This window comes from Corylus avellana, chromosome ca3 (genome assembly GCF_901000735.1).
Source record: "Corylus avellana chromosome ca3, CavTom2PMs-1.0".
In the NCBI taxonomy this organism is placed as follows: domain Eukaryota; kingdom Viridiplantae; phylum Streptophyta; class Magnoliopsida; order Fagales; family Betulaceae; genus Corylus; species Corylus avellana.
The window spans coordinates 27,582,852-27,633,815 of record NC_081543.1 but is presented as its reverse complement, the minus strand read 5'-3'; the positions used below and the strand labels follow the sequence as shown (position 1 = coordinate 27,633,815).

General features: G+C 37.9%; 2 protein-coding genes across 2 annotated transcripts; both read left to right on the top strand.

The window, feature by feature from the left end:
* Nucleotides 1-6,333: 6,333 nt before the first annotated feature.
* Nucleotides 6,334-9,901, top strand: LOC132175394 (uncharacterized). Its single transcript, XM_059587336.1, has 6 exons — nucleotides 6,334-6,594; nucleotides 6,689-7,230; nucleotides 8,307-8,499; nucleotides 8,943-9,007; nucleotides 9,095-9,305; nucleotides 9,402-9,901. The coding sequence occupies exons 1-6, from the start codon at nucleotides 6,442-6,444 to the stop codon at nucleotides 9,765-9,767; spliced, it is 1,530 nt and encodes a 509-aa protein (XP_059443319.1). The 5' UTR covers nucleotides 6,334-6,441; the 3' UTR covers nucleotides 9,768-9,901.
* Nucleotides 9,902-25,660: 15,759 nt separating this feature from the next.
* On the top strand, nucleotides 25,661-28,952 carry LOC132174346 (uncharacterized). The gene is made up of 6 exons (XM_059586016.1): nucleotides 25,661-25,813; nucleotides 26,214-26,731; nucleotides 27,702-27,894; nucleotides 28,088-28,152; nucleotides 28,257-28,467; nucleotides 28,587-28,952. Exons 1-6 carry the CDS (start codon nucleotides 25,682-25,684, stop codon nucleotides 28,950-28,952), a joined length of 1,485 nt encoding a protein of 494 aa, XP_059441999.1. The 5' UTR covers nucleotides 25,661-25,681.
* The last annotated feature ends 22,012 nt before the right edge of the window (nucleotides 28,953-50,964 follow it).

Sequence of the window (50,964 nt, the reverse complement as noted above, 5' to 3'; positions counted from 1 at the left end):
TTCATACCTCGTGGAGATGTTGGGACCCCCCCCTAATAAACCAGTGCTCTCGGCATGCTGGAAATGTGTGCTTAGGACCTCCGCACATAAGATGAACAGGTAAGGAGAGAGTGGGTCACCCTGGCGAATTCCTCTGGATGGTGAGAACTTGCCCACTGGTACTCCGTTAAGCAAAATGGAGTAAGATACGGTCGTAACACATTGCATCACCATATGGATCCATTTTCCAGAGAAACCCATCTTTCTCATTACCTTCTCCAAAAAAATCCATTCCACCCTGTCGTACGCTTTGCTCATATCCAATTTTAGCGCCATGTATCCCACACGACCATACATCCTAGAATGCATAGTGTGTAGTGTTTCATAGGCAACTAAAATATTATCCGAAATCAGCCTGCCTGGAATAAAGGCGGACTGATTACTCGAAATAATATGAGGGAGCAGTAACTTCAACCTGTTTGCCAAAATCTTAGAAAGAATTTTATACAGGACATTGCACAATGAGATAGGTCTATAATCGGAAACCACAACAGAGTTTGATTTTTTTGGAACAAGAGCAATGTACGTAGAATTTACAGCAGGGGTAAGAACACCTGAGGAGAAAAAATTTTGTATAGCTTCAAATACCTCCTCTCCCACCACAGCAAAATTATCTTGGAAGAAACCTGCTGGAAATCCGTCTGGACCCGGAGATTTTAGAGGCGCCATTTGGCATAGAGCCAAGCTGACTTCTTCCCTGGAGACTGCTTTCTCCAGGTCTGCATTCATTTTAGCTGTTATTCTTGTTGATAATAGATCCAGAGCTTCATCTATCCCTGTCGGGTTCGACGTTGTGAGGATTCCCCTGAAATAGGATATAAACGCAGCTTCAATGGTTGCGGGTGTATCGCAGATTTTTCCCTCCATATCAACAATACTAGTTATAGTATTGGCCCTTCTCCTCTCCGTGGCACATGCATGAAAAAACTTTGAATTCTTGTCCCCATGCTTCAGCCAGTTTACTTTTGCTCTTTGTTGCCATTTCGTCTCTTCTTCTTCCATAACGTCATTTGCCTTAGATTGAAGAGCCCGAATCTCATCAAGATCCCATGGGATCTCTTCTTCTTGAAGTTCAAGGATTTTTGAAGTCGTTTCCTTTAGAAATTCTTCTGAGGGATTTTTATTCTCTTTCTGCCATTTAATAAGGGATTTTCTACTCCCCTCCAGTTTTTCCAGAACTGACTTCCATCCCCCCCTATTATTTTGCTTAACCCTCCAGACCTTCCTTATGACTTCTTTATGATCCTTAAGTTTGTGCCAAGCTCTTTCATACCTGAAAACACTCCCCTGTCCACACCTCTTCTGCGGCCTATTTTTATGAAAGATTGCCAGCACAGGGGCATGATCAGATGCATACTGAGCTAAGATCTCCACTCGGTGAATGGGAAATAAGTCCCTCCATTCCTCATTTGCCATGGCCCGATCAAGACGCTCCATCATGAATTGGTCATCTACTTTGCCATTACTCCAAGTAAATTTTGGCCCCACAAAGCCCAGATCGTACAGTCGACTTCCGTTTATAGCTTCACGGAACTCCTCCATTTGCCACCTTGGTTTTCTGCGGGAACCACATTTTTCCCCATCATGAGTTATTTCATTAAAATCCCCCATGGTCATCCATGCTTGTGGCTGAAACGTACGTAGGTGACGTAAGAAAGTCCATGATTCCTTTCTCTTTGCCACTTCCGGGTGTCCGTAAAAGCCCGTAAATTTCCACTGTTGGCCTGACCCTTCTCCCGTCACCACGGCATTGATGTGGCGACGACTATAATTTTGTATATCAACTGCAACTTCCGGGCTCCAGAAAAGAGCCAAACCTCCGCTTTTCCCAACACTATCTACGACAAAGACACTTCCAAATCCAGAACGGATTCTTATTTTTTCAATTCGATGTGCTTGAAGCTTGGTTTCCATAAGGAAAACCAAGTGGGGTTTCTTTTCCTTCACCAAACGGCAAAGGTCTCGAACTGTCCGGGGGTTCCCAAGCCCCCGGCAGTTCCAACTTAATATGATCATGGCTCCCGGCGGGGCTGAGATTCAGCCGCCGCCGTTTCCTCATTAATTCCACTCCCAGTCCATCTCCCCTTCTTATGCAGGTTAAGTGCTGTATCTGATAAACCCACTTCATCCGCTGTGCGAGTGCCATAGAGACTCCCACACGCTTGCGTCTGGGTCAATTTTTGTCCACCACGTGCACGCTTTTTCCAGGTTCTTTTTCCTTTAATTTCCCCGTCACCTTCACTTCTACTACCCCCATGCAGATTTTTTGCTTCTGCCGTGACACGTACACCAGCCCCATTTACTTCCACGCATGACACGTCATCGTTGCTAAAGACTTTAGGCGATTGAGAATCACCTAGCTGGTCCACTTTTCCTGCATTGAAACCATTTATTCCATTTTCCTTCTCTAGCACCACTCCTCTAGCTGGAGCCTTATAATTATCCCCTTCTCTATATGAAACCTTCCTTAAAAGCTCATCAGGTCCCACTTTCATTAAATCTGGCTCTTTAAAACCATCCGCAGCTCCTCCATTCGCTTCATCTTCTATTTTCCTTTCTTGCTCCCTCCCATTAAAGCTAGGAGGGTCCTTGCTCGTGGCATTGACTTGAGAAGCGCTCATTTCCTTGATAAGGAAATTTAACGTTTCCACATTAAAATTCTCAGCGGAGATTCCGGTTCTGCCATCATTACCTCGACCCCTGACTTTCCATTCCTGAGTTATGTGGTCCTCCCGCAATGGAACTGCCTCCTTAGTAGATGCAATCCCCGAAACTGCTCCCTTTCCTTCCGTTACAGATTTTCCTTTCCAGGTCTCATTTACTTCCGCTGGAGGAACCCACTCCCCCGAATTATTACCATAACGATTGGAAACGTAACTATTGGGATTTCCTTCTGTTTCGCCTTGAGAATCTCCGTTTACTCTACAATTGTTACTGCGACTGGCCTCCCCGACAGGGCCATTCCCCTGCTGTAACGGTTCCTCATTTACGCCAGAATATCCTCCATCGTATGCCCGCATTGAATTCCCGTGATTTTCGCATGGCTTGTCTTCCTCCATTCTGTGCCCTTGTCCCGCCGGAGTGCGCTCCTCCGATCGCCGGAAACCAGAAAAGTCCCAACTTTTGCTATTTCCGGACATCTGAGGAGAATCAGCTGGCCGAACTCTTTCATTCTCCCACGTGCGGTTCGTGGGGGGCACTCTCAACCAAGGACCATATTCCTTCTTCTGCTTCTCCCCCATATCCTTTCGAATGCTTCTTTGTTGGCATCCCGCCACTCCATGACAGACAATACCGCAGGAAAAACAAAACCATGGTATCTTCTCGTATTGAAAAGCTACCCAACGAATTTTGTCTTTAACCTTTAGCATCCTCCCCCGAAGGAGTGGTTTATGGAGGTTCAGTTTGATCCGAACCCGGAGATATTTGCCCCATCCTATTCCCTCCTCATCAGTATCCACCTCCTCCACTTCACCTAAATGAGAACCCAGCCTTACGCCAGTTGCTTTCCCCATGCAACCCAAAGGAAGGTTAAACATCCTCACCCAAAAGGAGACCATATGAAAGGGAAGCTCGGAGGGAGGAGAAATCCCGTCAAACTCCAATAAGGAAAACAGGTTCCCTTCGAAATTCCAAGGCCGCCCTTCCAGAATTCGCGATTTATCCCACGAGTTTTCAAACTCAATGAGAAATATATTATTACCCAGTGCCTTAAAGGTCGTCAAACCAGTCGGCATCCAACTTCTGATCATCTTGCTCCGCAGAATCTCCTTTCCGATGCTTCGGTCTGACATCAGCTTCCCCACCACACATGCTTGACCTTTAATCCCAATATCCGTTAACTCCTCCTCCGGGATCTCATCAATGGCACCCTCCTCTTCAGTCAGAGTAAAACTGCCCCACATTGCTGCTAGATCTTCTGCCATGCTCCTCCACTCTTATGAGATTTCACCAACCACACAAATCACCCCTCACAATCTCGTGAAAAGATTTGAGGAAAACTATACTCCTCCTCTAGGTTGTAGCCAGGGCCTAGAGAGGAAAACAAAGCATGCAAACAATTTTAAGTTGCTTAGAAAGAGGATACTTAATTAGCAGCTTTTTTTGTACTGACGTTCCATATTTAATTTCAAGTTTTAAATTAAATTTGAACCGTTCAAAAGACTACAACACATATGTTGTGGTTATTTTACAGCACCTAAGTCAAATCCTGTGCATTTTTATTTTGTGAAAGAATGCATGGTTAAATGCATGTTTTCTTTCTCATGGTTAAACGCTTGATATCCCTGATCAGTACAGTCTTCGTGAGAAAGTCTAGTGGTAAAATGTTCAAATTTTACCCTTTACCTTCCACCATTTATATTCTACATCTTCAATTATTTTAAGGAAGAAGGGCAAACATTCTTGAAAATATATATATATATATATATATAATCAATGACCAAAAACAAAAAGTAGAAAACTAAAAAAGGCCAACAAACAAGACAACCATTTTACATTCTTATCAAAGGCGACAAAACTCACCTTGTCTTTTCCATGAAACTGTCTGGGGATTTACTTCTGTAGGAATTTAAAATTTAAAATCAGCAGATCACTATTGCCAACTTTTTCGGAAAAAGCAAAATCTGGCCAATTATTAATGGTTTCATTTGACAAAAGAGTAACGTAGCTATCAAGTTTTAAATTTTATTTTCAAAAAGATGACTATAAATTCCACTTATCTGAGGAATCTCTATTAGTGCTTGACAATATTTAATCACTAATGAAAGCTTATTACAAATGCTATATATTTTGTTTTTGTATGATCTGGCCCTAAGGATCGCGTCCCTTGGCAGTGCTCGAGTACTTGTATATATATATATATATGATTTTTTTTTAAAAAAAAAAAAAAAAAATTTAACCCTTTGCCACATGAAACAGCAGGTTTAATGTGAATTTTAATGTTAAACGTGAATGGTTTTTAAAAATTTGCTCCACTTTCGTTGTATATACATCGAGAAATAGGAAGAGTGTCCCATCATGTATAGTTACTTAAGGGGCAAAGGGAAATACAGGATAAAACACAAAACAGTGGGTAATCCAAACAACAACTCGAAAAGAAATGCAGATACAAAGAAACAAAGTAACCGGCGAAAATTAGTCAAATAAATGATCCGGTCCATTAAGAGAACCAAAACAACTAGCCAAATGAAGATGATGGTGAAGTGCGTTGATGGGCGGAGCTAACAAAAGATGCCATATTGAGTTTTGAAAAAGCCAGATCCGAAACCCTATGCAAATCCCGAAGGGGGGACATCTTGACAAGGTGACGGTGGCGGGGCTGAGGCTGTGATTTTGGAATCCTAACCCAAATTCTATAAGAGTTTCCAAATCCTCAAAATCAGGAATTGAAGAGGCCAAAGCATAAATAAAAGAGTTAATTTTAATTTTAATAAGGGTTAAGCCTAATTTTTAAGTCAAAAAACCTAGATCCAATGAAATTATAAGTTTACTAAATACTAATAGTTTAAATCATCCAAATCAATTAGAATTAGCCCATCGGTTTCCTAAATACTAATATGAAATGATTTAAACAACTAGAATTAGCCTTTTGGGTCAACACATGACACCCTCAAAACTCCCAACCAATGAGTAATGGTCATGTGGAGATCTTGGATCCTTTAGACTGATTAACATTAGAGGTAAAAAAGCGGTTACAGTTAACTATTATTAGCTAAAATTGCTAACCGTAACCGCCTAAGCAATGAACTGACGATTAGTAGTTAGTAACTCTAATTACTGCAAAATCGTTTTTTTTTAAAAAAAATTAAAAAAAAAATTGAAAAAAAAAAACAAAAACAAAAACGATTTCGTTTTTATAATAATATGATAATATCATTTTATATTGGACATCATTTCTAAATTTTTATACATTTTTATATATATTTGAAATTTTAAACAAAAGCGACATCATTTCATATATATATATATATATATATATATAAAAGCCATTTTGAAAAACCTAAAACTCATAACTGTAACCGCATAAACTGTTAACGGTTTTTACTAACCGTCTTTAAAAATGTTAGTGATTAGTGCAGTTAGCGGTTAGCGAGCGGAATAACTGCCCGCCTTTTCACCCCTAATTAACCTTAGCAAACTCTAGTAGGACTGCAGTACTTACATGCATCCTGATTTACCTGATGATCACCTAAGTATTTTACTCTCGCCCAATACGAAACCCAAAGCTGCTTTACTTTGACTTCCTATATATTTCACAAACTTCTTCTAAACGATAAATCTCGGCATTTATTGATGCGAGAAGCAGTAGTTGAAAAACAATCGCCATTTTCTCTGACTAATTTGCACGAAGGCTGCGCCATTTTCTCTGCTATACAAGCGAATTAAAGAAAATATTATAGAATGTGCAGCTGGGTCCCGATGTTGCAGTGTTCTGGATTGGCTAGACATTTCTCCGGGACGACAAGGTTGAATATCAAGCGCCTTGCAGCCGCCATCCCCTTCTTTGTTATTCTCATCACCCTCACCTTTATTTCTTCTCTTCGGTTTGACCCTGTAAGTCTGATTACTACTTCTTTGCTTCATTGTTCGTGCTTAATTAATTCGGTCTGAAATTTTTTTTTTATTGATCTTTTTTTCAATCTTGCAGTCTAAGCTTTCTGCTGATAATTCAAGAAGAAACCTAACTATAATAGTCTCTGAAAAGCCTCAAACACCCACCAAGAAAGCTGAAATCCCTGCACTGAACTGTTCCATTGAAACGAATTGCCTGACAACCTTCAACCTCGATGGTGAAGTCGACCAATCATCAACACATGTATGTCCAGACTATTTCCGGTGGATCCATGAGGATCTACGGCCGTGGAAAGCCACAGGAATCAGTCGGGAGATGGTGGAGAAAGCCAAAAGAACGGCGCATTTCCGGCTACTGATTGTTAAGGGCAAGGCTTATGTTGAGAAGTACAAGAAGTCTATACAAACGAGGGACATGTTTACGATATGGGGGATTTTGCAGCTTCTCAAAAGGTACCCTGGTAGGGTTCCCGACTTGGAGCTGATGTTTGACTGCGACGACAAGCCGGTGATCCGATCAACTGAATGGAACACGACGAGTCCTCCGCCGTTGTTTCGATACTGTGGTGATAGGTGGACAAGGGATGTTGTTTTCCCTGATTGGTCCTTCTGGGGTTGGTAAGTTGATATATATATACTGGCTTAATTATAGATCTTTTGTGCTATTTTTCATGGTTTTTGATGTAAAATTAAGAATGGTAGTTATGGTATATAGTAATTAAGGTCCATGCATGGTAGAATACACTAGCATGTACCTGAATCTAGCCTACTCGAGAAGTTGACGTGTGGGCCAGGTTGGTCCCATGTTACAGCTAGGCTAGGTTTAAACGTGGGGGTATGCACCATTGCTACAGGTGCATGTCATAATTGAATGATTAGCTGGTCTATATATTGTTTCAACTTACACGTGACCTATATACAGCCGCCTACAAGAGATAAGGTTGGTTTGAATTGAAATATTTATCAATTTGTTAGTAATTTTGACATTATATTGTAAAATTGTTTGGTCATCTAATTGGATAAATAGGCTAAACTATTTCACGTATACTATCTGAATTTTTCTAAATTATTACAATTTGAATAGAAAATTGTAGGCATGCATATTTGCTTAGGACAATATGATAAAGTGTGAGACTCATTTTTTGGCCACTTGTTTAGGAAATTCTCATCGACTTTGGACAAGTGGGCTCTATACCACATGTTGTCAAAGACCTGTCTATAAAATTCAAGTAGCCATTGAATTTGTAGGACCCCGTATGGGTGATTTTTTTAAAAAATGTGTGAGAGAAGGACAAATAGCATCATAATGGGACAAATTAGAGGGACCTAAATAACACAAATTGTTGTAATAGTAAAATTTTTGCACCAAAGTATTGGAATTGGCTCACTATATATCCACTTTCTTGTAAAAACACCCATGTGACCATGTCGGTTCACAATTTTGATTAATGTTAATTTATTATTATTATTATTATTATTATTATTATTATTTTGAATTGTTGATTAAATGTTATTAACTTCAAGGCATTCATTCATTCATATAGAGGGATAAATTACATTTGCTTATTCAATAAAGGAAATAAAAACAAGCAGACATATTTCTTCTTTACACTCCTTTATGAGGCTTTAATTTCATGATAAGAGTACTGTTTATAACAAGACTTTGACAAGGTTCTATGTGCTGTTTTATGTAGGGCTGAGATAAATATAAGGCCATGGGAAGGTTTGCTGAAGGAACTTCAACAAGGTAACAACAGGAGCAAATGGCTGAAAAGGGAACCATATGCTTACTGGAAGGGAAACCCTTCTGTAGCTGAAACCAGGAGAGACCTCCTTAAATGCAATCTCTCTGACACACACGACTGGAATGCTCGCTTATATATCCAGGTAATTTAGGAATTTTGCAATAGTTTGGCAATATCCTCTACAATTAAAGAGAGGCTGCTCATGGGGCTTTTTTGTGTCTAGCTCGCAGGCCTCCTATTTAGGAAAATGCTAAAATAGAGAGGAGTCGGTTAGTTTTTTTTTTTTCTCTGGGGGATCAAAATTGTCCAAATGAAAAATTAAAATGACAATTTTACCCACCTTAGCTCAATCGGTTGGAGACGATGCTTCATGAAGTAAAAGTTATTAGTTTGAATTCTCTCCCTTTATGCGAACATGTCAAAAAATAAAAAGTACTAATTAGATACTCTCAATTTCATTTCTCCTATTTATGAGATGTTGAAATTGCATGCAACCCCAATTATAGAGGATCCCAATAATCCTTTAGACGGGCAATTTTTTAGAAAAATATATGCATTAATTAACAAATGAGTACAATTTTTCAGGATTGGATCCTTGAGTCTCAGAAAGGATATAAGAAATCAGGTCTGGCAAGCCAATGCAAACACAGGTATATATATAAGCTGTAAGATTTAGTAAATCTAATCTTAATTATAAACTAATTAATTTTCTCTATATTCTTTGATAACCCACATAGATACAAGATCTATATTGAAGGATATGCATGGTCTGTGAGCGAGAAATACATTCTAGCCTGTGATTCTGTCACACTGCTTGTGAAACCAAAGTACTATGATTTCTTCACGAGAAGTCTACAGCCTCTGCATCACTACTGGCCAGTAAGGGACAACGGCAAGTGCAAATCCATCAAATTTGCTGTAGATTGGGGAAACAGTCACAAACAAAAAGTAAGCATCTCTAATTAACACAAATTTTTATTTGGAATAACAATATTTGTGTACCCAATATATCTATAAAGCTGGATGCATGGACTATATATGTAGGCGCAATCTATAGGAAAAGCAGCGAGTGACTTCATTCAACAAGAGCTAAAGATGGAGTATGTGTATGACTATATGTTCCACATGTTAACTGAATATGCTAGCCTCTTGAAATTCGAACCAAAAGTTCCAGAAGCAGCAGTGGAGCTATGCTATGAGACCATGGCCTGCGCTGCAAATGGGACTGCGAAGAAGTTCATGATGGAGTCCTTAGTGAAGGAACCTTATCTGACAGGCCCATGCATCATGCCTCCTCCTTTTGAACCCAAAGTTGGAAATTTTTATAGGAGGAATGCCAATATAATAAGGCAAGTGGAGAAGTGGGAAAATAAGTATTGGGAAAGTGCAAATACTAAGAGTAAATCTTAGTCTTTTTTTCAGTGATTCATCTGAGATTTTTTTTTTTTTTTTCCCTTTTCAGTGGGAATTACTGATATATTAGACATGTTCTATTCTTCACAAAACTACGACAATAATAGATATTGTAACTGCAGAATTCTCTAAGAAATTTTAACATGAATGCTATTTGGTAGTCAGGGCAAGGACCAATCACAAACTCTTGTGATTGAGTTTTTTTTTTTTCTTTTTCTCCTCCTTTTGTGAGGCTCTCCACCTCCTCTGTGAGGTTGTCCAAGGGAGGAGGAATGGATTTTTCTCCCGCACATTTTCCTCCCTTCCCCCCTTCCCTCCCTCCTCTAATATCCACCATGGCCGTCCCACTTTGTTGTCTCTTACCTTTTCTTAGTATTCCACTTGAAGATCATATCTCGGATTTTTCAAACCATATCGATCTTAGGCCTGTCTCCCCCGTAATTTGCCACTCCTCCACCTTCTCCAACCACTCCGCCTCTCCGCGCCACCTTTCATATTGTTGTTTGCCTCCCATGCGCCCGCACATGGATCTCACGCGCAACTTGGTGGCAAATTCACTTCACTATTGCAGTTTTTTTTTTTTTTCCTATTGTTTTTCTGTTGTTATTTTTCAGTTTTTCTGATTAATTTTGTTATATTTTTGATAGTCTCTCTGTTTTCTTTTTAGTATTATCTTGTTATGGAGACTTTTACATCCGAAGATCGGTTCTTCTTGACAATGGATCATGTTCTGATTTCTGTAGTGCCAACCCGCCTCAACTGCCAAAGTGGTTGTTGTTGTTGTTACCAAGCAGTTTAATATTTAAAAATGTACGTTTTTAAAAGTGCACTCATTGTCTACGAATTGCTAATGCATATTTTTTTACGTTTTCAAGTAGCTTCATTTTTCTTTTTTTCTTTTTTTTTTTCTTTTTTTAGATTTTCAAAAAAAACTACTCCCAAAATAATATATTTTTTGTAATTTAGTTTAAAATCCCATTTTTAATTTGCAAAATCCCAATGTCAAAAGCACCTCCCCTGTCTCACAATCCTGGGATGAGTGACACTAAACAAATAAATGAGACAACCTATGATTAGCACTTTATGACATGGGTGCATGGTTCATCACTTCATTGGTTCAAAGAGCAATCACGTTTTATTAATTGAAATGTCAAAGGTGTTAGTTTATGTTTTTGGCACATTCGGTTTCCATGTAATTTGATGAAAATGATCACCCTATTCAGACAGCCATAAGCAGTGTCCGGACAGCATTTCCAGAAAGCTGAACTTTGAAGAACTGTCAGGACAGCCAGAAGTAGTGTCTGGACAACATTTCCAGAAAGCTGAACTTTGAAGACCTGTCCAGACAGCTAGAAGCAGTGTTCGGACAGCATTTCCAGAAAACTGATCTTGGGTTCTTTGAAGACCTGTCCGTACAGCCAAGAGTAGGGTCCAAACAGCACTTCTAGAAAACCAAACTTGGTTTCTTCAAAGACCTATTCGGACAGCTATAAGCAGTGTCCGGACAGCATTTACAGAAGGCTAGATTTACATGGTCTGTCTGGACCTAGGGCTTGGCTGTCTGGACATTAGGGTTTTACGCGTAATGTAACCCTAGACATGTCCGGACACGTAGTTATCCCTGTCTGGACACGGCCGCTAAATTGTGTGCGAATTTCTCTTTAAATGATCTGTTTGCACGTCATTAGGTATGTATTCAGAGAGCGAATACTGTGAGCTAAGAGAGAGATATAGAGATATTGAACTAGAGCGTTTGAATCTCTCTTAGAGTAAAAGTGAGAAATCTCATTCTTGGTTGATTAAATACTTGAAGCCAATTGGAGTTCCGGTGAAGGAAATCATAGAAGAATTGTGCCAGATGTTCTGGAAAAGCCTACTGCGGTAGAAGTCAAGTGGGTCGCTTGTCTTATGCAAGGGAGTGTCAATTGCAAAGGGTTTGTAATTGTGAACTTCGTGTAATCCTTAGTCTTTTACACTAGAGTGATTTCCTGGGTTTGGCTGCTCCGAAGAGGTTTTACATTTAGAGAGTTTTCTAAATGGTTTTTCCTCTTCATAACCAAATTTCTGTGTTCTTTATTGTTTATTGCATATCTATATTTGGTTGATCATTATCTATTAGGTCAGATCTATTTCCGCATACTTTGTGTGAAACACCTATACAATCTGAATAGATGTTAATTGGAGACAATTAGGGTTTTTCAATTGGTATTAGAGCCGGTTCACTCTATGAAAGAATTATTTCCTGAGTGTGATCCGAGACTCTTTTTCAAATGTCTCATACTGTTGCACCTAACTCTCTTCCCGTCTTTGATGGAACGAATTATACGCTTTGAAAAATTCGTATGAGAGCATACTTTAAATCCATTAACATTTGGCATATTGTTGAAGTTGGATGAACTCATCCAGACAGAGCAATAGCTGCGTGGACAATGGAGGAAAAGAATGCAGCTATGTCTAATGACAAAGCTTTAAATGCCATTTTCATATCTGTCTCCAATAAGGAATTTTCAAGAATTTCTAGATGTGAGATAGCTAAGGAAGCCTGGGAAACTTTAGAAATCACACATGAAGGAACTAAGCTTGTAAGAACTTCAAAACTTCAAATGCTGGTTTCTCAGTTTGAAGAGATTAGAATCCAGGAAGATGAAATGTTTGATGAATTCTACTTAAAGCATAGTGTCTTTAGAAACTCTACTATCAATTTAGGAGAGAAAATGGATGATTCTAAAGTTGTGAAGAAAATCTTGAGGTCATTACCTGAGAGATTTATACCTCAATTTGCTACTATTCAACAGAGCAAAGACTTAGATACAATGAGAGTAGAAGAACTTGTAGGTTCACTTCAGACTTTTGAGCTAATTTTACCTAAACACAAAAAAACCAAAAATATTGCTCTTAGGGCAAAAAAATGTTAAGGTCAATTCTTGCTGTTCGTCTGATGAGGATACTGAGGATGATGAAGAATTTGCTAGTTTGCTAAAAAATTTAGAAAAGTCTTTAGACCCATGAATGGAAATTTTATAAATCGAGACTCAAACGTATCTGTGAAACTTAGAGGTTAGGTTAGAGGTAACCCACGAGAAAACATAGAGATCGTTCAGAGGGATAAATTTACTAGTGGACGCAAGTGTCATGAATGTGGGGGTTGGGGTCACATTCGAATTGAATGTGCTAATTTGAAAAAGTCTACAGGTAAAGCTTTTAATGTCACTCAAAGTGATGAGTCGAATGACAAGAAATCTGAAGAGGAAGTTGAAGAAGAAGTGAATTATCTAGCTTTTATTGCATCCTATAATAATGATTATAAGACAATTAACTCACCTCATATGCTAAACAATCCTAAAAATGAATATGATGATGAGGTGGATTTACAAATTGCTTATAATGACTTGTTCGTGGAATGTGATAAATTGAACCAGTAGAACAAGAGAAATTTAAAAAGTCTTGAAGAAGCTGAACTTGAGAAAGAAAGGTTAACGAAATCTATGGATGAATGTCTAGCTATTTGAAACACCTTGACTTCTGAAAACCACATGCTAATTGCTAAAGTTAAATCACTGGAAAAGGATCTGAATGATTCCAATAATCATTTAAAGAAATTTTCAAGTGATAAATTAAATCAAATGTTAGGAAATTAAAAACATTCATATGACAGGACTGGATTGGGTTTTAATAAACTTGGTGCTTCATCTTCTTCAAATGTTGCTTCCACTTCTAAGATTATGTTTGTGAAACCTAAAATGAAAGATGTGGTGATTGAGAACTCTTGTTTACCAAAAGAAACCTCAGAAGATGTGACTAAGAAGAGTAAGTTAAAATTCAAGGTCCCGGTAAGGACAAACTTCAATTCTAAGTTTGTCAAATTCTGTTGATATAAAAGATATGTCTAATTCGACTGATAATCATGTGAAAACAACTCCTCAAACAGAACATGTTTGGGTTAAAAAGAAAGATCATCTGTACTTAGTTAACACAAACAAATAGACCCACATTCCTTCAAACAGAGATTCTAATTCCTTGGAGACCCACGATATTCCAACCAACGATATTCCAAGTTTCCAACCCAACACCCTGCTCTGGCAAATGTCAACCCAACCCACCCCCTGCTCCGGCGACGACCCAACCCAACCCCAGTCACCGGCAAGGAACTCCACTCTTCGGCGACGAAGCTTCCTCCTCAACCCACTTTTCGAACCCAAGCGGAAGAAACCCACGATCCCGTCAATCTCACCATAAAAATCTTAAATCTCCGACAAAACCTAAGCCAGTTCTACAAAAATCCGAGAAACCCAGGGTTCCGTTCAAGTCCTCCCGAAGCCAACGAGCCCATTGCATACCCTAACTCGTGGTATGTTATTTTGGGTTGCTTTTACTGGTTTGGCATTACTTTGAAAATAGTGAAGAACTACACATGTTTTTATATTGTTGGTAGGGCCACTACTGCACGTGTTATTGGATTGTTGGTTTGGGTAGCCTAACAATGAATATTTTTTGGATTGTTGTTTCGTTGGTGGACGAAGTTCAACTTTTATGACTACTTTATTCAATATGTGTTTTGTTAAGAATGTACTTTATTCAATGGTCCTACTGCATATGTTAAGAACTTTTGTTGTTTTCTGTATGTAAACTTTTTTTATTTTTTTTAATTTAATTTTATTTGTATTATCTTGAATTTAAGACCATTTGTTGTAGACAAGATTCTATTAAAAATACAAGATACTAGTTGATCCGTTCAACCTAACTAATAATATATTAGATTCCAGTTTAACCCCACTTATAAAAATACAAGATGGACAAAGGACAAATCAATAGAATTGAAGCTTCTCATTTTACTGACAACACAAATAATTAATCATCAACTACCATGATTCCAAGGTCATGTTATGTTCTATACCTATAATGATGTTTTATTCTGAAAACATCATAAAAAGAGCCTGCAGATGCACTAGCATAGATTTAAACCATCTTTTGAATCTACAAAATCACATCACACAATATTAGTAAATATTAGTACCAGCTTTGAGTGCTAAAACTATAAATTATAAAATAGAAATTTACATGAGCACAACAGCTAAGATTGCTTGAAACATAGCCACAACCAAAGCAAACTGCTGTTTGTAAAAATAGGTAGGCAGTTTACTCATTCTTCTCGAAATCTGGTCCAGCTTCACATTCTTCTTGTCCCTGCAGAATAAAAAAAAGTGGGGTAACTATACTTATTATTTTTCTTTTTTGCTTCCATGTAAGTCAACTGATCAGCATTTTTCCCAACAAATAACTTCATATCTTGCCTTTCAGAAGTAGGCAACTCTGCTGTTACAGTATATACCAACAATAGGCATATCTAGCTGTTATAGAATTCCTACTATTCTAGTTTGTATTATCTTAAATGTTGAATTTACTGTTTTTGGGTTCCTAAGGTTTAACTTGCACGTAAGAGTCCAGTTACATAAATATCTAAAATAACCGTTTGTTGTCAATGTGCAGAAATGGATACAACTATTGTTGATCTTTTCAACCATCATGAATCCTCTAGTGAACCGGATTTAGAATATGTGGGAGGTGATGTGATTCCTGTAGAAGGTTTGGATTCAGACACCCTATGTTTTGGGGATATAGCCACCATATTGGAAGTGTACTTGGTATACAACTACCATGACATTCCAAGGTTGAGGTTGTATTTTAAATTGGGAGGGTATCTTGGTGGAATAAATCGCTGAAACGAAAGCTTTAAGAGAACGAATTATTATCGCTTAGCGCTTGTGCTAAGGAAGCTTGATAGGACACAAAGTTATTAATAGGGCGAGAAGTACAATATCTCTTTTCTTTCCTCAAGGCAATAGGTAAATACAGATCAGAAACAACAGAAGGAGGAAGAGAGGAAGTACCTGGATCCAAGGAGGAGTCTTGGTGATGGATTGTTGATTTGACAAATTTTCTTCCTCTTCTTCACATACGTCTTTAATTCCGTGGTTTGCTGACCAAGCTGCTCACTACTTTGAGACTCCCCCTCTTTCGAATCCATATAAGTATGATGATGAAAGCAAGGACTACATATATGGACTTACTAACGAGAAAGGCATGAAAAACATGCTCAAAGATTTGAAAAAAAAGTGAAGAAAAATAGTTTGCATATATTTGTGAATGATGTTATAGTTGAAGAAGTTCCAATTGAAGTCAGGTCTCCAGTAATAACGATTTCTTAGTCACACGCAGAAGTTTATGTGGAAGAGATTGCAGAAGAGCCTCCATAAGAACATGTGTAGCCTCCACAAGAACATGCACAGGCTGCAAAGCAAAAGGGTACTAAGCAAAAGTCTACAAAGTTTGCAGCAGGATACACAACAAAAGACTGCAAAACAAAGGCAGCCTAAAAAACACTTTCACACTAAGGGGGAAGAGGAGACGGAATTGAGTGCCTTTGAAGTAACGGATGGCAAGGGGGAGGACATTTTCGTAGAAAGGGATGAAGAACGTATACGTCAAGCTAAGGAGGATACAATGAAATGGTTTCAGTCGTGGTATGAAACAGTGTCATCTAAGAATGTTGGGGATATTTCAAACGAGCCGGATGAAGATAATGGCAATAATGATGGTGGCTTCTCAAGCGTAGATACTGATGATGTGGGTGAAGGGTCACCGAGACGTGTTAGGAGGAAGTATCCTGAGTGGATGGAAAATGCTGACTTAAAAAAGACAGTAGAATTGTATATTGGGCAGAAGTTTGTTGACCCCCGCCAATTTAAGGATGCATTGCAAGTGTTTGCAGTTCAGAACTCTTTTGACTACACCTACGTGCACAATGAGAAAACAAGGGTTACCGCCATTTGTAAGAAAACTTGTGGATGGTGAATACATGCATCAAGGTCAAATGACAATGCTTGTTTCCAAGTCAAGAGTTACTACAAAGAGAACAATTGTGGGACTCACTACTACAACAAGAAGGCATCAATCAAGTGGGTTGCACACCGATATTTGGACAGCTTTCAGGACCAACCGAATTTGAAAGCAAGTGCATTGAAGGAAATTATCAGAAGAGATTACAATGTCGAGCTAACTTTGTTGAGTTGTCACCTAGCAAAGATGATGACTTGTGTATTCTGACAAGGAAAACAGGTGATCAATATAAACATGTGCGAGAGTATGCAAATGCATTAAGGAAGTAGAATCTAGGCACATTAGCTTATATACAACGGGATGGAAGATTCTTCCAAAGGATGTATATGTCACTTGCAGCTTGCAAGCGGGGCTTCTTGGAGGGGTGTAAGCTCATAATTTGTGTCGATGCTTGCTTCTTGAAGAGCGAGTTCGGTGGGCAGCTGCATGTAGCCATTGCATTGGATGCAAATGACAACATTTATCCACTAGCATATGCTGTATGTGAGAGTGAAGATCAACATACATGGACATGGTTTCTAAGCATACTTTTGGAAGATATTGGAAATCTGCGAGTGCACACTTGGCCATTTATGTTTGATCAACAAAAGGTATAAATTATCTTAAAATTTATGTTTTGTTTGTATTTTGTTTGATGAACAATTAACATGTTTTATTTTTGTATTGATAATTAGGGACTGCTTATTGCCATGAAGGATTTGATTCCTGGTCTGGAGCATCGATTTTGTATAAGACACTTGCATGCAAACTTCAAGAAACATGGGTACAAGGGCAAGGCATACAAAGATGCTTTGTATGGTGCAGCTCAGACAGCTAATGAGTTGCAATTCGAACACTACCTGTCGGTCATTAGAGGTATGAGTGAAGATGCATTCGATTACATTAGCAAGATTGATCCACGGATGTGGTCAAGGCATGCATTTAGAGATTATAGTTGTAGTGATATATTAATGAACAATACTACCGAGTGTTTCAATGCGTGGATCTTAGAGGCAAGAGATAAGCCTATTTTGGGATGCATGGAATTAATAAGGTGGCAACTAATAGGTAGGTTCAATCCAAAAAGGGCTGGAGCAGAAACTTAAAAAAATGAGATTTGTCCTACGATTGTGAAAAAATTGGAGAGAAACAAGTCATTGGCAAGAAACTACATTTGTCATTGGAGTAATAGATTGCAGTTTGAGGTCGACCATAGTCATGAGCCTAGGAGGATTGTTGATCTAGGGAGAAGAACCTGTGGTTGTGGTAGATGGCAACTCAATGGTATTCCATGCCCCTATGCAATTTCTGCAATTTATTTCCATAGGCAAGCCCCTAAGAAGTATGTCAATCAGTAGTATTTTATGGATACTTTTAGGAAGTCATATGCCCCTGATATATATATCGGATACCATCGACTTATAATGAGTGGCCTGTTGATCATGATTTGGAACCTATACTACCGCCTATACCTAAAAACAAAGAGGTAGGCCTAAAAAAGTGAGAAGAAGAGGAAATGATGCAAATGAGCCTATTGAAACGATCAAGGTGACTCGTAAGGGGTATGGTATACGTTGTGAAAATTGTGGTCAAACGGGTCACAATGCTAGGAGTTGCCGGCAACTAGACAATCCAAACAAGAAGATTTGGCTGAAAAAGGTTGTGAGGCAAAACCAAACAATGAAACTGAGGTTAGCTATTTTAACAAACTATTAATGTTGTATTTATTTAAATAGTGAGCGTGTATTTATGACATTGTTTGTTCATATTGTGTAGCAGAGAGGATCACAATATGCAGAAGAACCCACCACCACTTTCGACAACAGATGCCCAATTAGCCAATCAGTAGGGGTGAGTAATGAATTCAGTATGTCTTTAGTTTTTAATGTCTCTTATTGATATGGATTTGCATGTGTTTCAGAATGGAGGATCACAAGCGGGAGGACAATTCAACGCTGGATCACATTTTGGCTAGGATAGGGCAACTCAATAGATTATTGGGTTTTGGGATACTTTTCGATGTTTGGATAGTGGATCCAATGTTTTGACACGGGATGGATGTATTTTGGATGTACAGTTATGAAATTGTTGGAATTGTTTGTGATGGATGTATTCTAGAATGTTAAACGCAAATTTCACCTCCTTTCTCCTTATGTTATTATCTGGTGAGTGAAGCTACTGATGAGTGTCATGTATATTCCTTTCATGCATGTGAAATTTACATATTAACTTTACTTTTGTTAACTTCATGTTAATGATGATTTTTTTATAATAAAAGCCTTATTCTTCCTCTATACGTAGACAAAAATCCATGAAGTTGCAAAGAATATATACAACAAAATGACAATTTCAGAAAAACCAAGTTGTTCTAAATTAAGAATACATAGACAGATGAACTAAGTTCAAAAAAAGTTTACATTTCATAAGTAGGGGTACATAATTATTTTATATCAGTTAAAAAAATACATATTACACAAAATTCATTTCATAAGTGCAACACAAACAACCAACAACATCATACACCATGATAAAAACAAAGCATACATAAAAAATTTATCTCTTGCTCTAAATATGGCATTTTCCTTCTCCAGCTCTCGAATCATTTCCACATGTATAACATCTTCATTCTAGATTTGTTTAACCATTGTCAAGTAGTTGTCATTTTCATTCAATAGATCTTCAACCCTTGCAATGCAACTGTCTTTTCATCCTCCAGCTCTCTAACCTTCTCCAACAAAGCAGGTAGGACCGCCATACCCCTCTTACAAGTTGGTTTGTCATGCCATTTGAAAAATCCGTAGGCAGCATTCCTCTGCATAACAGTCACTCATGTCAACAGTAAATAAAGTACACTCTTAATAATTTTATTGGAAATTGGAAGCCTAGTACACTTGGCTGAACATTTTCACAATTCATGCTATCAATATTCCATCAAAATTCCAGCAACTAAACATAAACAATTGTGGTTCTTTTTGGCTTTATTACCCAATTAACCAATTAAAACCAATAAGTACTAATAGGGTCCCTTTGATGCACAATTACTTAGATTAATGTAGGTCTTTCTAAGGGTGTTGATTTCATGGTAGAGAATTTATAAGAGAATCTGGTATGTGAGGGTGCACACTATTAGGTTGTAGTCACCCATCACAAATACTTCATAGAAATCAATTTAAATAGGAAACCTAGTTGAGTTTTTGGTCTTGTTTACAACAGTTTTGAATAATATATAGATGCGAGATTTTTCTTGAAGTGGTTAAGCAGAAAGTGTATACAGAACACCAAATTGAAACATGAATGCTTCATGTTTTGCCATGGCTTTTAAGTTGTAAGAGTTAAGGATTTACATAAGTTGAATTCAAACCCACTTATGGGCTATCAAATACAGAGCTATGAATGAGAGGGTGTCTGTGACTTTATGGACTAAAATTCAAAGAAAGCACTCCCCTATATAAAACCAATGATGGTGGTTATTGTATAGAAGACAAATGTCTCACATAAATAGATGGGCTGGAAAAGGAAAAATGTATTTTATTCATGATTCTCCCAATATCATTTTCCATTAGAATTCAAAACTAATCTTAATGCTCCGCATGAAATAAAGCTGACTTAAATTACCAAAAAAAAAAAAAAAAAAGAATGGAAAAACAAATATTCGTAGATGCAGATTTTTTGTAAAAATTCTTAAAAAGAAAAACAAGGTGCAGATTTTTGTAGAACATACCTTATCGGGAAACTTCCTTTTGTTTCGACACCAGCATTCGACTTGATGCCATCACGTACACAGATCGGGCAGCGGAAGCAAGATTTTTCGACTGGGGTTGGGTTGGTTGTCGCCGGAGCAGGGGGTTGGGTTGGGTTGGGTCATCGCTGGAGTCTGGGGTTGGGTTGGGTTGGGTTGGGTTATCGCCAGAGCAGGGGGTTGGGTTGGGTTGAGATTCGCTAGAGTAGGGGGTTGGGTTGGAAACTTGAAATATCGTGGGTCTCCAAGGAATTAGAATATCTGTTTGAAGGAATGTGGGTCTATTAGTTTGTGTTTTAATTCCAATAGTTTTTATGTTTTAACTCCAAGATTTTTTATGTTTTAATTCTAGTATTTGCTTTTGTTTTAATGCTTATTTAACAATATTTTTAATTTGTTATCAGGTTTTATTTTTTAAATTAGGTGGCATGGGTAATATCTAGTCATCAATGATGACTTGGCACTTATGCTAGGTGTCGACTTTTAATTGGTCCACGTGTTAGTGACGTGGATTTTTGTTAAGTTTTTTAACAGCAGATGGATGGAGGTACTAATTTTGTCCTTAAGAAAACCACAGGTACCTTTTGTGATACAAATCAAACCCTAAGGGGAAAACATAAAGTGTCCAAACTCTAGGGGTTTTTAAGTATTTAACCCTAAATAAAAAAGCACATAATCATCATATCACAATTTCAATTAATCACATAAAAAGCACATATCATGATAAATTTCACAGAATCATCATCATCATAATAATGAACAAAAAGCACATCTCAATTAAAATCAAGTTGCTGCTAATGCAAATCACCAAATTGTCTCATAATAATGAACAAAAAACACTTCTCAATTAAAATCAAGTTGCTACCAATGCAAATCACCAAACTGTGTCTCATGACCAAACATCTTAACCAAAAAAAAAAAAAATGGTATAACATCTTCATGCGTCATTAATAATTCCCTGCACCAATTCTTCCTTGTCATAATTTGGAACGCTGAAGAATAGATCCATTATCTAAGGCTGACAAACAATCAATCTTCCTGCTTTGAGACGATCATTACTGCTAAGAACAATTATTTTTGATAGCTCATCATTAACTTTTAATCTCAGCTCTCTTTCTACCGACCTCGTAACTACCTTTCTAAGACTTTCAGATGCAGTAATTAAATTCATCGCAAGCTGGTTACCAACTTCTCTAATTGTGTGGGCAATGTTATCTTCGGTACTCTTATTAGGCCTTTTTTATTTTCTAACCCGAAAGTCCTTCTCCTCCATTGCCATTGGTGGGCAACTGCGTGCACAACATGCCTTTGTTAAACTCTCCCAACCCATTTTTCTCGTTCTGACCAATATTGTTTTCATCATCTTTTTCATGTAGTATGTCTTCACACATGTCCATAGGTGCTTGAGCATCTTTTCCGGTAGCATGGTGTTTTGCATAGACAATGCAAAGATCCTCATTTAAGGAAAAATTTTATTTTTAAAAGCAGTTGCCCTTTTATGATTCTACAAAACCATCAAATACGATAATATCCAATTAATATATTATGCACACAATAAGATTATAATATATAATTCACAACATGTTAAAATTTTACCTGCACATATGCTTGCCACATAGCTAGGGGTGTAAACGAGTTGAGCTTGAGCGAGCTTCCCTTGTTCAGGCTTGGCTCGTTTAAATTTTATTCGAGCTCGAGCCGAGCTCAAGGGAGAGCCAGAAAATCGAGCTCGAACTCATAATAAGTCGAGCCGAGCCAGCTTGCGAGATGGCTCTTATATTTATTTATTTTTTTTTAAAAAAAATAAATAAATAAAACTTCAAGTACTCTTAAAAGGCTTAAGAAGCCAGCTTGCATATGAGAATTTGCTCAACCTGGCTAGCCGAGTATGAAGTCTGAGCCAATACAACAAAGCACTTGATTTCAAAGAGAGAGGATATGCATCCTTTTATAGATAAACAAACTTGTGGATTTGTATTTTCTTAGCAATGTGGGACAAGTTAACATGTTGTATTCAGACTGCGTTGGAACAACATCCTCTACAAAAAATATTTTTTTCAATGTCTCTCTCTTAATCTCCCTCATCAGTCATAGCGCATTTTCTACTTGAACTCTCATTTCTCACTCTCTTACTCTCGCTCTCTAAACAGGCAGTGACCCAAAGTGGTTGGGTCTCTTTGATTCTTCAATAGTTTCTACTTGATTCTTCTTCATTTCATTTGGGTCTGCTCTAATTGCATTGAGATCTTTTTAATGATTGCTCTCTTTCTTTGATCATGAAGGGTCTAGAATTTTTCATTTTCTAACGCTTAAATATAAATACAATTTTAAGATTTTAATAATTATAAGCTTTATAATTAATTATGTGTTACTTAGTTTATATATATACACACACGAGCTTATACAAGCTTGCTCATGAGCCTAACCGAGTCGAGCCGAGCTTGATTCGTTTAATATTCAAGCCAGGATTTTTGTTCACGAAGCGTTTCATTTAATAATTGAGTCGAGCATAAGCAAAGCTTATATAAGCCAATCTCGAGCGAGCGAGCGAGCGGCTTGCTCACTTAACACCCCTACACACAGCAACTTCAGCAACCACACATTTCCTAACGTTGTCCTACCCAAATCCACTTGCATCAGGATCACACAACATTGCATGGATTACTTGAAAATCCTTTTTCAAAGTTTTCAATCTTGATTCTATATGTGGTTTTGCTTTGATTCCAGCATTTGGTAATGTCTTTGAGAGCTTCACCTCCAAGATTCTAAGATAACCTGGTTGAAGCCTCGTGGTTTGTCTATCACTTCCTTCATTTTAGTGCTCTACCAAAGCTTGAACAAGTTTGATATATTCTTCAGGAGTCCATTTCCTTCACCAAAATCTTAAGAATCCAATGTTGATGAAACCATATCTAAAAAAAAATTTTAGTTTTTTTTTTTTTTTTTTTCTCCTCCTTTTGTGAGGCTCTCCACCTCCTCTGTGAGGTTGTCCAAGGGAGGAGAAATGGATTTTTCTCCCACACATTTTCCTCCCTTCCCCCCTTCCCTCCCTCCTTTTTCCACCAAGGCCGTCCCACTTTGTTGTCTCTATCTTTTCTTAGGGTGCGTTTGAGATTGTGATTTCATAAGAATAATCTGCGTTTTTAAAAGATATCGCAAAACGTAAGATGTTTGGCATTGCAATTTAAAAAACACTTAATCTAAAATAGGAAAAAAAAAAAAATTGTGATTTCTATAAGCAGGCTAGGGATGCTTATGTGAAAAAGCATGAATTTAAACTAAAATCATGATTTCACATAACAAAATCACGATGCCGTCCACTACCTCCACCTTGCAGTTTTCAACTGCCTTGTCGTCCACTTGAAGACCATATCTCGGTTTTTTTCAAACCATATTCATCTACTTCTGCCTGTCTCCCCACCACAATTTGCCACTCCTCTGCCTTTTCCAACCACTCTGCCTCTCTGGCTCCGTTTGATAAACAGTTTTGCCATGATTTTGGCGCTATACTATTCATCTCACTTTTTCATTTTTTTAATATTCTCTTACTTTTTACATCAGATCAATAATTTTTTATTACTATTTAAATAAAAAAATCATTGCAAAACAAATTTTTTTTTATTTTTTCACACCAAAAATTTTTACTTTTTTTTCACATCAATCACTTTTTGCTACAATATCGAACCAAAATTAAAACAAAAACAAAATCGTTTATCAAACGAACCTTCTGTGCCACCTTTCATGTTGTTGTTTGCCTCCCATGCGCCCACGCATGGATCTCACGTGCAAGAGGCATAGGGGGTTGATTGGCTCTCCTTGATGATGGATAGCTGCTAGGTATGGCGGGTTGATTAGTTTCTGTAGTGCCACTGCCACCCCGCCTCTTCCTAAAATAGATATATGTTGTTTTTTCACCATAAAAAATAGAATATAAATAATAACAAAAAAAAATAAAATAAAAACACAATTAATTAAATATTGTAGCCGTTTGCAATTGACAATCAACCCTCCTAAACAACCGCTCAGCCCATGTAAAACTTTGTCCATGACTCCAAGATCAGTGCATGCATTCAAATCCAATGGGCGGAAAAGCCAATTTTTATTTTTTTGTGAAGGTTTCAATACTAGGCACCAATTAATAATTGTACAATAAAATTTTTTTCTAAAAAAATATTTGAAGGCTCTAATATTGTAAAACGTTAATAATAGAATCTAATTAAGATCCCAATTAATAATTGTACAACAAAAATACTTTCTAAAATAATATTTTAAGGGACAGAAATTTCTTCCAAAATGGTTTAGAAAAAACTTTCTTCAACCTACTCTAATAAGTGGCAAGTGTTATTTTTCACATATATTTTTTTTTAATATTTTAATGGTTACTAATTGTCATTTCACTAATCTAGGAACGCAAACATTAATTTTTTAGAAACAAAAAAATGTTGAATGACACTTGTCATTTATTAGAGGAGAAGTGCTAGAGAGCCAAAGAGAAGTGTCCAGAATTTTTTCCAAACTGACGTGGCAGAATTTTAAAATGAAAATTCAAGGGGTGGCTGGAAGTTTGCCACGTCAGTTTGAAAAAAAATTCTAGACAATTCTCTTTGGCTCTCTAGCATTTCTCTTATTAGAGTAGATTGAAAGGAAATTTTCTTCAAACCAGTTTGAAAAAAATTTCTATCCAATTTTAAGGCCCTCATATTGTAAAACGTTAAAAAATAGTATCTATTTATGGCCTCAATTAATGTCATATGCTTTTTTAACCGACACATGTGACTTAAAAAGTTGAATTGTAAAAAATTAGTAGAAATTTTATGTCCTTTTATAAAAAAGGATCGAAGGAAATTTATCTAGAACAAATTTTTGACCAAATAGAATTAGCCAATAGGGTCAACACGAGTAATTCTAGAAGTATTTTTTGTTTATCTTGTGTCAATTAAAAAATGAGGTGGGGAGAAAAAAGAGAGAGCGGAAGTGCGGAAGCATATTTGTGGAGAAATATGTATGGGTTACGCACATCTTGTATACTTATTATATTTAACAATATTACATACTTTTTTTTATTTATAAAAAGACAATAAATAGTGATTAAAAAAATCCTAGACCAAATAAGGTAGGAAATAAACCTATAAAGGAATTGAAATAGAATAAGGAAAATATAAAATTTTTATAACAAAATTAAGGAAAAATACCAATAAACATAATTAGAGAATATATTATAAAAATATTCTAACAAAGTTAATTTGCACGAAGGCTGCGGCGCCATTGTCTCTGCAGCTGAGGTGGGTCGATCGTGATGGCTACCATTTTCTCCGGGACGAGAACATTGAAGCCCCGGCTGATGAACCGCCCTGAAGCCACAACTACTATCCTCTTCTTTGTTATTGTCATCACCCTCACCTTTATTTCTCGGGTTCGGTTTAACCCTGTAAGTCTGATCATCACTACTTCTTTGCTTTACAGTGCATTCGGGATTGTGATTTTGTAAGAATACTCTGTATTTTTAAAAGATATTACAAAATGTAATATATTTGGCATTGTGATTTTTTAAAAAAAAACACAAATTTATGTTTTTTATAAGCAGGATAGGAGTGCTTATTTAAAAATACGCGAATTTAAATCAAAATCAGAATTTCGCATACCAAATATATATATATATATATATATATATATATATATATATATATTAACATACGTGTTTCCGATTTTAAAAATTAAAATCGTACATATTGAAATCGCAATCTCATTCCCTTATAAATTCTGTCTGAAATATTTTATTAATTTTTTTTTCTTTTTTTTTGGTTCTTTTTTTTTCGATTTTGTTTAAGCTTTCTGTTCATCCCAATTCAAGTACACCCAGCAAGAAAGCGGAATACCCAGCACTGCAATGTCCCATTGAAAACCAAACACAAACCTGTTCGACGAATTTCCCAACAACCTTGGACGGCGATGACGTGGAGCCACCATCAAGAGACACATGTCCAGACTATTTCCGGTTTATCCACGAGGATCTACGGCCATGGAGAGCCACAGGAATCAGCAGGGAGATGGTGGAGAAAGCCAAAAGATACGCACATTTTCGGCTAGTGATAGTGAGCGGCAAGGTTTATGTTGAGAAGTACAAGGAGTTTATAGAAAGGCACTTGTTTACGATATGGGGGATTTTGCAGCTTATCAGAAGGTACCCTGGCAGGGTTCCCGACTTGGAGCTGATGTTTGACACCGACGACCGGCCGGTTATCCGATCAACTGAATGGAACACGACGGGTCCTCCGGCGTTGTTCCGGTACTGTGGTGATACGTGGACAAGGGATCTTGTTTTCCCTGATTGGTCCTTCTGGGGTTGGTAAGTTGCCAATGGTTTATCTTCCTTTCCACCATCTTTCAATTATCACCTTTTGTAAATCTTTTGAATTAATTATTAGGTTTGTGGACGGGCATAAATTCAATAATAGATTCATCTATTTCTTATATAAAGATGAGGGGAAAACTAAAATGTTTAGTTTGGGAGGGGCAAAAAAATTTAAAAATAAATAAATAAATAAAAAATAAATAAATAAATTGGAGGACGACAAAAGTTAATTTTGGGGACCACCCGTACGTTGCCTTAGGGGACTGGCCCCAGTGGTAGTTCCGCCCCTAATAGAGATAGTTAAAAAATGGTTGAAGGAACAAGATTTTCTCCAATTAGCTATGTTGAATGAGTATTTTTGTCTTTTCACTACTACTACTACTCTAATATAACTAATTATATATTATTGAGTTCAAATGAAGTATAGGATCCTAATGTACGGTTGAAAGAATGATCATCATTTGTCTTTATCTTTTGTGCTATTTTTCATGGTTTTGATGCAACAATGGTACGTATGGTAGATAGTAATTAAGGTTCATGCTTGTTAGAATACACTTGGAGTTCTGCACCCTCTCACTATTCCTTGCTTGAATTTTAAGAAATTCAAATAAGGAATTCGGTCCATTGGTTAATGCTTTTTAGATATTTGTTTTCTTGAAAAAGTGTTTTGTTTAACGTGAGAAATAATTAAAATTAATATTGATTGTTTTGTATTTTGTGTTTTAGGTTATTTAGGTGATCTAAATCACACGAATTAATGGTTGTAATAGTAAAATTTTTGCACCAAAGTATTGGTAGTGGATGATATATATATATATAGTCAAAAGGCTTAGATCATTCAATATATAGGGAAAAATTACATTTTCTTCTTCACTAATGGAAATAAAAACAAGGAGACATATTTATTCTTTTAACTCCTTTACGAGGGTTTGACAAGGTTCTATGTGCTGCTTTATACATATAGGCCAGAGATAAATATAAGACCATGGGAAGGTTTGCTGAAGGAAATTAAAGAAGGAAACAGCCGGAGCAAATGGATTGAAAGGGAACCATATGCCTACTGGAAGGGAAACCCATATGTAGCTAGAACCAGGATGCAGCTCCTTCAATGCAATCTCTCCGACACACAGGACTGGAATGCTCGCTTATATGTTCAGGTAATTCAGGAATTTCGCAATAGTTTGGCAATATCGACCTCCGATGAGGATCCTCTACAATCGGCCTGTCCGAATTTCATGCAATTCGAGTACTCCAAGGAGAAAAGGGCTTTATTAGATGTCCGAATTGCATGCAATTATAGAGGATCGCAATCTTGTGGACATGCATTAACAAATGGGTATAATTTTTCAGAACTGGACTCTTGAGTCTCAGATTGGATATAAGACATCAGGCCTTGCAAACCAATGCACACACAGGTATATATATATATTTGCACAGTCATCCTGGCGATTGAACAAGTGTTTAGTAAGTCTAATTAATCTTATAAATTGTTCATTGTATTCTTTGATAACCCACATAGATACAAGATCTATATTGAAGGATATGCATGGTCTGTGAGCGAGAAATACATTCTAGCCTGTGATTCTGCGACACTACTTGTAAAACCAGAGTTTTATGATTTCTTCACAAGAGGTCTAGAGCCTTTGCATCACTACTGGCCAATAAGGGGCGACGGCAAGTGCAAATCCATCAAATTTGCTGTAGATTGGGGAAACAAACACGAAAAAAAAGTGAGCCTCTCTAACACAATTTTTTATTTGGAAAACTACATTTGCCCTTTTCTTTTTCTCTTCTGCATTTCTGAGCCAATATATCTATAAAGCTGAATGGAATATATATATATATGTAGGCACAATCTATGGGAAAAGCAGCAAGTGACTTCATTCAACAAGAGCTAAATATGGAGTATGTGTATGACTATATGTTCCACATGTTAACTGAATATGCTAGCCTCTTGAATTTTGAGCCTCAAGTTCCCAAAGGAGCAGTGGAGGTGTGCTCCCAGTCCATGGCCTGTTCTGCAAAGGGAACTGTGAAGAAGTTCATGATGGAGTCCTTAGTGAAGGAACCTTCTTTGACAAGCCCATGCATCAATCCTCGTTATGAACCCCAAGTTGTTGGAAATTTTTATAAGAGGAATTCCAATCTAATAAGGCAAGTGGAGAAGTGGGAAGATAAGTATTGGGAAAATGCAAATTCTCAGAGTAGATCTTAAGTCTTTTTTCATTAATATCGTCTAAGAATTTGTTTTTCCTATATTATGCAAACGCTAGCTTAAGATTTTAAGATAACAAGTGATTTAATATATATTTAGTATTTGATGGTCTAGTTATAGACAAGTTCTGTTCTTCGCAAAGCTACATCTGGGGCAAGCACCAATCACAAACTTGTTTTAAGAACCCAATGAAGAAAGGCAATTTAGTTATAAATATTTGTCGTTCTTAATTGTAAAAATATTTTCAAAAATCAATTAAAAAAATAATGTAAGTAACTGATTGAGTTTTTGGTAACTAACATTTTTTTTTTTATCGTTGATCAGCTATGAAAGGATTTTAATGACTTAAATAGTGAGTTCCTAGCAAATAATGAACTTATGGAGAAGAAAAAAAGAACTCAAATTTTAATATGACTTGAATAGAAAAATAGAAAGAAAAAATAGAAACTTATAAAGAGGAGTTTGTTGTTGAATAAAATATTTTGAAAAGTTTCCATCGATCTTAGCATACGTTTTTTGTTTTTTTTTTTTTTCATTTCGATTTTGAATGTTAAACATAATCTTCCGCGTATAGCGTACTTCCTATATTTTGAAAGTTGGAATAAATTTTATAATTTGTCTATGCCTGGTGTAGCTTTATTAGGATTGACTGTTGAAGTAACCCTGGTCTCATGCAAACAATCCAATTGACAGTTAATTTATTGCTATTCGAATGTTTGGTTGCTCAATGCTCATCAAAAGGCCAAATAAAATCTTTCTACAACGTTCAAGAATTGGTTTTATTTAAGAATGTCTTTAATATTATTTTATTCTCATCAATTTTTTAAACCTTATTTATTTCAAAATATTGGAGAATTAAGTTTTTAAGAGAATCAAATGATATTAATGTCTTTTTTAAATTACTTATTTACCATAATTAGAGAGCCTTAATTAAAGAATATTGACGGTAGGTAGGGCTTTAATTTTTTTTTTTTTTTTATGAAAATTGTTTTATTAATATTCATTAATTGGAGGCCTTATTTTTTTGAAACAACTTCTGAAATTTTATTCAAGCTCGTACAAGCAAAAATCAAGAAGACGGAAATAACTCCTCTCTCCGTACAATACCACAAATACACGATGGGATTGAAGTCCACCCAACTGTATCTGTGACATGGGTTCTAGCTCCTACAGCTAGTTCATGTGCAGCCACATTCGCCTCACGTTTGACATGGATGAATCGCACCAGGTCCAAGGTTCTGATACCTGACTTGATGCCTTCTATTAAGTGGCCAAACAAGCTGTTACAAGGACAATCTGAATTCACATCATTGACAACCTGCAAGGCATCACCTTCAAAAATCGTTGCCAAGTAGCCTTGTTCTTTGCAAAATATAGCTGCATATAGGGCTGCTAAAGATTCAGCAACCACCGGATTCACTTCGATTAATAACTGTTTACTAAATGCTGCCAAGAAAGATCTCTTATCGTCCCGCACAATGATCCTTTGGCCAACAATCCTATGTTTTTCATCCAAGGCTGCATCACAGTTTATTTTGACCATTCCTCTTGGCGGTGGCTGCCAACTAATCCTCTCTTCCACCCTTTCTACGATTTCTTGCTCCCCACTTTTGGCATGTAATTTCTGGAATTCAATCAAAGCCTTCTCCAAGTCTTTCAGCACTTGGGTTGGGTGTAGAAAATTGCCACCATGGACTAGGTCGTTCCTGCGCATCTAGATACGACCTGCCACAATCTCAAACAGCTCTACATTAGCCTTCTCGCATCGTGAGGACACATCCATGAATATCTGCATGAAGTCTCGACCTCCTATGGTGCTCTTTTGTAATTTTATATGACAACCTCCCCATATATCGTTTGCCGCTGGGCAGTCCCAGCATATGTGAGCTACTATTTCTTCCTCCCTCAAACAAACTGGGCACAAATTATTGTCACATATTCCTCGCCGATACAGATTTCCTTTTGTTGGGAGCAAATTATGGCATGCCCTCCACATGTGCATTTTCAGAGCATTAGGGACATTCAGGTTCCAGCAGATCTTCCACTCCTCAGTAACTGTTTTCCTCTCCGAATGCCCCGGTAGTTTCATTGCTTGCATCTCCATTCCTAAATGATAAGCACTTCGAACAGTGAATACACCATTCTTTGTACCTCTCCATATTAAGTGATCCTTGGGGAGGAGTGGACTCAAGGGTAAGTTGAGGATTTCTGAAGCTTCCTCCAGTAGAAAAATTGACGAAACAAGGGTTCTCTTCCATTGCTTCTCATCGCAGTCTATTAAAGCACTTACTTTCATATTTTCTAATAGGGCGGGTCTCGGTGATTGTACCGAATAACATGTTGGAGTGGGCAGCCATTTATCCCCCCACACCCGCACATCTCTTCCATCCCCTATTGTCCAAATTACACCATTTTGAATCAGGTCCTTGATGATAAAATGCTTCTCCATTCCAATGATGGTCTAGATCCCAATTTAGCTTCCAAAATGGTACTATTTGGGAAGTATTTGGCCTTCATAATCAACGCGACCAAAGAATCCGGGTTTTGCATTATTCTCCACATTTGCTTGGCCAAAAGAGCCTTATTGAATATAACAAGGTCTCGAAAACCCAAACCCCCTTGATTTTTTGAGGTGCCCAACTTTTCCCTACTCGTCCAATGAATCTTTGAGGTATTCTCCTTGTGTCCCCACCAAAGGCGTTGCATGAGCGAATTTAACTCCTTACATAAGGACATAAGGAGTAAAAAAACACTCATGCAATATGTTGGTATTGCTTGAACTACCACCTTAATCAAGATCTCCTTCCCGGCTTGCAATAAAATTTTACCTTCCAATCATTTAACCGGTTCCATACTTTATCCTTGATGCTCTTGAAGGCCTTATAACTTGATCTTCCTACCATAGTTGGTAACCCCAAATATTTTTCATAGCATTGAGTAGCATTTAGCCCCGAAAGTCTGGAAATCTCCTCCTTCTTTTCCTCGCTTTTGTTACGAGAAAAGAAGATGGATGTCTTCTCTTTGTTCAATTTTTGACCTGAAGCTATTTCATATTCCTCCAACAATTTGGTGAGTCTTCGCCATTCCACCGAATCAGCCTTACAAAACAAAAGGCTATTGTCAGCAAAGAATAAATGACTCAACCTCGGCCCCTTCTTAGACATAGGCACCCTTATGATAATCCCTGTACTTTCAGCCTTACTAAGCATAGAACTGAGCGCCTTCGCACATAGGAGGAATAGGTAAGGTGATAATGGGTCACCTTGCCTATTCCCCCTAGTCGGTGTAATACTCCCCACTGCTTTCCCGTTCACAATAATAGAGTATGTAACCGTTCTTACGCACTCCATTATTAATTTGATCCACCTTTCCAAGAAGCCCATTTTGGCCATTTCTGCTTCTAAGGATTCCCACTCCACCTTGTCACAAGCTTTACTCATGTCTAGTTTGATGCCCATAAATCCAACCTTACTCCACATCTTCGTATGCATTGTATGCAGGGTCCCATAAGTAGCTAAGATATTATCTATTATCAATCTCCCAAACAAAAAAGCACTTTGATATGGGGAGATGACAAGGGGGAGGACCACCCACATTGCACAGGCTTATCGATCTGAATTCAGTTACACATCTCAGGTTTTTACCCTTTGTAATTGAAGCAATATTAGTAGCATTTATCAAATCATCCTTGTGAGAGGAATTTAAAAAATACAAAGCAGCTTTGCATACCTCCGGCCAACCGTGGACCAATTATGTTGATAAAAGCTCACTGTAACTCTGTATGGTCCTGGGGCTTTGAATGGACCCATCTGATCCAAGGCTTGATTCACCTCTTCCTTCGTAAAGGTAGATGTTAGTCTCTAATTCATCTTTTCTGAAATTTTGCTGCCAATCACTGAGATGCTTCTTCCCATATTCTGAGGTCTGGCCGAAGTGAATAGGCTTGTGTAATACCTCACAAAGGCATCCTCTATGTCTGCTGGATCGGTGCAGAGGTTGCCCCCTTCATCCCGAATCTGCTCCACTGAATTTCTTCCTCTCCTTCGAGAGGCACATGCATGAAAATAATTTGTATTACGGTCACCCTTACGCAGCCACTCCTCTTTCACACGCTGCTTCCATTTCAATTCCACTTGCTGCATTAACCCATTAATTTTTTCTTTAAGTTCCATCTCTTTCCTTCTCTCTGATTCATGACCCTCATGTTGCAAGGAAATTAATTCCAAAGTTTTAGATTCAAGCATAGCCTCTGTTGCATGAATTGTTTTTTTTAACCCACATCATTGTAGCCTTCTGACATCTCTTGAGTTTCCCACTAATGTTTCCCCACGAGCTGTCCCTCCTTTGCTTTGTTGTCCACACTACATCTACAGCCCTTTTATAATTATCCCTGACACACCAACCTTCCTCCATCCTGAATTGCTTTTTCCTTCCAAACCATCCTTCTCTTTTCGTTGAGTGAAACAAAAATTGGGTGATGGTCCAAACTACATTTAATTAATATTGTGACATCCATTTCCGTGAACATCTCACGCCACTCTGTATTACAATTGCTCTATCCAATCTCTCATTTGTGAACGCTGCCCCTTCCCTCCCGTTATTCCAAGTATATTTAGGTCCCTTGAAACCCAAATCGCAGAGTTGACAATCTTCTAAAGCTTCTTGGAAATCAGCCATCTGTCTTCTTGCTTTATTTTATTTCCCACTCCAAGATTCTCCATAAAAGGTTTACTATTTCGTTGAAATCTCTCATACATAGCAACAGGGCTGAGGCTAAAGTGGCCAGGTGACGCAAAGAGCCCAGGAGTCTCTTCTTTTTGATGTTTCCAAATGTCCATAGAAACCTGAGAATTTCCATTCAACACCATCCCTTCCCACTGTGATAAGAGCATTAATATGTCGGCAACTGTAATTTCGAATTGTCACCCTTATTGCATCACTACACAGCAAAATTAAACCCCCACTCCATCCCACACTATCCACCACGAACATGTGATCGAACTTCAGCCTTACTCGCAAAATATCCAGACTTTTATTATGTAATTTGGTTTCCATTAGGAAAACCAAATTGGGTCAGTTTTCCTTCACCATCTGGTGGAGGTCTCGAACTGCCCGAGGTTCCCAAGCCCTTGGCAGTTCCAGCTTAAAAAGCTCATTGGATATGGCAGGGTTGCTCTGCAGCCTCTGCCTCATCATCGCTCCAAAAATCCTCCCTTTCATCCACAAGTCTATATCTATTCCCCTCATTCCTTCCACTGTCAGTCTGAGCCCCCAGAGCTTTCCTTTTCCCCGTTACCTCTCTACCCCCTTCTTTTATTCCGACAGCTTATGCACTACCTATAGTCCGCTGCCCATGAACATAGTGATTCCCACTGGGCGATGTCCTATGTGATTTGTTTCTGTGCATTACATTACATCCCTTCTTCGTAACCCCTTTTCCATTAACTTGACCTACAGGTGTCGTGCCCCCTGGCACGTGTTATGCTTCCCATAGTCTACCCCCAAACCCTCCAACATCATTTTCTTTTTCCATAGACTCCCATACCATTTTCTCCTTAATTGAATCTCATTGCCCCATATAAATGCTCTTTCCCTTTCCAACCTCATTCATTTTATTATTGCTAGATTGGGGCGCATCATCTTTGCCCTTAATACTAGATTTCCCGCCTCCTGGAAACTCGTTGCTCTTTGGTAGCCGTCCTTCCCTTATTTCCTCACCACAATCTTTTGATAATATTTCCTTCCTTTCCTAATTCAATGACTCCCCAAAAAATCCGCTTGCATCAATTGGCTGCTAGGAGTTTCCTTGAATTGAGAACTTTCCTTTTGTAGCCGTGTCGGCGCCTCCAACGTCCCCGAGGATACACCACCGTTCACCACCACCTTGTTTCCTCCATTGGCTCTTGACTCCTCTCGTTCATTGGACGTGGCTGACAATTTTTTATGGTTGGGCCCTGTTTCTCCACGATCCTTCTTTTCTTCCTCCTCCTGCCCCGCTAGATCGATATCCCCCTGGAGTAACTCGCAACCAAGAACCAAACTGTACATCATCTCTATTCCCCTGAGTCCTACGTCCTCCCTGTGCGATACACCCCCTGCAACCATGTCTTATTATTCCACACTTGAAATAAAATCTAGGTATCTTCTCATACTTAAAAGTGATCCATATTGTTTTGTCTCTGACATGCAGAAATCTGCCCCTTGATAGTGGTTTTGACGGATCCAACACTATCCTTACTTGTAGGTACTCCCCCCATCCCGCTTCCTCTTCATCTACATCAACCTCCTCCACCTTCCCCATCGTAGACCCAATGCAGATCCTCATCTCCTTACTCATGCAAGTTAGAGGTAGGTTAAACATACGCACCCAAAACTTTGCCTTTTCAAACTCCAACTGTGTTGGAGGTGTTAGGCCTTCAAAATCTACCAGTGAAACTAGAACGCCGTCAAAGGTCCATGGTCGACCCTCCATTATTCGAATTTTATCCCATTCGTTCTCAAACTCTATCAAGAACGAATTGACACCTACAAACTTGAATGAACCTGGCCAATAGGCTGCCAAGCCGTTATCAAAGGGGTCTTGATTATCTCCTTGCCTACTGTTCAGTCTGCCAGTAGGTTCCCCACCACAAATGCATTGCCTCTGCCCACCAAAGGCTCAAAGTCTACTTCCTGAGTCTTGATTCTCACACTCTCCTCCTCCATAAGATTAAACTTTTCCCACATCCTGGTTACATCCTCCGTCATGTCTCCAATATTGCCTTTCTAATCCCACTGAAAGAAAATCCCGTTCACCGCCTCCCACCCTTTTTCTTGGATAGACGGAAGCCGCTTCACCACTAGGTATCCAGAGAAAAACCAAGAGAGAAGATGGATACTTATTTACCATAATTAAGGGGCTTTAATTAACGACTATGGGCCATAATTAGAACTTTAATTTTTTTATGGAAATATTTTTATTAATATGCAATATATATTTCATAATATTCCAATGTATAACATCAACTTTTTTTTTTTTCAGAAATCTGGAGGTAGTATAAATAATCTCATGTGACCAATTACCAATCTGGTAAAAAAAAAAATAAAATTAAATATAAAAATAAAGTAACAAAGTTTTTAAAAATATAATTTTCGTTTTTTTTTTCCTCTGTGTCTATATATATATATATAAGCCGAGTTTTGACGTATAAATTGTTTAGAATTGCGACACGTGTCCATATTTTTAATATCTGAGAGTGTTTAAAATTGTGACACGTATCCATATTTTTCCTTAATTAATATCTCTCCCTTTATTAAAACACAATTTTTCATAAATTAATTCCTTTTGACCTTTCGTTTTATTAACTCACATTTATCTCTCTCACCCTAAATCATGTTGGTCTCTCTCACTCTAAATTCATCCTTTCCTTCTATGGCAACAACATTTCAAAACACTTTTCTATAGAAGTTGATGGTTACACAAAGTTTATTTGATCAGTTTCATAGAAAAATGAGATATTCAAGATGAATGTATCTTTGTGCTTTTATGTATAAATTTTTAGCAATTGTGAATTGATTATCTTTAGTTTGTTTCTTTAGAATTTTTTTTGTGCCAAACACCGTTTTAAATTAGAGAATGGGTAGAGATGAATCTGTTTCCGTTTTGTTTTGTGAATTTTTTTTTTTTTTTTGTGCGTGGGTATTCAGCTATTCTTCATTTGAATGTTTTATAGGGTTTTTTATTTATTTTTTATTTGCTTTTTTGAATGTTCAGAATTATGAGTTTTATTTGTATTAAAATATAATAGGCATTACAACAAAAATATTAAAATTTTATGCTAATTTTTTATTAATACTTTGACAATCAAAATTCATGTTTTCTTGCCTTTTTTTTTCTTTTTTTTTTTTTTCTAATTTTCTATTAGTTTTCGTTTTTTTTTTTTCTTTATTTTTTTCATTTTAAACTACACATATGGGGACGAATTTAGGTTGTTTTAATTTATTTTTTAGATTAAGGGAAGATTGAAATGATTTATTTGATTGCATTAAATATTGAGTGAAAGATTTTGTTATTTTTGTATCCATACCAAAAAAAAAAAAAAAAAAAAAAAAAAATTTGCTTTGTATTATTTTTTAAATGTCTAGAATTTTATAAGTTTTATTTGTATTGCAATATAATAGGTATTACACAAAAACCTATTGGGTTTAGGGTTACTCTCAGTTTTGCTACCATTCTCAATATATTGTTATAGGGTTTAGGGTTACTCTTTCCTTATTTTCTATTTTAATTTATATATTATTTTTCATTCAAATTTCTTATTGTTCTTTTGTAAATTTAATTGACTTCGTTGTTCATTATTTTTTTACCATCCTCACGAGAAGGTGCAAACTAATGCAATGCACCTAGATATTTCTCTGAACGAAACAATTGGCGCCAGTCCTAAGCTAAGCTTTTCTGATCCAACTTCTCAACTGGAACAACAACTGATGGTTCTTTCTTAGTCACAAAAGAACCAGGATCTCGCATGACCTCCAGTTCATGAGTAGCAGAGATGTCCTCCACACCATTAACAACCACATCAACAGCAGAGACACTACCAGCAGGATTCGAAGCAGCCATCTCCAAAATCACAACTTCACAGTCCAATGATTCACAAATATCCTTCGTCTCACTCAATTCAACATCACAATCCAAAGGATTTGATGCAACTTCCATAGCAACCGAGACCTCTTGCACAAGCAATTTTGAATTCTTCATCCTGCCACGACCCCTATTTGCTCGCTTAGCCATAAGAGCCAATTGAGCACTTCAACAGATAGGAATAGAAAGAACCAGCAAACTCCGACAAGTCTACACCAGTAACACAGTCTTCAGACAAGTCACGCACTCTCACGTGTAGAAATCAGAAGAGCGCATAGATTAGAAAACAAAAAAAACTAACTACCACAAAGAAAACGAGACATGTGCCACGTCAGCAAAGGTCCCAAAAAATCCCCAACCTCTCTATTTATCTAAAAGAGATTATTCCATCCAATTTAACATGATTGACTGACATGATGGGGGTTTTTGAAAGAAAATGGTAGTCTAATTGGGTCGGGCAGTAGGATTGTAGGTTTGTCAGTTCATTGGGGTAAAGTGACAATGCGTTGTAGTTGATGGGTAAAAATGTAATTACCCCTAAAAATAAACCCAGTAACCCGCCCACGCATGCTCTCCCCTTCAGCCCTAAATTGCTCTCCCCAAAAACACGCACGCTTCTCTCTCTCCCCCACTCCAACCTCAACTTCTGGCAAAGCCACAACCGCCCATTGCACCGGAATGGAGACGCTCCCACCCACCCTAGGACAACCACCAACAGTGTCGATGCCCACCATCCGTTGCTTCTTTCCCCACGCACCTCTCTCTCGCAACAGCCACAGAAAGACAACTACACCGGCGATAGATCTACAACTCCAGCGACGCCTTCCCACCAGCGCGACAGATCTGCGATTCCAGTGAGTTTCTGTTTCCAATCCTTCAAGCATTTATTCTCAAAGACATGAATTTAATTCAATTTTCTTCAAAAAAAGATCTGTGTTGGTGGCTTCGTATTATGAATTCAATTAGTAAAAAAATTATGTCAAATACATAGAAAAGAAGAATAGCCAGTAATTTAAAAATTGTACACACAGAAAAATTGTACCCAAAACCGTAGTTCTTATCAATTAAAATCAGAGAAAAACCAAAGAAAAACAAAGAAAGATATGACCTTTTTTAGGGGTCTAGCCTCCACAATTTGCTTATAGCAATTGATTGAAATTGTTATTGGATGCTTGGCCTAAAGGCACTTACACTTCTTTTTATAGAGTAGAAAATAAACCTAATCTCAATAGGAATATGATTAATAACTCTAATCCTAGGAGAAAAAATCCAACCCTATTAAGGAAAGGAATAATTATTTAATAATAGAAAATATAGGGTCTTAACAATCTGTATAAATAAAAACTATTGTTCTCTAAAAACAAAATTCTATTTTGATTGAATTACATGCCTGCAGAATGAGAGCGTGATCTCTGTTGTTCTCAAGATGAATCTCGAAGAAACCTGGATCGTTGATTTGGTCGAACCATTGCTTCGAAACACATTGAAAACGTACTAGTGACTTTACGAGTAGGCGGGATAGGTGGGAAAACATGTAAGTGATTACGTCTTGCGGTATCAACATCTTTCGCGGAGTAAGGGCCCGTTTGGGAGTGCGATTTCAATAAGTGCGATTTTAGAAATTGCGTTTCTAAAATCGCTACTTTTTAAAATCGCACATGTGTTTGGTAAAACATGCTAAAAAGTATTTTTTTTATCAATTGAGTTTTGGATAACATTAGCATATAATTGCGGTTTCATGACCAAATTACCAATAAAGACATTTCTTTATAATAGTAAAATAACTAACATTGTCTATAAGCCTTCATTTTTAACACCTATGCAAACAAAAGTATGACTTATAATTTGACATAACTTTGAATTTTCTACTTAGGCAATTATATATTGCTATATTACTTGTTTCTATATCCTTTTTTGTTTTTGTATTTTTTTTTTCTTGAAACATATTCCATACAGACATATAATAAAAAATAAAAGAACAATCCATCAAATTAAACTAATAATGAGAAAAAAAAATTAAAAAAAAAAATCACAAATTATCACTATTTATTACCCATTAAAAATATATATATAAAAAAAATATCACAAACTGTTAGAGTGCAATACCCATCAAAAAATGAAAATAAAAATTCATCACAAATTGTTACTGTACAGTACCTTTAAAAAAAAAAAGAGCAATAAAAAATCGTCACTGTGCACATCACTATGCAGTGCACAGTGACCTGAGAAAAATCATCATCTTAGTCACTATACAGTATTTTTTTTTTTTAAAAAAAAAAAAAAAGCCTCACACGCTTACTGTACACGCACTATCACATTACTATGCGTGTACAGTGATCTATCACTGCATACTATGATAGATTGCAGATCACTATGCATGCACGGTAATCTAAAAAATTTTGAAAAAAAAAAAAAAAATCACAACTTTACACTGTAGAAATGGTCGAAGAACATAAACGTATATATAAAAAGGCACAGTAATCATACAAACCACATAAAATAACACCGAACACTAAACAATGAAAAGTTTTACAAAAGCAAATGAGTTATATGGAGAGAAAGAAAATATTAAGGTGAGATTATTACCTGGTAGAGGGGCAGAGAGATGGACAACAACGACGTACACTGCTACAGCGCGGAGAAAGGATGAACGAGACAGAGAGGATGAAGAAAAAAAAAAAAAAAGAGAGAAAATAAGGGTTTTAATATATTTTAGGTGGGTATTCTTGGTATTTTTTCATTTCCGCTCGAAAAAATGTAACTATTGCACCAAATATCTTTTTAATAGAAATTGTGATTTTGTTTTAAATTCGCACTTTTTCAAATAAGCACCCTCTAATCAGCTTATGGAAGTCGCAGATTTTTTTGCAATTTTAAAATTCACGTTTTTAAAATCGCAATCCCAAACACCCTAAAATTGCGATTTGGTTTAAAATCGCAGATTATTTTTTAAAAAACGCACTCCCAAATGCACCCTAAATTCCTTCTGAATTTGGTCGGTGGGTTTTGCAAGATTAGGTTGAAGGAATAGGGATGAAGGAGTAACGGGCAAAGTTGGTGCGTTTTGTTTCTAACACTAACATGGGCTGAGAGATTTCTAACATTAAAAAGATAAAATTAAGTTTTTTATTTTATTTTATTTTAGCCCTTCAAAAAAATGTAATTTTTGTCTAGCAAATTTAAAATAAATTTCTAGTTCAATCCTAATTAAGGGCAATCCTAGCAAGAAATTGCTATTCACTGTAACATTAAATATATTTTAAAAGAATCTCGAAAAAGTTTTCTCTCTAGTTTTCTAGGGGAGAAGTGAAAAGTTTTCCAAGTCTTTGTAGACGGTGGAGGAAGGTTTGGGCTTTCTTTGTTTTATGGTGAATTGGAAGAGGGTAAGATGGCTAATGATCTGACCAATAAGTAGCAAGATTTTAATCTTTCGGAGGGTGAGAGTGAGGAGGTAATCGTCCAACCACAAGCTTTTGCAGAGGTTGTGACGAGAGGAAACTGTTGTTTGGTGGGGAAACTAATCTCTGACAGGATTATTGGTAAGGATACTGTAAGATCTAAACTGGTGCAACTATGGAGACCTATGGGGTTGATATCTTTTAAGGTGATAGGGGAGAATCTTTTTTTGGTTGATTTTGAGCATTCATGGGACAAGATTCAGGTGTTGGAGGGTCGTCTGTGGGTGTTTGAGGGTAGTTTGTTTTCCTTGGAAGAGTTTGATGGACTGATACCTCCTCTGGAGATCTCATTTAATAAGGCGGCTTTTTGGGTACGAATGTTTAACCTTTCGCTAACATGTATGGGTCAAGAGGTGGGTTTTCAAATTGGCTCTACAATGGGGACGGTGGAAGAAGTTGAAACTGATGATGAAGTTATTGGCTGGGGAAAGTATTTACGTGTAAGGGTGAAGATAGATCTATCTAAGCCTATATCTCGAGGTCGGCGTATCACTCTTTTAGGGAACACAGTGTGGATTCCTTTTCAACAAAAAAGCTTCCTAATTTTTGTTTTCTCTATGGAATGTTTTGCCATGGAGAGGTAGGGTGTAGGGGCATTAAGGAGGCGAAACCACAATTTGGTCTTTGGCTTAGGGTCTTGCCATCTGTCTGGGGGAAGGAGAAGGGGTGGCAGTGATTTGGTAAGCGTCCATGGGATAATCGGTCTTCACCATCATCACCAGAGGGAGCTAATATCCAAGTCAGATGGGGGCCAACAGAATGGGTTGCCGTCTACGGTGGTGGCTGGTGACGGAGGGGGGAATGTGGTAGTTAGCCAAGAGGTTCGAAGTGCAGCAGTTGAGTGAGAAGATCGAAAATAGGGGCTTTGTCCATTATCACAAACTTCTTATAGTTGGGTGGGAGTTGTGGACACGTCAAAGGAGATATCTGAACTGCAAACCACTCACTTATTCGGTGTCACAAAGGGCATGGCATGTCATATAGATAAGGTGGCTACATGCTCGAGGGGTATTTTGCATAGGGGAGTCAGTGCATGTTTTACTAGTGGGTTGAAGACTCAAAGAGGCTCTAGCTGTAATGTAAAGAATGATGGTGTGGGGGGTATATGTGTCTCGTGTGGGATGTCTCATGAAGGAGATTGTGATTGTTATATTACCCATGTTTTATCGGAAGGATTCAAATTGCAGACTGAGACTCCTAGTGAGAGGACTCCACCTATTATAGAGAAGGTTGATAAGGGGGTCGTTTTGAACAAGGGTGCTGATTTTTTAGGTGGGGTCAAAAACAATTTAAGTTTGATGGCCAAGTCAGCAAGGGAAAGGCATACGGTAGCAATGGGAAATGATACTTCTTTACCCTTTCAAGATGGGTGTTCGTCGCCTCTGCGGCCAAAACATGGGACATGGAAGAAAAAGGCAAGGGGAATTTCAGGAGACAACCTAGTGCAGAGTCATTCTACACAGGTTACTGGGCGAATAAAAGCAGAGGATTTGGTTTGTTAAGAAGATATACCTATGCATAGCAAGAAAGGAAGATTGAATGCTGAGTGTGTTACGGGTATTGAGAAATCTATGGCGGAGGCTGTCGTCCAACCTCGCCAATCCCGATAAATATCCTCAGTTGGAACTGTCGAGGGCTTGGGAACCACCGAACAGTTTGGGACCTTTGCCGAATGGTAAAGGAGAAGAAGCCCTTTTTGGTTTTCTTAATGGAAACTAAATTATTTTCAAAGCGATTGGAAACGATTCGTGTTAAAACAGGTTTTGGAAATGTTTTTGGGGTGGACTGTGTTGGACGTAGTGGAGGACTGGCATTGTTATGGAATGACCGTCTCTCAGTGGAAATACAAAATTTTAGCCGCCGAAACACTAATGCTATTGTTGGTGTTGGGTCGAATGGTCAGGTATGAAAATTTACCAGCTTTTTATGGCAATCCTGAGGCATGGAAGCGACAAGAGGGGTGGAGTCTTCTTCGCCATCTTAAGTCGATTACCCCGACAGCTTGGCTTTGTTTGGGGGATTTTAACGAGATATTGGTTGATTCCAAAAAGTTCGGTACAGTTGTGCGACCACGATGGCAAATAAAAAAATTTTTGTGATACAATGGATTTCTGTCAACTCTTAGATCTGGGTTTTTCAAGGCCTAAATTCACGTGGTGTAATCGCCAAGATGGAAACCATTTTATAAAAGAGAGATTAGTCAGAGCTATGGCTAATACATTATGGTGTGATTTATTTCCGGCACAGCAATTGACAATTTTGACAGCATGAAATTCGGACCATGCACCTCTCCTTCCTTCGCTGCAGTCTTTAAACCATGCACGTAGGGGAATTCAGAGGCGGTTTCACTATGAGGCAGGCTAGCAGCAAAATGGGTAGTTGAGAGATGTTACTCGCAAAGTTTGGAGGTCTAAGGTTGCACCGAATGATGTTTGGGGTGCTGTTCGGAAAAAATTGGAGATGAGCAAGAAAGCATTACTTACATGGACACGTAGGCAATCCAATCCTATAGAAGATTCTCTGCAACAAAAGTCCAATGCAATCCGAGTCTTGCAAGATCAGGAGGGAGTGTTGGATTTGGAATCTATAAGGGGACTACAAGATGAGGTGGACAAAATTTTGGGAGGGGAAGAATTGAAATGGTGCTAGAGGTCTAAGGAGCTTTGGTTGCAAATGGAGGATAAGAACACAAAATTTGATCGTGCTAGTGCTACTCAAAGAAGACGGAAAAATGTAATAACAAATGTTTTGGATATGGAGGGTAGGAGTTTCACATCACCAGCAGGTATTGAGGAGGCATTCATTGGGTATTTCCAAAGCATATTCACTTCATCAGAACCTACATGTATGGAGGATAGTTGTGCACGTGTGTCCAGGAGGGTCTCATCCGAAATGAATGAGTATTTGTTGGGAGAGTTCACTTCGGAGGAGGTGATTATGGCTCTTCATCAAATGGCTCCTCTTAAATCTCCAAGGCCGGATGGTTTTCCTGTGTGCTTTTTTCAAGATAACTGGGACAGAGTGGGAAAGGAGGTATGTGATGTTGCACTACATTTTTTTAATACTGGTTTTTTGGATGCATCTGTGAATGTCACACATAAAGCTCTTATTCCTACATTGAGTAACCCCACCAAGGTTTCTGATTTTCGACCAATTAGTTTATGCAATGTTTTCTATAAGATTTTAGCTAAAGTATTGGCTAATAGGCTGAAAATTATACTCCCTAGAATAATATCCAAAAATCAAAGTGCTTTCATTCTGGGGTGTTTGATTTCGGATAATATTATTGTTGCTTATGAGACTTTACACACTATGCATGCTCGTATGTAGCTAAAATCAATCCACCGTCTTGCAAACGCCATCATGAAATGTATAACCACGAGCATTTCATGTATAACCACGGTTCAGTATTCGGTGATTGTTAATGGGAACCCGGTGGAGGCCATTAATCCACCTCGGGGGATACGTCAGGGGGATCCTCTTTCCCCCTACTTATTTCTCCTATGTGCAGAGGCCCTTAGTTCTCAACTTCAGCATGCATCAGTTACTGGTGTATTAACTAGAGTACCTACGTCTCAAGGGGGCCCTCGGATAAATCACTTGTTTTTTGCAGATGATAGTCTGCTGTTTTGTAAAGCTTGCCCAGAGGATTGGGAGATTTTGACTGATTTGTTGGAAAAATATGAGAAGGGATCGGGTCAGCGTCTGAGTAGGGAGAAAACCTTGATTTTTTCAGTCGAAATACAAGCCAGGAAGTTAGGAGGTTTATTCTTCATTTATCAGGGATTCCGGCTACACAAAGGTATGATAAATACCTTGGGATTCCAACACTTGTAGGAAAGTCTCGCATTCGAGAATTCCAAAATATTATTGTTAGAGTGCAAATGAGAGTGTCGGACTGGAAAGTTAAGTTTCTATCACAGGCTGGTAAGGAGATTCTGATTAAAGTTGTGGTGCAAGCCATTCGAACTTATAGCATGAGTATATTCTTGCTTCCGACAACTTTGTCCAGGGAGTTAAATTCGATTATGCAAAAATTCTGGTGGGGACATAAGGAAAATGATAAGAAGATCAACTAGATGAGTTGGGCGAAAATGGGGTTCTCGAAAGACCAAGGAGGCATGGGTTTTCGAGATCTTGTGGCTTTCAATAAAGCGTTATTGGCCAAGCAGTGGTGGCTGTTGGTGCAGGAACCAGATAGTTTGGTGGGACAAATTTTGAAAGAGAAATATTACCCAAGGGGATCTTTGCAAAATGCCAAACTGGGCAGTTGCCCTTCATTTGCTTGGAGAAGTCTTTGGGAGGCTAGGGAACTTTTTTTTAATGGCTTATGTTGGCGAATTGGAGATGCGAAAACTGTTCGTATTTGGGTGGATAAATGGTTGCCATGCCCATCTTCTTTCAAGGTACAATCTCCTTGTAGGGAGTTGGCAGAGGATGCAACTGTAAGTGAACTTATGGATCCATACAGGGGTGAGTGGAATAGGGATATCATTGGGTGAATTTTCTGGGCTGAGGAAGCGGAAGTAATTGGAAATCTACTGTTTAGTAGATACAATTTTCTAGATAAACTGGTTTGGAGAGCTACTAAATCAGTGGCCTTTACGGTTAAAAGTGCCTATCATTTAGAGAAAGGAAGGCAATTGGTGCAATATGGGGAGGCTTCTCAGCAAACCAAAGATCATAGTTTATGGAAAGTATTGTGGAGTTTGAAAGTGCCAAACTCGACTAAGGTCTTTTTATGGCAAGCTTTTCACAATATTCTCCCAACTAAAGACAACTTAGTTCGGAAGGGTATTATAAAGGAGGCTACTTGTAGTTTCTATTCTCAATCTTCTGAAACTATTGGGCATATCCTTTGGGGCTGCCCATCGGCAAGGGACGTTTGTGGAGCTTCTTGCAGAAGATCATTGCAAAAATCCAATATGCATGGCGGGTCTTTTATGGACCTATTTGGAAAAAAATGTTACACGTTGCTGCAGTGAGGATGTTCGGTTTGTTGCTATTTTGGCCAAGAAAATATGGATGAGGCGGAATGTAGTTGTGCATGGAGGGAAATTTTGTCATCCGAATAAACTGGTACAAGCTATGTTAGTTTTATTTTTTGGTGAACCTTGTCTCCAGGAAAGGAATGTGCATGGAGTTGAGGAACCTATTAGTTGGAAACCACCATCTTTTAGGCACTATAAAGTAAATTGGGATGTGGCTCTTGATGACAAAAATAAATTTTTGGGGGTTGGTATTATTGTGCGGGATTATAAAGGTTTACCTCATGCAGCACAGAGCAAGACATATTACTGTTCTCGCCCTCTAGTGATGGCAGAAGCTATGGGGGCATTAAGGGCAGCGGAGCTATGTCAAGACTTGGGTTTCCAAGATGTAATTATGGAGGGCAATTCATTGATTGTGGTTTAGAGTATTCAAACTCCAGCTGCTAACCGGAGTGCTCATGGACAAATAATTGCTGACATTAGGATGGTCCTTCAATCGCGTAGAAGCTGGATGATTGGGCATGTTAAACGAGATGCAAACCAAGCGACACATGGACTTGCCAAGTATTCAGTTAGAAATCAAGTGGACAGGGTTTGGTTAGATGAAGTTCTATTTCTTATTTGTGCGGAGCCTTGAGTTCCATGGTGTCGGAGGCAAACATGGTGGGATCGCTTATGGGTGTTCCAACATCTAAAAAAAGACCCCGAGTAAGCCATCTCTTTTTTGCTGATGACAGCTTACTTTTTTGCAGGAGTACCATCTCTCAATGGAATCATTTAACCCAGCTTCTACAGAGATATGAAGAGGCATCGGGTCAGCGGCTGAATTGCAACAAAACGGCTATTTTCTTTAGCAATAATACTTCTCATGAGGAGAAGAAGAAGATTGTAGAAGTGGCTGGGATTCCGGTAACGCAACGGTATGATACCTACTTAGGCTTACCGGCCTTGGTGGGACGCTCCAGAATGGCGGCTTTCAAGAGTATTAAAGACAGGGTATGGAAGAGATTGCAAGATTGGAAGCTAAAATTCCTCTCCCAAGCGGGAAAGGAAATCTTGTTAAAGGCAGTCATTCAAGCAATTCCAACATATGGTATGAGCGTCTTTCTTCTACCAAAATCTTTGTGTATGGAGATAAATTCTCTTATGCAAAATTTTTGGTGGGGGCATCAAGACCAAAAAAGGGTGCATTGGATGAGTTGGAGTCGTATGGGGAGGTCGAAGAAGGATGGAGGGATGGGATTCTGTGATCTTCGGAGTTTCAATATACCTCTCTTGGCAAAACAAGCATGGCGACTATGGCACTCGCCAAATAGCTTCCTTGCCCAAATTATGGAAGCTAAATATTATAAGGGGCGTAATCTCCTAGATTCCACTCTTGGTAACCGACCCTCTTTTGCATGGCGAAGCATCCATCACTCATGTAGCTTACTCAAAGAGGGCTTGATATGGCGGATTGGGAATGGGTCGAAGGTTCGAATTTGGAAGGACAAATGGCTGCCCCGGCCCTCGACTTTTATGGTACAATCAAGGCCAACTTTGCTGGACACAAATGCTACTGTTGCTGCACTTATAGATGAGGACACACGATGGTGGAAGCTCCCTTTGCTGGAAACTCTCTTTTTTAAGGAGGATGTCCAGCTCATTCTGTCCATTCCGGTTAGCGCCTCCTCAGGTGATGACGTATGCATATGGGGGGGAACAAAAAATGGACTCTTTTCGGTGAAGAGTGCATACTATATTCAAAGGGAGCTAGAAGCCTTAGAGGTAGCCGAAAGTTCTTCTCACAGGGGAGTTAGTATGGTGTGGAGGCAGATATGGGAACTGAAAATTCCTAATATAGAGAAGAATTTTCTTTGGCGAGCTTGTCATGAAAGTTTACCAACCAAGCAAAATTTATACCGGCGGAAGATAGTTGAAGATCACTTATGTCCTATATGTGGAATAGAAGAGGAAACTGCTTGTCATACCCTTTGGCAATGTGCTGCTGCTCAAGATGTGTGGTGTGTGGGACCCAAGCAATTACAAAAGAGTGCAGCTTCGGGTGCAGGTTTTTTGCAGATTGTTGAGTATGTTTTTGATAAATGCTCTATGGAGGAGATAGTTCAATTTGCAGGGATCGCTCGCCGCCTCTGGTTGAGGCGTAACGAAGTGGTGCATGGGGTTTTTTTTGTACACCCTAATATTCTTGTGCAGCAGACTACAAAAGCAATCGAGGAGTTTGCTGAGGCGTCGGGACAGCAGGAGGCAAAACACTTTCGATCTGCACACCCAAGACAGCAGCGCTGGTCTGTTCCTGATGGTGGGTGGATGAAAGTGAATTGCGATGTTTCGATGAATAAAATGAAAGGGTGGCTGGGTTATGGAGCAGTGGTGAGGGATGAAAGGGGGATGGTACAGGCAGCACAATGTAAGACAATAAGGGGTAATCTGGATCCAACTCTGGCCGAAGCTGGGGCTGTCTTGATGGCTATTCGTCTATGTCACACAATGGGCTTCCATTTGGTGATCGTTGAAAGTGACGCACAGCTTGTGGTGGATGGGGTATATTCTATGGGAGAAGATTGGAGCAGGTTGGGCTTAATGGTGGAAGATATTAAAGCTGAATTGACGAGTTTTCATCAATGGCGTATGGATTTTATTCGTAGGGAAGGGAATCAAGCGGCACATGTTCTTTCAAAAAAAGCAACTATGGCTGAAATAAATCAGATTTGGATTAGTTAGGTTCCTGATTGTATTCAAGATATTATTTTGATGCAGCAACATGCTCCATCTTCTTGATTTTATCTAATGAGAATGAGTTGATTTCAAAAAAAAAAAAAAAGAAGTTCTAATTTGTATTTCTGCAATTGTTGATGTAGAGCTTTCAGCTCTTTCTATTTAGAGTTTCATATAGCTCTAGATGTTATTGTTTTCTGATGAAATGAAGTGTTATTTCTCAAAAAAAAAATATTTTAAAAGAAGTAAGAAAATAAAATAAGGGTTATAACTAGGACGTATAGTACTTTTTATTATAGTAATAGTATATTTGAATTACCTTAAAGTTAGAGATTTGATGAGGATTGCATTATCTTTAATGAAAATTAGATTACCTTAACTTTAAGAATTTGATGAAATCGAATCACCCTCAATTAAGGGATATGATTAAGATTATATTTCACGTATAAGTTCTATTAATTAAGAGAGCCTTTTGTATTGCAAAATTATTAAAACTTATAATTTAATTTTAAAATTTAAGCGCATCATTTTCATTATAAGTTAAAATAGACGTATAAAAATATATCTCACCTCTTTAAATAAATAAAAAATAAATCTTTGTTCCTATAACTATATATGATTTAAATGAATAATATAAAGAAGAAGAAAAAAAAAACCCTTTTAAATAAATGGGCTAGTTGGCCGATTATGAGTAGTTAATGTAGTATGTTTTTAAATTTTAAATGTTGTCGTTCTATAATTTTGGAGAATAGTAAATTCTGAAAAAAATAATATCATGCATTAAATTTTTTTAACCGAATGAAATCACATATAAGGAAGATGGTTAAATACCTTATTCACCCATAGGGTTTAAAATCTTTATTTTTTGATCTCTAGAGTTTAATTTTTATCACAGGAGGTCCCTCTAGTTTTCCCAAAGACCGAGATAGTCCTGCCATCCATTTGCCGTTAGTTGACTTAACGGAAAGCCACGTCACTGACACGAGGACCAATTACATTTCGACATGTGTCTTAATTGCCAAATCACCGAATATGATTGGATTTACACACTTGCCTAGCAGTATATATATATATATATATTACAAGAAATAGAATTAAAATACTGGGAATTTTCTCTTGCAAGAAACGAACCTCTTCATCCATCGTTCTCCCCAAACCCATTCGAACACAACCCCATCTCCGGCCACGAGCCTTCTTCTCCAACCTCCGGCCACGAAAGCGAAAGACTTCTATGGTGCTCACGAAAGCAAAAGATTTTCTATGAGGAGTAAAGTGGATGCTGAATTTGCTTCCATTGATAGTGAATAAGAAATCCTCAATCACAAGAGAATTACTATTTTCTTTAACCCCAAAGTTTGACAACAGCGAAAAATTAGAAGTTGAAACATCGAATAGGGCCTTAGCCAAATTAGTCTTCCCGAACATGAACGGAAAGAAATGGAGACAAACATAATAAATGCCATGATCGATGATATCAAACTCATATGAAGATGGGTTGGGGAAGAAGGCTCGTGGCCGGAAGCAAACTTTGGTTCGGTGGGTTCGTTGAATCATGGGTTCTTTGGCTTGAGGAAGATCGGTGGGTTGGGGAAGAAGGCTTGTGGCCGGAATCTAGGATTGGGTTCAAATGGGTTTGAGGTATCGGGCTTAGGGCCTGAACGGAGATTGGGGAAGCATCGTGGCCGGAGATTGGGGAAGCTTCATGGCCAAAGGTTGGGGAAGAAGGCTCATGGCCGGAGATGGGGGGTTGGGTTCGAATGGGTTTGGGGAGAACGATGGAAGAAGGGGTCCGTTTCTTGTAAGAGAAAATTCCCAGTATTTTAATCTATTTCTTGTAAAAAAAAAAAAAAAACTATTATGTGGCAAATGTGTAAATCCAATCATATTTGATGATTTAGCAATTAGGACACGTGTCAAAATGTAATTGGTCCCCGTGTCAATGACGTGGCTTTCCGTTAAGTTAATTAATGGCAAATAGATGGAAGGACCATCTCGGTCTTTAGGCAAACGAGAATGACCTCTTATAATAAAAATTAAATCATAGAGATCAAAAAATAAAGGCCTTAAACCCCAGGGGTGAATAAGGTATTTAAACCTAAGGAAAATTATTGAAATATAATTAAATACTCTTACTTAAGCTAATTTAATGACCGGTTCACTCTTAAAAATTCAGTTGAAAAATTATGCTTTAAAAAACCGGTTTAACCTTTTAAAAAAATGAGTTC

Coding starts and splice junctions, on each gene's coding strand:
- LOC132175394 (XM_059587336.1), top strand. CDS start 6,442: ATGTGCAGCTGGGTCCCGATGTTGCAGTGTTCTGGATTGGCTAGACAT. Junction 6,595..6,688: donor CTTCTCTTCGGTTTGACCCT/GTAAGTCTGATT, acceptor TCAATCTTGCAG/TCTAAGCTTTCTGCTGATAA. Junction 9,306..9,401: donor GAAACAGTCACAAACAAAAA/GTAAGCATCTCT, acceptor CTATATATGTAG/GCGCAATCTATAGGAAAAGC.
- LOC132174346 (XM_059586016.1), top strand. CDS start 25,682: ATGGCTACCATTTTCTCCGGGACGAGAACATTGAAGCCCCGGCTGATG. Junction 26,732..27,701: donor GATTGGTCCTTCTGGGGTTG/GTAAGTTGCCAA, acceptor TTATACATATAG/GCCAGAGATAAATATAAGAC. Junction 28,468..28,586: donor GAAACAAACACGAAAAAAAA/GTGAGCCTCTCT, acceptor ATATATATGTAG/GCACAATCTATGGGAAAAGC.